Raw genomic sequence first — 65814 nt, forward strand, 5'->3', positions numbered from 1 at the left:
TATAACATCCAATATAAAGTAAGGTAATATAGATATGGATATACATATGAATGACTTGAAGATACGGTAATTATAGCTTTGGAGGTTAAGTAGAAGAATCTGTGAATTCAAATATGACAAATATCAGGTGCATGTGAAACAAAAATGTTGAACAAAATTTCTGAGTGGAGATTTTTAAAAAATCTGTTCTAAGCGTATTGAAGCTTGCAAACCAGAGCCCAGTCAGAATATCTAGACCAGCAGATGGCACTAATAGGAAAACCAACAATCCCTGAGATTTTTTTAATTTATAGAAGGGGAAAATTTCAAAGTGAATGTAAAATAAGTTAAAACTCTATATTTCCATTATATATGTAAAAACAAAGGAGCAGATTTTTGAAAAGGCAACATAATAAGGCTTATGATGTATCCTACTTTATCTGTCATTTTGAATTATTGACTATTGGACAAATACATTTTACAAATCTTGAAGATTGTTTCTAATCCACAAATATATTGTCTCAAACTTCCATTAAAACAATTATTTAGAGATGCATCATAGCAATTGTTCAAATTGCAAAAGCAGCATGTGGCCTACTGCTTATACCATGTTTCCCCGAAAATAAGACCTAGCCAGACAATCAGCTCTAATACATCTTTTGGAGCAAAAATTAATATAAGACCCGGTCTTGTATTATACATATTATATCATATCATATCATATCATATCATATCATATCATATCATATCATATCATACCCGGTCTTATATTGTAGTAAAATAAGACCGGGTCTTATATTAATTTCTGCTCCAAAAGATGCATTAGAGCTGATAGTCCGGCTAGGTCTTATTTTCAGGGAAACACAGTAAGAAGCCAACAGCATATCAGAGGGCTGCCTTTTGAAAGGCGCAGTCTGTGGTTCATAAAGAGCTTGGTTTCCTTCCTGTACTCTTTCACTATTGGAGGATTTTGAATAGGACAAACACTTGCTAAGGCAGGAAACAGTATTTAATATTTAATGAAGTCATCCACTGCTGATGTTTCATGGCAGATGTGCTCTACTTAGAATGTCAGAAAGAAAATGTAGAGGCAAATGCATTAAAACTTATCAGACATTCTCATAACCTCTCCCTGTAGGTGTCTCTGAAAGGTAATTACCTTGTGCACAAGATGAAAATAAAATGAGGAAAAAACATTTTTGTACAAAGGTACAAGAAATGATTTTACTGTTGCCAGGAATCATAAGCTCCAAATGCATTATTTTTTGCTACTTTCAGTTTTTTCACCCTTTTTTTCAACAAGAGTTCTACATTATATATAGGACTTACAGAAGAACAATAAGAGTCTTTAATAATTCATATCTGAGAGGAGTGAAAATAGAAGGGCACATCTTATTATGAGGACATCAAATGGATTACTTATTCTAGCACCTAGAAAACACTCAAAGCCATCGTAGTTCTTACAGAAAAGGCACATTCTTTTTTTTTCTGTCTTAGAAATTTTTTATATTCAAGGGCTTAAGAAAGAGTCTTGGACAAGAACCTCCTCATTCCTAATGGTTTGTGCATCTTTGGAATTTAAGTTTAACATCTTGATATAATTTTGTCAGCTAGCAAGAGAAAACAAGAAAGGGGGGGGCAGAGGAAGGAAATAAATTTGGAGAGTCAAAGGGTCATTTTCCCCTTCACGCTAAGTGGATATTTTGATGTGAACAGCAGAAGGTTGTTGCCCCCGGAGCAGTGGTATAAGCAGCATCGGTAGAGCATTGTTGGAAAACTTTGAAGTGTGTGCAGCTTCCTCTCCACCAAATTCTGTCATTTGAATCTGAAATGGCAGCTGTGTCAAAACAAGTTTTCATTATGTAGACCTAATTCCAATTTTAAAATGCTGATTTAAAAAGCTATGTAACTCAGAAACAATCAATCATATTTGTCAGGTTCTTTGGAGAGAGAATACCAGACCCAGAAAACCCAATGAAAAATAAGATACATGACTGAAAAAAAACAAAAGAAACATCTAGACGTAATAAAATTTCAGAATACCAAAAAGAAAATTTTAAAGAAGCCAAAGAAAAAAGATAAAACTAAGACCTACAAAGAACTGGCTATTAGACTAATGTTGACTTATCATGTACAGCATTGGATGCCAGAAGATAGTGAAATAATCGCTTTGGAATGCTGAGAACTAACCGCCTGGAATTCTATATTCAGAGAGAATATTTTTCAATGATAAAGGTAAAATAAAACAAAATAAAAATTGATGGTTTCACAGGTTCACTAACCAAAAGCCTTGCTTAAAAAATACTACAAAAAAAATTGCTTTAAGTAGAGTTTTAAAATTCGGGCAACACACTGTTTACAACAAAACAAAAGAATGCAAAGACGGGGGAGAGGTCCAAGATGGTGGAGTAGGTAAATGCTGTGCTTGCCTCATCCCTTGAATACATCAAAATTACAACTAAATTATAGAATAATCAACCTGGAGAACCATCTGAAGTCTCGCAGAAGTTTTATAACTAAGGATATAAAGAAGAAGCCACATTGAGACTGGTAGGAGGGATGGAGATGTGAAACGGGCAGCCCCAAATCTCCCTGTGGCTATTGAAAATTGGGGGTATATCTCAGCCACAGTGGTTTCCCCTTGAAGGAGTGAGGGACCTCACACCAGTCTCCCCAGCCCAGAGTACTGGTGCTGGCAAGAGGAGCTTCCACAACATCTTGCTTTGAAAAACAGTTTCTGACTGTCCCAGTGAGACAGAAGTCTGCAGGAAACTCTGATGTCCTCTTAAAAGGCCCACACACAGCCTCACTTGCTCACAGGCACTAACCCTGGGCTTCGATAGAGGGATGGTGAGTTGGGGGGCATTGGAGATATAAAGGAAAGGAATGAGTTGTATGGCTTTGGGGTGAACTGGAGGGATAGTTGCTATTTTCCCTGTGTGGGGTCTTCCTCCCATACAGCCAGTAGGTGGGTGCCATCTTTTTTTCCCTGTGTGTTGAGCCTTCCCCCAACACCCATGGCCAAATCTGAAACTGAATTGGTCTGGTGAGCTCCACTCACTCCACCCTGGTGACTCACTGAGGTCCTGCCACACCTAAGTCCATCCCACAGGAGGCTTTTATCAGTGGCTGAACCTTATGGGAGCTGGCAGCTGGCAGCAGGCCTCAGAGAGGCCTGTCTGATTGCAGAGCTATGCCAGACCTGATACTGGTGGCAGCTGTCCTTGGTATACAGTGTGGACTCTCCCACGCTCCTCCAGGTCTTTTATTTTATTTTTATTTTTATTATTTTTTTAAGTTTGTATTAGCTGTTTGCTTTAAGTACAAAGCAATGGATGAATAGATGCTATTGATCTGAAACCACTGGCTTTGCCAATATGTTTTCTTGATGAAGAACAATATCTATTTCTATTGTATTCTTTCCTTTTTTTTCTTTTCCACATTTCTTCTGCTTCCCCGCCACCCACACTCTGGTTCAGAGCTGTTGTTTCTCAGTCTAGTTGTGTAGGACACAGCTCCCTGCCCATGCTGGTATTATGAGCTTTGCGCTGCCCCTAGCTGAGGCAGCAGTTGCTGGTCATTGGTCTCTGGTCATCAGTTGGCCACTCACAGCAGCTCACAGAAGCGCTTACTGACTGCCAACTGCTCACGATGGCTGCCGGCCACTCATGCTAACCATTGGCTGCTCATGGTGGTACACAGCAGCTCACAGCAGCCAGAGGCAGCTTATGCCAAGCTCTGGCTACTCCCGGCAGCCCAGCTCCAGGGAGAGCTGTTGTTCACAACCTTAGCTGTACAGGGTGCACTCACTGGCCCATGTGGGAATCAAACCAGCAACCTCAGCATTAGGAGTACAGTGCTCCAACCACCTGAGCCACTTGGTGGCTCTTCCAGGTTTAACGCAGTCGGCAACCAACTGTGGATTGCTTTTAGTTCCTACCAGATAGTCAGCCCCTAGTCTGTCACAGGCAGTGAATGACATTGGCCTGCACCAGAGCCCCTCCCACGAGTCTCCAGAACCAACATACTTGGGAGTTGGCTTTAGACCACAGGAGAGTACTACCCAATTAGCCCCAAAAGCGGCACACACAAAGGGTGGCCTCAACAGGCACCAGAGCCCACTGGGTGAATCTCATTCATTAGAGTAAGCCCCCTGCACTGCAGCTTGTAAGCTGTGGATGTGGCCAAACTCCACAGCCAGTCAGCCTGAGGGTCAATCCAATCCATTGATGTGCCAATCGCAATCAAGACTCAATTATAACAGGAGGGCACACACAACCAACACAAGGGAAACTCCTGGAGCTCCTGGAGCAGGTGACAAAGGAGACTCTGTCAGTTGGCCCCACAGGACACCTAATACATAAAACTACCTGGCCAAGACAAGGACACAGAGCAGATCTACTTAATACATAGAAACAGAGAAGCAGCCAAAATGAGGAAACAAAAAATACATCCCAAATGAAAGAACAGGAGAAAAATCTAGAAAAAGAAGTAAACTAAAGGGAGGCAAACAACATACCAGAGACGGAGTTCAAAACAGATTATAAAGATGCTCAAGGAACTGAATAAGAACTTCAACAAAGAAATAGCAAGCATAAAAAAGGACATAGAAACCATAAAAGAAGAACCAGTCACAAGTGAAGAATACAATAACTGAAATGAAGAATGCACTAGAGGGAATCACCAGCAGGATAGATGAAGCAGAGGATCAAATCAGCAATTTGGAAGACAAAGTAGCAGAAAACACCCAATCAGAACAGCAAAAAGAAAAGGAATTTGAAAAAAAAAAGAGAGAGTAGTTTAAGAGACCTTTGGAACAAAATGAAGGCTACCAAAGTTCACACCATAGGGGTACTAGAAGAAGAAGAGAGCAAGCAAGAAATTGAAAACCTATTTGAAGAAATAATGACTGAAAACATTCTTAACCTGGCAAAGGAAATAGACACACAACCCAAGAAGTACAGAGAGTCCCAAACAAGATGAAGCCAAACAAGCCCACATCAAGACACATTATAATTAAAATAGCAAAAGTTAAAGATAAAAAGAGAATCCTAAAAGCAGCCAGAGAAAGGCAACTAGTTATTTACAAGGGAGCTTCCATGAGATTGTCAGCTGATTTCTCAGCAGAAATGTTGCAGGCCAGAGGAGATTGGCATGAAATATTCAAAGTGATGAAAGGTGAGGACCTACAACCAAGAGTACTCCAACCAAAGGACCTATAACCAAGAGTACTCCATCCAGCAAGGCTATCATTTAAAATTGAAAGACAGATAAAGATGTTCCCAGATAAGAAATAGTGAAAGGACTTCACCACCACCAAACCAGTACTACAAGGACCGTTATGGGGACTTTTTTAAAGACAATAAATAAGTAAGTAAGTAAGTAAGTAAGTAAGTAAATAAATAAATAAATAAATAAATAAATAAATAAATAATAAAATGAATAATAAAATGGCAATAACCACATGTCTATCAATTATTTTCAATCCCCCAATCAAAAACACAGGATGGCTGAATGGATAAGAAAAGAAAACCCGTACATATGCTGCCTCCAAGAGATTCACTTCGGATTGAAAGACACACACACACAGACTGAAAGTAAAGGGATGGAAAAAGATTTACAATAGCTAAAATGTGGAGGTAGCCCAGGTGTCTGTAGATGGATCAATGGCTAAAAAGGAGGTGGTACATGTATACAATGGAATATTGCTCGGCCATGGAAGGGAATGGGTTCTTGCTATTTGTGGCAGCATGGATGAACCTTAAGGGTATTCTGCTGAGTGGAGGATGTCAGACAGAGAAAGATAGATGCAATGTGATTTCACTTATATGTGGAATTTAAAGAACAAAATAAACAAACAAACAAAACAGAAACAAACTCACAGATACAAAAAACATTTTGATGGTTGCCAAATGGAAGGGTGATTGAGGGGGTGGGTGAAAAGGGGAAGGGATTAAGATGTACAAATTTGTTGTTATAAAGTAGTGATGGGGATGTAGGGTGTAACATAAGAAATATAGTCAATAATGTTGTAATAACTATGTATGGTGTCAGATGAGGACTAGATTTATTAGGGTGATAGATGGAGGGGAGTTGGAGGACAGCATGAAAAAGGTGAGGGGATTAAGAAGTACAAATTAGTAGTTATAAAATAGTCATAAGGATGTAACATAAATCATAGGAAATAATATGGTCAATAATAATATAGTCAATAATATGGTGACAACTATGTAATGTGCCAGGTGAGTACTAGACTAGTCAGGGGGATCACTTCTTAAATTATATAAATGTCTAACCACTATGCTGTACACCTGAAATTAATATAGAATAATACTGAATGTCCAGTGTAATTTAAAAAGCGGGGAAGTTGAAGGGCAATAAGATGTCCAAATTTCCAGGTATAAAACAAATAAGTGATTGGGATGTAATATATAGCATGGGGAATATAGTCAATAATATTGTGATAGTGGGGTATGGGGTCAGATGGTGGCTGGACTCATGGTGATCACTTCTTTAGGCATCTAAATGTTGAATAACTATGGTGTACACCTGAAACTGATGTAATATTGTATGTTAGCTATATTTTTAAATAAAAATCTTAAACAATAAAAATAAATAAATAAATAAATAGGTAAAAATTGTAAAAAGAAAGCAAAAGAGTGCAAAGACTGCCAGAGAATGGGAACAGATATACTGAGTATATCTGAGTAATGATATAGAAGTTTAAACAGCATAATTAACAAGCTTAGTAATGCAATATCGCATGCAACAATTAAAGAATTCACTTTCTTCCTAACACATGGGAACATTTTCAAAAATTGATCACCTGGGAGGCCATACAGCTACCTTAGCAGAAACAAAGGACTGTTATGACCAAAACCATGTTCTCTGACAAAATGCAATTAAGTTAAAAAAAAAAAAACTGAAAAAATTCCATATGTTTGAAAAGGTTTTAAACTTCTAAATAACTCTTGGGTCAAAGAAGAAGCAAAAGTACCATATGTTAAAAAAATGGTGAAATGCTATGGTACTAACAGGGAAATTTATAAACTTTAATGCTTTCATTTAAAAGGAATAGGGTCAAAATTAAGCCACACAACATCCAACATAAGATATAAAAACAATAAAATACCCAGCAAATTAATCCCAAAGGAAATAGAATGAAGGAAGGTAATCATAAAAATAAAAGCTACTGTTAATGGAATAGAAAACAAATGGAAAGGTAAAAATTAGTGTCCAAAGTAGGTTTCTTTCCAAAAAGATGTTTAAATAGACAAGTCTCTGAAAAGGTTAATCAAAGAGAAAGAGGGAAAACAAAAAATATTAGGATGAAAGGCAACTTAACCACAGATACTGCAGAAATATAATAGGTAAGAATGAACCAAGGCCAATTTTAAGCCCATTAATTTGGAACTTTGATGGAATTGATTAATTTTAAGAACATAACTTACCACCCTGACTCTGGAAGAAATAGAAAATTTGAATATTCTTGTACTCGCTAATGAAATGGAATCAGTAGACAGAACTTGCACAAAGAAACCTTCATGCCCAGTTGACATCACTGGTAAGTACAAGGAACAATTCATTCCTAACTTACATAAATTCTCCTGTAGAATAAAAGCTAGTATAATCTTGATAGCAAAATCTAATAACCAAGAAAGGAAAAGAAATTCTAAACAAAATTTCACCAAACTGAATCAATCAGGCTTAAAAAAAATAATAACAGGATATCATGATCTAGATGGTTTTATCTCGGAAATAAAAGGTTGTTTTAACATTGGGAAATAATTCATTGACATCATCACATTAACAGTTTAAAGGGAGAAAATCCTATCACCATCTCAATAGAGAAAAAGAGTCAATAAAACCTTTCCATGATGAAAAGTTTTGCAAATGTTCCATAACCTGATAAAGGACATTAAAAAACAAACAAACAAACAAATAAACAAAAACCCTACAAGAAGTATCATTCTAACAATAACATATTGAAAGATTTCCTTTATAATAAATAACAAAACAAAGATGTCCTCTCTCATACATTCTACATTATACAGGGGAGTCCAATGACTACAAGGCAAGTAAAAATAATGTATGTTTGGAAAGGAAAATACAAACTCATTATTTACAGGTAATAACATTGTCAAATAAAACCCAAATTAATCTACATAAATGGTTGATATTAGTAAGTGTGTGAGAATGTTGCCAGATACAAAATCAATATAGGAAAATTAATTGCATTTCTACATACAAGCAACTGTTAGGAAATGTTAAATATTAAAATATTAAATTTTGTAATAGTAAAATTAAAATATTTTTCATTAAATATAATAAAACATGTGTAAGCAATATGTGGATAAAACTATAAAAAATTGCTGCAAAATGTTAAAGGCAGGCTACATAAACAGCTTTTTCAAATCAGTGGAGCAAAGTAATGGGCTATTCAATAAGTGGTGTTAGGACAAATGATCATCCACGTTGACAAAAGATGAAATTGGATCCTTACTTTCCCAAATACAAAATAATTTCCACATGGATTAAATACTAAAATGTGCAAGCTGAAACTATATACATTGAGATGATATAGGAAAACATCTATTGTAGGGAACTATTTCTTATACAAAATACACACTGTAAAGAAAAGATTGATAAATTTGACTCTATTAAAATTAGGAACTTACGTTTATGAAAAAAACACTGCAAAGTGACTGAAAATACCAACCACAGACTATAAAAATAAATTTGTCACATACATAATAGACAAGAAAATGATTATCCAGAATGCTTAGCTCCTGCCTAAAAGGATGGGCTAAAGACATGAACAAGCATTTTACCAAAAAGAAAGTACAAAAGGTTAGAGACGAATGAAAATATATTCAACCTTATTATTAATCAGGTAAATTGGAAGTACTATCCGTATATATATTATATATGTATATATACATTATATATAATATATACATATATAAACATAAAGATGAAAAAGTTGAAAATAAAGAAATGAATAAAGACACATCAGGAAAATACTAGACATTGTTCACTTCTTATTTTCTGCCAAGTTTGGTACTGGATACTTTACCTAATTTATTTCATTTAATTTTCAGAACTCTAAAAACATATGTAACATTCTTATGTTTTATGGATAAGGAAACTCAGATCAGATTCGTTATATGCATATAACTTGTCCATAGTTACTAAATCACAGTGAAACCAAACGGAGGTGATTGCAAACCAATTCTCTTTCCACAGCACTATGCGGCCCCTCCTGAGCCACAAGCTACCCCGTCACAGTATTCTTGGGGAGTGAGAAGGCATAACAGAGGAGGATGTTTGGAATAAGGTTGTTGTTTTTTTTCCTGAACACGTTGAACTGCGAGGTTGCAATTCCTGTGGTGGCATACATGGAATTTAGACCAACTGGTGACAGAATCGTAGGATTTGACACACGGAGTGAGGGACAAACATGAAAATGCAAAATACTGAAAGGGAGAGTATGGATCCTGCAGCCAAGGAAGACGCTATGGACCAAATAGAGGGGGTATGGTATGAGTGCAAGGGCATGTCACTCATAGAAATTTACTCAGGCTGCTTTTCTCTCTCAGGAATCTTTTGCACTCTTAAAATTACTATGACCCTCAAACCCTTTGTGTGTGTATGTGTGTGTGTTTCTGCGCGCGCGTATGTTTTGAAATTAAAGCTGATAAATTTTTTGAACACAGGAATACATTAGCACACATTTCAGTTAACCTTCTGAGAATGTAGTATAGCATTTTTGGAGAAAAGTTTAGTAATAGATGTAAAATTATTAAAATGCATATCTTTGATCCATGAATAATTCATCCAGGGATTTACCATAAGGAGTAAGGAAACAATCTATGACCACAGATGTGTGTGTGTTACACAGTAGGAGTTATGACTCCCAAAATAAACAACAATATGTTAACAATAGGGAACGGATTTAATATCTGGCAATATAGAATAAAATGTGTTTATGTCTGATTGTGGTCCTACACTTAGATAAATTATCAAACGTCTATAACATCAATATTCTTATCGATAAAATGGGAATAATTATAATACCTACTTTATAGGGGCGTTGTGTATAAAAAATGAGATTATCAGTGTCAAATACTTCACATAGTTCCTGGCATTTAGTAAGTCTTAATAAATGTTAGATATTTTCACTATCATTGTGTATGAAATACCATTCAAATGTATAAACAATTAAAATGGTATTGCATTAAATTTACTCACATCAAAATGCATTCATACCATATCAAGCAAAAGGTTAACAAGACAGCATGTACAGCCTACGTCTATTTTTGTAAAGAACAAAATTTATTAAGAAATTCTGTGAATATGTACATAAGTTAACATTGAGGAGTACAGGTCATTTACGAACGTTTTTCTTCTGTGTATGTGTAGCTTCTCATTTTTCTTCCATGGCTCTGACCCACGTGGTAAAATGTTTTCCTTAGGAACTGCACTGTGTTCTGGCTGACACCAGATGGCGGTGACGCCTGTTAGTTTTCTCTAGAGCGAACACAAGAATGGAACCCACAATGAGCTGTCCAGGGGCTGAAGAAGGCAACAGCCTCAACCCACAAGTCAGAAAGAAAGAATAGTGCATATTCCCGCCCAAAACAAAAACACCTGCATATTAGGAGTTACCAATGTCAAGATTCCACCCCAGACAATTTTTATCAGACTCTCTGGGAGTGGGTCTGGACATCAGCCTTTAAAATAAATTTCCCAGGCGATGCTAATGTGCAACCAGGGTTTCGAATTCCTGATGCACAAGGAAACAGAAAGCGACCTGATCCCATGAGGTGCCATGCGGATTGGGAGCAGATGTGCCTGTTGCTCTCGTTCCCTCAAAAGCGTGGTCCTGCTGCCGCAGTGGCCCTCGTCTGTCCCGACTCCACATCTGTGAGCTTCCTTCCCTCCTCCCCCATCCCTCCGCAGACTTCTCTGGGAAAGACCTAGGCTGTCCGGTCTCCACCAGCCCTAGAGCACAGATCAGAGGTGCAACTGAGGGGGCCGATGCTCCTCACAGACCACACTCAATTTCACTTCCTTCACATGTTTCACATAACAAGTTCCAGATGTTCCACGTAAGAAGGCATCCTTACTCCATACTGCATTCACAAACCCTGCAAGATAGTCGTGTTAATGATGAAGCAACTGTCTTACCTACCCACAGATTCCTTGGCAGCCTGTGTGATAGAGAACAATGCCTGGAGCTTGGGTGGAGGGACTCCTGCAATCTGATTTCCTGTGCTACACAATTTGGGGCAGACAAGCTGGCTTAGAGAGCTTGACAGCACAAGAAGCAGGAAAGGGAGAGAAGTAAGGTTGAGGATGAGTTCCCATGCACTGTAACTCTCTGCTCCCCTTCATTTCCAGTTCTTCTCATACGACATTCTGGCTGGTTTTCGGCATCTTGCTGAGTTTGCCAATTACCTGGGTGTGAGTGACTACGGGGGACAACTGTCCCAAGGAATGCAACCCCCTCATTCTCCTAGGGCTTGCGAGTAGAATCACAACCTCTCCTGGGATTTTCCAGAGAACCACATGCGGACTGCAAAAAGCACACAGTTATATAATGGTTTAATAGGGATTCTCATTTCTGTATTTTTTTTTTTGCACTATCATCTTCTCTTCCCTTCAGCGTACCCCAATTGCTACTGACTCAAGATAAAAAGTAAGAAGGGAAAATAGAGCCCAGTGATAGATAGAATGTTTTGACTAATGAAGAAGGATTTCCCCAGAAATCTCCACAAAATTTCATTGGTTTCGTTGTGTCACTGGAGACAAAGGAGCAATAGTTTTAGATGCTGCACTTTCCAGGACCACTTCCGGTAGCCCTGTTGTAAACATCGGATGGACCTTCACTTAGAGAACACTGGGGAAAGTTAGCACCATCTATACCAAAATTATCTCTTATTGGAATGTTTCAGTTACCTATTGCCACATAGCATACCAGTCCAAACCTTTGTCACTTAAAACAGCTGTTTGTTAATTTTTACCATGTTTGGGGTGCTTGGGGGTTTATCTACTGACTTTGTGGGGGCAGCTGGGACAGCTGGGTCTTTCTGTCTACTTGATATTTCATCTTGGGCTTCTTCCTGGCCTGATGGTCTTAGGGCAGCGTCCTGAGATGATCTGGCATATGGTCTCAGGGAGCACAGGCAGAAGCTAAAAGTCCTCTTGAGATCTCAGCTCTGAAATGTGAACATTACTTCCACTGCACTCAATTAGTCAAGTCAAGCCATGATTAGGAAAATAGACTCCAGCCTTTGATGGAAGAAGTAGCAAAACATTCATGGCCATATTTGTTATATCACAGCATTTCTCATCCTGGGCACTAATTAACATTCTGAGGTAATTAATTCTGTGTTGAGTGGGACAGGGATGGGGGAGAGGGATGATGTCCTGTGCATTATAAGGTACAGAGGGTGCCAAAAAATGTATAGACATTTTAGGAAAGAAAAACGGTATTAAAATTGTAATACTCACTGTATACCGATAACAAAAGATGAATACAAGTCATGTTTGATTTCTGCAATGACAAGAGGTGCTCAAAGTGATTACCATCAGCAAACTACTGCTTGAGCAACACTGACCAAAGTGTCCACTTGTATACATCTTTTTGGCACCCCCGGTATTTAACAGCATCCCTTGCCTCTACCCAGTAGATGCCAGTAGCTCACTCCCACCAAAGTTGTGACAACCAGAATTATCCCTAGACATTGTCAAATGTACCCTAAGGGGAACAAAATCACCTCCATACAGAACTGCTGATTGGCTGCATGTTTTTGTTTTGTTTTGATGGATTCTCTCTTACTTGGTATCAACGGCCACTTTTTCAGAACAACATGAACTCAGACCTGCTTGTATAAGTGAATATTCCCATCTGGACTCAGTCCTTTGGTCAGCACAACCAGTTCACATGCCAGTTTATGGATGGACTCAATGACCCCTCTGCTAAGCAATAGGAAGTACATCATCTTATGTGAAACTCATAAGTATTAGGAAGTAATCAGCTTTGCTTCTTCTCATTTCCCACAGTTACATGCCCTGAGCCTTGTTGGGATCTATGGAGCCGGGACAAGCTAGAGGTGGCCATCTCTAAAGAGAGGGGAAAAGAAGTTCAGTGTCGGGATGGGAATGGAAGAGGCATTTCATCATTCATTGGGATCTGAGTTACCTCAATTTTGTTCACACACGTAGAAAAATCTACTGCTGGTGACATTCCTGGATCTCACGGTTTTGGGGTAACATATGTGGAGTAGCATTCCTTATGGCTGCTCCTTATTATTTCAATAGTAATTTATTCCCAAGCAATTATTAATTTTCAGGTTTTTCTTTACTCCTTTGTTCCTTTCCCTTAAATATTGGAGCTTCAGTATTTATTAGAAAAGAACAGGTAATCTTAATATCTCCAAATGCTGAATGCACTTCTGGTTTGAAAATGGCATATATGCCAATGCTATATCAACTCAGTTTTTTCCAGCATGTCAGGGCTTTCGTGACGATGATCATCTCAGCTGAGAGGTGTTGCTGACACCATTATTTTTGAAAGAGACTGAAGGACCTGGCATCTTTATGTTCAGAAAGCATCCCATTTAGTAATCGCAGTTCTTTGATGTTGCCAGGAATCACTGAACTGTGAGAAGCTGAGAAGAAATTCATATTTCACAGAAAATATATTTTTGCTCAATAGAGAAGGAACATAATATTCGGGTAGAACTTTCTGCTTATGGGACTGGACACACGGAAAGGCCAATAGTGAAAACTACCATGGAGACTGCCAACATATTTCATCCTATGGCTAAGCCCTTTCACTGCTTACTTTATAAATAAAGGGCTCCAAAAAATTAGTTTTCTTTGGGAAAAAAAAAAAAACGATTTGGGGGAAGTGGAGCCAGGTTGAATGCATTATCTCTGTCTCTAACACAGTTACAGCATTGCCTTCACAGGTCTGGTGAATTGCTGCCAGATTTTAATTGGAATCTACACATGAAAGAGAGAGACTCTTTTTACTGTCTATAAATAATCACAACACAGCGGAAATGTAGCAGCTATAGAAATAGTTACAGCAAACAAGAACTTCCTTTGGAAAGCTGCAAAGTCTTTTTTTTCTTTTCTTTCTCTCTTTTCTTTTCACTCCTCATCAACTCTTCTTGTTGCTTTATATATCTGCTTCCTTGTACCTAGAATTATCTCCTAAACCGGGTTTGTAATTCTGTCTGTGCAATGTGAAGACATTCTAAAATTCCATTTAGTGAGAGCTTCTCTTTGAATTAATGGTCAACAAATACGATATTTAATATTTTTAATTTTCTTTATATGTGGGCATAAACCTTAAGGGAAGGAAAGCGTGTACCTACTATAATAATCTATAAGCTATTGATGATAATTACATTTATATAGGGTATCTTTTCCACAAAATAGAAGCATTTAACTTATATTGAGGTACTGAAACAAAAACAGGGCTGGTAGGGTCAAATCCTATTACAGTAAAATTGAAGGGACTACTGAAACTATTTTGTTCTGTAAAAGTTATATATCAGTCACTAACTCAATAAACATCGATTGTGACTTGGAAGTAATTTTGGTAAAAATACTTAATATATTAGTAAAAAACTTTGTTATAAGAATGAGTGGTATCCAATGTGTCAAACATTCTTGTTAACTGAGAGTTGAGTTTACTTACTGTCTATATCACTTCCCCTTCTGACTTTGAAATGCTGAAGGCAGTGCAAGGCAGAGGGAGACGGCCTACCAACCTCTGCAGTCAGGAACCTCTGAACCTCCCTGTGTTAGTTGACATTCTTTGGCTTATAATCACAATAGTCAAGTCTAGCTAACTGAAAAAACAAAACAAAGCAGAAAACGAGGGAAATGGAAACTGGAATACTCTTGTTACAGCTAACCAAAATAAAACCCAAAGAAACAAAGAAACAAAACAGGCTTAGCACAGCAGGATCAGGGCAGCCCCAGGAACTTCAGTGACAAGACTAGCCATCTTCTATTTGGAGCACTGCTGATAACGTTAAGTGACCCAACCTCAACAGCTCCTAGTCTCTGATTCTCCTCCTTCCACATTTAAAATTCATTGTGGAGAACCTGACTAGCCAACCTCAGAGCAGGCATCTACCCCTGGATCAATGAGCTATAATCAGGAAACCAATGTCATATTGTGTAGGTGTAAACACTTTGCCCTCCTACCTGCCCCCACACTTATTAGGGGTATTCCTATGGTGAGAGGAATTGTAAGTCAGGCAGTTTAGCCAAGTGGCATTTACTACACTCCTTTTTTATTTAACTCCCATGACTGCCCAGATAATATTTGATGAATTATACATCCCTTCCCACTTCATCATCCCTCTTAAGATGCTCTCCCGCAGTCAGTGTCTCATGTTCCAGGTTTACAACTTTTGTTTTCTCGTATTCAGTTATAACTGCTGTTCCTAATGCTCAGTATTTAGAAGAATGCATCTGGATTAATTCATACTGAGGAGTGAATAACTGATAACCCTTTGCTTAACATATTTTTATTTTTTAAAATTGTGGTAAAATATATATAACATAAATTTACCTTTTGAATCATTTTTAAGAACCCAGTTCTGCGGTATAAAGTACATTTACATTGTTGTGCAACCATCACCACCATCTATCTTCAAAACTTTTTTATATTCCTCAATTGAAACTCCATTACCCATTAAACAATAACTTACCATTCCCACCTCTCCCTAGCCCCTAATAACTTCTATTCTAACTTCTGTCTCTATGAATTTGACTACTCTAGGTATTTCATATAAGATAAATCATACAGTATTTGCTCTTTGGGATGGGCTTATTTTACTTAGCACCATGTTCTCCAGGTTCATATTTAACATGGATAAGAATCTCCTTTTTTAAGTCTAAATAATGTTTCATTGTATGCATATACCACATTTTGTTTATCCATGCATCTGTTGATGAATACTTGGGTTGATTTCACCTTTTGGGCATTGTGAATAATTCTGCTATGAACATAGGTGAATGATTAATATATTTTTTAAGTGTGTCATGTTGATAAGTCAAAGAAAATAATCTCTAGTCATGAAATTTCAGGACAAATCGAAGGGTCGGGAAGTGAGAGAATTAAATGTTCCTTTGCTGCCAAATACTACCACCCGCTATCTATTCTAACTCTTCAGATTGGGTGTGCTACGTATACTTGTTTCTGTACACTTCAACTGACAAAATGCAAGGTAACAAATACTGTAATTGGATTTCTTTTATATAATTACAGTTATGGCACAAAGGGTGAAAAGATTCAAATAGATCAAGATACCTAGAAATAATTTTAGTTAATAATTTGTAGTCTCCATCTGAGAATACATCATACCTTCCTTACTATGTAATTTTTATTCACCTAACTCTTACTTTCTTGCTTGTTAACCAAATGCTTTGTAATTTTTTTTAAAGTTAAAATGGATTTTTTTAAAAGAAAAAATAATCAAACTGTTCATTGACTCATTTTATGTTTTATGATTGATGGCAAAAGGAATAGTCCTTGCTGGTGCCCTCATAATTGGTCTTGAAAAACAGACTATTTATTCAACTGGAAAAGGCAACAAAAGTACATATGTCTTAAAACAAAAAGAAGTCAACTTGGTACAAATTCTAAAATTCAGTTTTTAGTTGATTTGAAGTAAGGACTATCTTCATGGTCACAAATTAATACTATGTCACTTTTGCAAAACTGGAATTATATTCCTCGAATCCTCTCCCATGTATGGCTACAGATTAGAGTAGCCTAAAGTCTAATGTGCAGAAGGTGGAAGTGAAGAATGTACCATCATTTTTGGAAGGTCATTAAAGACATGGTGACAATAGAGTTTCCAGCAAGTTCCAATTTGTTGTAGGTTTATGTCCAGTGCTTCTTTCCAACTGCTGACCCTATTATCCAACAGTGGCCCCAGGTGGTTGGTGACAGACCTACAGAAGTAGTAATACAGAGTCACAGCTCCCCTCAAAAAAAAATCCTCCTCAAAAGCTTTCCGTTCTCAATACCATTTTGGCATCTGGACATGCCCAGCTTCTCAGATTGACTGGTTGGTGTCTTCTTCTCTGATCTTCTAACTTACTTCCCAAGTCTGTACTTCCTCCAGCTACTCCCACATTGTGTAAGACCTAATTTTTACATAAATACCTTATTCTATAACTCATATTAGTTTTGCTTTTCTGATTGAACTCTTATTCATGACTATTGGCACTGGAAATTGTTCCAGGGGAAAACAACCTAAAGGATGGGAATCTGGAATAGGTTCTCTGGCTTGATTAGATTTAAAGGCAATGATGGCATGTTTCCAGGGAGCAATGGCTGTTCACAGCATCCAGTGTCAAAACAGTTACTTAAATTATCACTTGTAATCATCTATAATCAATCACCTCTAGCTGACAAGGCTTTGGGTGATGAAGTGATCAAGTAACAGCTGCCATAAAACACTTTAGTGAAAATAAAGAATATAATGATGTTGGTTGGCTGCTTCTAAGCATGTTAGAGTTTGGAGAAAAAATTGAGCCCAGGACTTTAATTTTCCAGCAGCTTTTTAAAGAGCTATGACTGTCCTTAAAAAACAAACAAACAAGCAAAAAAAAAATCTTATTTCCTTTAAACACAGAATTGAGGTTTTTAAAAACCAAACTTAAAGCCTAATCTTGCAGGAGGCTAAATTACAATACAAATTGAATATAAAATTTTGCGGGTCTCCTAGAAACATAAAACCTACCAAGACTAAATCATGAAGAGATAGAAAATCTGAATACTGTAACTAGTTAAAAGATTAACTCAGTAATAAAAAATGTTCCAAGAAAGAAAAGTCCTGGACCTGATGGCTTCACAGGTGAATTTTACTAAACATTTAAAGAAGAATTAATACCAATTCTTCTCAAACTTTTCCAAAAACATTGAAGAAGAGAGTACACTTCCCAACTCATTCTGTGAGGCGAGCATTACTCTGACATCAAAGTCAGAAAAAGGCACTTCAAGAAAAGAAAACTACAGACCAATATTCCTTATGAACATTAACCCAAAATCCTCAACAAAATACTAGCAAACCAAACTCATGAACATATTAAAAGGATTATAAACCATGACTAATTGGGATTTATTCTGGAATTCAAGGATGGTTCAACATATCAAGGATGGTTCAATCAATGTAATATACCACATCAACAGAATGAAAGAGAAAAAAACATAATCATTTCAATTATGCAGAAAATGCATTTGACAAAATTCAATGACTTTTCATGATAAAAACATTCAACAAACTATGAATAGAAAGAAACTACCTCAACATAATGAAAGCCACATATGAAAAACCGACAGTGAACCTGATACTCAATGGTGAAAGACTGAAAGCTTTGCCTCTAAGATCAGAAACAAGGCAAGGATGCAAGCTTTCACCACTTCTATAAAACATAGTACTGGAAATTCTAGTCAGAGCAATTAGGCAAGAAAACAAAATAAAAGTCATCCGGTTTGGAAAGGAAGAAGTAAAATGATCTGTTTTGCAGATGATATGATTGTATATGTAGACAACCCTAAAAATTGCACAAAAAATTAGAATAAGTTAATTCAGCAAAGTAGCAGGATACAAAGTCACAAACAAATATCAGTTGTATTTCTATGCAAAAAAAAATTAACAATCTGGAAAGAAAATTACAAAAAGTTTCATTTAGAATAGCATCAAAAAGAACAAAATACTTAGAAATTAACTTAACAAAAGAGGTGATAATTTGTACAATGAAAGCTATGAAACTTTGCTGAAAGAAATTAAAGATGTAACAAATAGAAACACATCTCATGTTTGTGCATTGGAAGATTTAATATTGTTGAAATGTCAATACTGCCCAAAGTGATTTAATGTAATTGCTATGAAAATCGCATAGACATTTTTCCCCAAGGAATAGAAAAAAAATCCTAAAGTTAATATGATTTCTCAAGGGACTCCAAATAGCCAAAACAGTCTTGAAAAGAACAAAACTTGTGAAGATTCACACTTCCTGATTTTAAAACTTACTAAAAGCTACAGTAATAAAAAGTGTGGTATTGGCATATATAGACCAACGAAATAGAATAGAGTCCAGAAATAAACCCTGATATATACTCAAATCGTATTTGACAAGGGTATCAAGACCATTCAATGGAGAAAGGACAGTCTTTTCAACAAATTGTACTGAAAAAAGTGAATATCCACATACAAAAGATGAAGTTGGACTCTTACTTAACACCATATACAAAAAGTATTTTAAAATGGATTAAGGACCTAAATATAAGACCTAAAACAATAAAACTCATAGAAGAAAACATGGGGGAAAAGTTTCACAGCATTGTATTTATTGGTAATTTGTTGAATATGACACAGGTAACAAAAGAAAGACACAGGTAACAAAAGAAAAATGGATCTATTAGACTTCATGAAAACTTAAAAATTTTATGCATCAAAGACACTATCAACAGAGTAAAAAGATGACCCACAGAATAGTAGAAAATATTTGTAAATCATATATCTGATAAGGGATTAATATCCAAAATATATAGAGAACTCGTAAAACTCAACAACACACACAAAAATATGATTTAAAAATGCAAAGGACTTGAATAGAATTTCTCCAAAGATATATAAATGGCCAATAAATACATGAAAATATGCTCAACATCACTAATAAATAGCAAAATGCAAACCCAAACTACAAGATACCAACTCATACTAATTAGTGTGGCTTACTCTCCAAAAAATAGAAAATATCAAATGTTGCAAGGATGTGAAGAAATTGGAACCCTTCTCCAGTGTTGGTGGGAATGTAAAACAGTACAGATGTTGTGGAAAACAGTATGGTAGTTCCTCAAAATTAAAAATAGAATTACCACATGATCCAGCAATTTTACCTCTACATATAAACCCAAAAGATTTGGAAGCAGGGTCTCAAAGAGATATTTTTACACCCATATTTATGGCAACATTATTCATAATAGTCAAAAGATAGAAGCAACCTAAGTGTCCATTGGTGGATGACTGGATAAGCAAAATGTGGAAGACATACAATGGAATACTATTTGGCATTAAACAAGGGAAAAAATTCTGCAATATGTTACAACATGGATGAAACTTGAGGACATTATGCTAAATAAAAGAAGCCAGTCACAAAAAGATAAATATTGTATGATTTCATTTATGTAACGTACTTAGAGTAGTCAAAATCATAGAGACAGAAAGTAGAATAGTGGTGGGCAGGAGCTGGGGAGAGAGGAAAATGGAGAGTTATTGTTTAATGGGTATAGACTTTAAGTTTTACAAGTTGAAAAGAGTTATAAGGATGGATGGTAGTTGCACAAGAATGTGAATGTATTTAATATCACTGAACTTTACACTTAAAATAGTTAAGATGGTAAATTTTACGTAATGTGTATTTTACCACACACAGAAAGAAAGAAAGAAAGAAAGAAAGAAAGAAAGAAAGAAAGAAAGAAAGAAAGAAAGAAAGAAAGAAAGAAAGAAAGAAAGAAAGAAAGAAAGAAAAGGTTGAATAGGAGTAGCAGTATAGCCCACTCTAGAATACTGATAAAGAGATATCTGCTGTGGGCAGAGCTTCAAGCAGTACACTCGGGTGTTTATTTTGCCTGGGAGAAATACCCAGAAGTATGGCTCTGCATTTACTCAGTGTATGTGTCAGAACTTAGAAAGAACTTGGAAAATTGGTGACAAGAGGATTTTGGGAAAGAGGTATATGGATAGCCCTATTTGAATGAGCACAGAGTGTGAAGATATTTGTGTCCCACATTAATGCTTACCAAAGAACAGTTTCAGGATAGGAGGATTTTAATAATCAGGTAGACAAGATGACCCATTTTGTAAATTTCAGTCATCCTCTTTCCCCAGTCACCTCTATTGTTGTCCAGTGGGCTCATGAACAAAGAGATCATGACAGCAGAGGCAATAACAAGCCCTCAAAATAGCACCAGGTTGATTATATTGGGCCACTTTATCATGCAAGTTCCCAGATTTTATTCTCACTGGAATAGACACTTACCCTGGACACAGATTTGCCTTCCCTGCTGGAAATGCTTCTGCCAAATCCACCATCTGTGGGCCATCTGAATGCCTCTTTCACCACCATGGTATTCCATACAGTTTTGATTCTGGCAATATAAGTTTATAGCAAATTAAATGTGACAATGGGTTCATGCACACAAAATAAATTCACTAGTTTCAGTCACCTAAACAGCTGGCGTGAAAGAATGGTGGAATGGCCTTTTGAAGGCAGTCACAGCACTGCTGTGTGGCAACACTTTTCGTACTGAGGCAATATTTTCTAGAATGTGGTATATTATCTGAGCCAGCAACCACTATGTGTTGATATTTCTCCTACAGTTATGATTCATATGTCCAACAATGAAGGGATAAAAAGGGAAGTGTTTCCTATCACTATTATCCCTAATGACTTACTAGTGAATTTTTGCTTCCAGTAGGCTGCAAGTTTGGGCTCTGCTGGTCTAAAGATCTTAGTTCCCAAGAAAGGACTGCTTCCACCAAGGGACACAGTGTTAGTTCCATCAGGCTTGAAGCAGAGATTACCAACCTTTTTGGGCTATTTGTGCCAGTGAATCTACAGGCAATGAAAGGAGTTACAGTACTAGCTCATGTGATTAATTCTGACTGCCAAGGAGAAATTGGTTTGTTACTACACAATGAGGAAAAGAGGTTGTCTGGAATGCAGGAGATTCTGATGGGGCCTGTTGGGATTCCCATGTCCTGTAATGCAAAATTTTTATGTTTCCTGTCTCTTTTTTGGAAGTTCTCTCTGAGATCATTGAGCATCCTTATAACAGTGTTTTGAACTCTGTGTCTGGTAGATTGCTTGGCACCATTTTGTTTAGTTCCTTTTCTGGAGCTTTGTTCTGTTCTTTTATTTTGGGACATATTTTTTGTCCCCCCACTTTGGCTGCCTCCTTGTGTTTGTTTCTATGTTTTAGGTAGGGCTCCTATGCCTCCTGTTTTTAGTAAAGTGGCCTTATGTTGTAGGTGTGCTGTGGGGCCCAGTGATGCACTCTCCCTGGTGACCAGAGTTGGGTGCTCCAGGTTGGTCCTTGTGTCGGTTATTGTGCCCTCCTGTTGCAGTTTACACATCAGTGAAAGGGATTGACCCTCAGGCTCATTGGTTGTGAGAACTAGCTACAGTGGAGGACAGCTGAACCAAAGCCCTACAACAAAGGACAAACAGAAGAAGCCACTTGGAAACTGGAAAATGGAGATAGAAAACATTAAAAAGAACCAATCAGAAATAACCAAATAACTGAAATGAAGACTACATTAGAGGACATCAACAGTGGATTAGATGAAGCAGAGGATCTAATCAGTGTTTTAGAAGATAAGGTAGCAGAAAACAACCAAGCAGAACAGCAAAAAGAAAAAAGAATTTAAAAAAGTAAGGAAAGTTTAAGAGGACTCTGTGATAAATTCAAGCATACAACATTCACATCATAGGGGTACCATAAAGAGAAGAGAGAGAGCAAGAAATTGAAAACTTATTTGAATAAATAACGATGGAAAACTTCCTTAAGGAAATAGAATACGAGCTCAGGAAGCACAGAGAGTCCAAAACAAGAAGAACCAAAACAAACCAACACCAAGACACATCATAATTAAAATGCCAACCGTTAAATATAAAGAGAGAATCTAAAATACAGCAAGAAAAAGGCAGCTAGTTACCTACAAATGAGCTACCATAAGACTGTCAGGTGATTTCTCAGCAGAAACTTTGCAGGCCAGAAAGGATTGGCACACAACACTCAATGTGATGAAAAGCAAGGCCCTACACCCAAGAGTACTCTACCCAGCAAAGTTATCATTTAGAATCGAAGGACAGATAAAGAGCTTCCCAGACAAGAAAAAGCTAAAGGAGTTCATCACCACCAAACCAGTGTTACAAAGAATCTTAGAGAGACTTCTTAAAGATGAAAAATATATATATATGAATAATAAAATGGCAATAACTACATATCTATCAGCAATCAGCAATTACGTTAAATAAAAATTGATAAAATTCTCTAATCAAAAGAGATAGGATGACTGAATGGATAAGAAAACAAGACCCTTACATATGCTGCCTGCAAGAGCTCACTTCAGATTAAAAGACATTCAGAGACTGAAAGTAAAGGGATTGGAAAAGATATTTCATGAAAATGGAAAAGAGAAAAAGCTGGAGTAGCAGTACTTACAGCAGACAATATAGACTTTAAAACACAGACTATAACAAGAGGCAAAGAAAGAACCAGTAATCCTGCTTCTGTGTATGTATCCAAAGAAACCCAAAAGACTACTTTGAAAGAATGTGTATCAATACATTCATTGCAGCATTATCTACAATAGCCAAGATATGAAAGCAATGGGGTGTCCCTGAATGGATGAATGGATAAAAAGTAGGTGGTATATATAATGGAATATTGCTCAGCCATTGGAAGGGAATGGGATCTTGCCATCTGCAGCAGCATGGATGGACCTGGAGGGAATTGTGCTGAGTGGAGTATGTCAGACAGACAAAGACAGATGCAATGTGATTTCGCTATATGTGGAACCTAAGAAACAATATAAATGAAGAAAACAGTAACAAACTCATAGATACAGAGAACATTTTGATGGTTGCCAGATGGGAGGGGGCTTGGAGTGGGAGAAAAAGTGGAAGGGATTAAGAAGTACAAATTGGTTGTTACACAGCAATTGTGGAGATGTATGTTATAGCATAAGGAATATATTCAGTAATATTGTAATAACTATGCTTGGTGTCAAATGGGTACTAGATTTACTGGGGCAGGGTGTAAAAGGTGAAGGCATGAAGAAGTATAAATTGGTAGTTAGAAAATCATCATGGATGTAAAATAAAGCATAGGGAATGTACTCAATAATATGGTAATAACTATGTATAGTAAATACCACGTGGCTACTAGACTAGTCATGCAGATCAATTCTTAAATTATATAAATGTCTAACCACTATGCTGTGCATCTGAAATTACTATAAAATAATATTGACTGTCAACTGTAATTGAAAAATTTGAAAAGGGGGAAAAGGTGAATAAGAGGTCCAAATTTCCAGGTATAAAACAAATGTCTTGGGGATATAATGTACAGCATAGGGAATATATGGTCAATGCTATTGTGATAGCATGGTACAGAGTCAGATGGTTGCTGGACTTATCATGGTGATGATTTCTTTAGGTATGTAAATGTTGAATAACTATGGTCTATGTTTGAAACTCATATGATATTGTATGTCAGCTATATTTTAATAAAAACTTTTAAAAAGAAAAAAAAAACAAAAAAAACTACAACAACCTGACATACGCAGGAGTGCTCCTGGCAGGAATGAAGATTTGGGTTACCCATCAGGAAGGGAATTACAACCAGACAACGTGCTGGCTGAAGGTGAAGGGAATATGAAATATGAAAACTTTTTCTTTTTTTCTCCCACTCCAGCTCTTCTTTTGTCTCACTTAAGATATGTTAATAGTGGTTAACCTTATTACCCGGTGTGATAAATTACAATGAATGCTGTTGCTGAGTGCCATCCAAATAAAAGACAGGGATCTTCAGGACAGGAAGAGGCACATTGAGCTATAGCAATGGTGTGTGACAAATTTCAGCTTGTTCGGTGCAGTCAGTCGGGTGTGAGCTACCGTTAAACAAAGGTGTGTTTTAAAGTGTGCCATAAATCATCCTCCATCATGACAACTTCACATATCGCTTCTGGTATGGCAATTTCTGTCAAATAAAAACATTACAATGTGTCATCCACCTTATTAACCAGATCTGGCACCATGAGACTCCTGGCTCTTCCTTCCCCAAAGTCAAAATGATTCAGGACATCAAGGCAGCCACGACAGCACAATTAAAGACACTCACGAAAGAGGACTTCCAGGACTGCTTCCGAAAGTGGCAAGAATGATGGGATAAGTGTGTTTGAAGTAAGGGGGAGTGTTTGAGTGGGATTAATTGCAGTGTGTCTTTCATTGTAATACATTTTTATTTAAATATTCACGGTAATTTTTTATCATATCTCATATACCTAAATATTTAAGCTACAAAATAGCAGAGGTGACTTAAATTCAAGAGGAGTAAACATCACTCAAAGAAGAGTATACTGAATTTATATTCTCCTTTGTAGAGAGAGTATTAGTATGTTGTCAGTTGTGTAAGAGACAGTTGTGTCCTGTTGGGTAGAAGTATGAATTTCTTATGTCTTTATTTAGAAGTTAAATATGGTTAATGGAGTGTATAAAGATGCCAAGTTAACAATAGATGGACTCTGGTGTTCTTTTTAACTGTGTCAACTTGGTTAGGTTTTTTAATCAAAATATAGTGCACTGTATGATTCTGAGTTAGAGTTGCCCAAAAAGTCAGTTTGAAGAAGGAGGAAGCAAAGCAGTCATTACTCTTAGAAGGTTAGATGAGGCTGGAGCAGATGCAGAGCGCCGGTGGGCTCCAGCCTGCCTTTGCTCTGCTCCATTGAACATCTGGCTTGTCTTCCTGAATGACCATTTGGAACAGTAGCAGCCCCAGACCCTACACCGGACACTTGGTGGTGGAACCACAGAGCTGGTCATACAGAGGCATAGCAGACTACTGTGTCCCCAGGAATCTTCAATGTGTAGTGCCACTTTGATGGTTAGGCATGTTTGGCTTCTCAGGTTGGTGACTCCTCTGATACTCCAAATTCCTTCCTGAACCTTCCCTTCCCCCAGTTCTTCCTACAACCATGCAAGGTCCCCTTCCTGTTTATAATCAATCCCAGGTCTCATAACTCATAGTGCTTCTCCTTTCTGGTGGAACACTGACTAATTCAAAAATGCTATTATATATCAAACCAAATGAAGGAATTTTGCATAGTGAGTGATTGAAAGGAGAGTGACTTCTCTAGGAAACATAGATAATAGTTGTTGATTATAGTGCCATTATTGGCTAGTAATAATACCTGGTATTTACTGAGCATCTACTCTATACCAGATCCAGGGCCTTATATCTTATATCTTATATATCTTATATCTTATATCATTTATTCCTCACAAAAACCTTCTAAGGTGGGTACAAATATCATACTATTTTACAGGTAAGAAAATGTAGGGCTAGCTCACAGCTAAAAACGCATGTTATTGACAACTATGATATATATATATATATATATATATATATATATATATATATAATGCATATATATACACACATATACATATAATGCTTCCACTTGTCACATATTAAAATTATTTGTTTGCATATCAGTGTCCACCACTAGAGTATATTTCAAGCAGTACATCCTGTTTAATATCTTCATTGTTAAAACAAGGTCTGAAAATTAGAAGGTTTATGATAACTATCTGCTGAATAAATGGACAAATAAAAGGAATAGAGGTGAGAGATGTGGCCGGCATTAGTACTTCTGATCAGTAAAAATTGGCAGTGATTCTTGCAATGGACGTTAATTCATGTTTCCAGGAAATAAGCCTAGCTGCATAAAAGAATTCAGAAAGAACAGAGTGAATTTATGCTATTGATGGGAATGATGGTGATAAAAGGTAAGGTTTATTGTCTAAATTACCTCACATTGTGAGTGGGAGAGGAGGAGGGGTGTATGGTCAGGGCATTCATCTTATAGAAAAAGCATGCAGTACCTTAAAACGTGGCATTTATTTTTACCTTAAGGAGTAATGCATCTATTTAACAGTAGGGGGAGCAAGATGCAGAGAAATCTAAAATTTTAGACCGCTAAACAAAAAACATGAAGATATCTGAGTCACCTAGAGATAAAAGCAAGAGAAAGTGATTTTATACAAAGCAGTCGGAAAATGGGTGTTGATATATTTTCAATACTGACTCTTCTATTTAAAATGTTTTTGAAATTGCTCACTAGAGCTTTAGCATTTTAACGCACAGTTTCAGGGAAGATTCAGCAATAATCAATGTAGGTATTCAATAAGGGTAAAACAGTATAGATTGATTTTAATCTAAATTAATTGATTCCTCCTTTGACAGTGGTAAAATTCTCACCATATTTGTGCTAATTAACCTAGCATTGAACCCTTTATTACAGTCTATGGAAAACCAAAATTGAAATGAAAATTAATGATAGTATTTAAATGAAATTCCCTAGGCATAATATAGTGTAATAAGATAAAATTTGTGATGCTATTGCTAGGTTATGTGAGCAAAGCTTACATTCTGCCTTGAAAGTCAAAAAAAAAATTTATAGGTTAGTTCTATGAAGACTAGAGAAAATCAAGTTCACTTCAAATGTATGACATCTCCACAAATGAAGTTTATGGTATTACATTTTGAGAAGAGTTCTTTGAACACTCTCCATGGCAAATATATCCTTTAAAATACTCTCCGCTGGCATCAGAACAAACATAACCTCTTTCAAAATCATTCTGACCATCTCTGAATTTTCTACTGAAGAAAAAAAAATAGCCTGTATATTCAAATTGAGCAACTTAGTTTTGTAATGAATTATTCCTATTTTATTTTAATTTAATTATACAAATTTGGTCTGAAATCAATCTCAGTGCCTGTAAAAAAATAAAGACATGTGTTTGGGTCACTTCATGTTCAGGGTTTTTTTCTAGTCTCATTATGCTGATTTGGCAAGGCCCAGAGCTCTAAAACATTTAGGTCTTCAATTATGTTCATAATGTAGGCATAATGGGAATATAAACCATTTGACATGAACCCAAAGCATATAAAAACTGACCATGGAAATCATCATTGAGTCTTATGCATCTGCTTTGACGGTATAAAAATAAGCAAGTTTATTCCTAAATTTGGGCTATGACAGAATTCTGATAGAAATTAAGTTTTGGTATTTGTTGATTTTTTAAAGTTTGTAGTCTATGTCATAAGAACTATATATGCTTTGAATCAAGGGTTTCCTTACTATGCTATGCTTTCTTAATATGATAGTTTTGTTCACAGACCTCAAAATAGGGAGTAAGTTATAGAGATGACCTTGCGTTATGTTTCAATGGGTTTGTTGACACACACACACACATTAATCACACCTCTGAGATCTTCAGTCAGTAATTTTTGCAACTCAAAATCCCAGGTATCTTTTCACTTAATACTTCTGTCATCAATCCTAATTTTTCATTTCAATAGCCTGATTCCCAAACCTATGATTCCAGGCTGAGATCAAGAAATCAATCCCAGGCACTCATACTATTTTTAACACATTACGTAAAATGTTCCAGATTTTAAGATGCCCTCTGGCTCATCTCAATAATCTCCCCTTCCTCTGCCTTTAAGTTTGAATGGAATTCTTATAAATTAAAAGACACAATGGCTGGATAATTCATTCTGAGACTCAACCTACTATTTTACTGCTGTCTTTCTTCTATGAATTAAATATGCTAAATTATTTTTGGCAAAGGATTAAAGTATAGATCTGCATTGCTGTCAAACTTGTTCTTCCTAATGTGTATAAATAAAATCATGGAAGAATGAGGCAGGCCTACGGCACTTCTGGGACCTCATCCTTTTCAGCAGATAGAAAAAGCTCTAAATTCAACCACCAGCTCCAAGGGCTATAATCCAAAACAGTCTATTGGAATTGGAACTTACAATTTTCTTCCAAATGACTGTGGGAGCATGGCTAAATAACTATACATCTCAACCATTGTGTAAACCAGTTTAATTAACATTTTTCAGGCATGAAACCTTTATACAATTGTTAAATTTTCAAAAATTATGTTGCATTAGAAATAGCCATATATCGACTTGGATTTTTTTGGCTAATGGCCCTATCATGCCTGAAATAACTCTTTTTTTTTTCTTTTCATACCACTTTATTTATTTTGCTACAATTTGGTACTTCCATTGAAGATGATTCATACTTACAGACTGGCCAGATGCTCTGTTCAATTTATTTGTTATGTTTATTTAATTGCTGGCGTTTTTTTTTTTTCCCCCAAGCAATTATAACATCATTAAATTTCGTTTTTATTCACTTGACAACAAAAGAAATCTTGGAAAACATTCATTCTCACAACTTAACTTAGTCGAATATACCATAAAAATAAAAGCAAATTATAGTGACCAGCATCCAGGGGACTTAAGGAATGAGAAGGTTGCAAACCTGCACTTTATGTTTTGGATTTTTGGAAGTGCATGTTTCAAGAAGATATCATTCAATTCACTCTCTGTTTGAGAAGATATAAAAAACTGGATGCAAACAATTAATATATTATTGGTAAAGTACTCACTTTTTGGACTCTTGTAGCCCTATTGTTATTATTGTTATTATTATTATTACTATTATTATAAATGCATTCATTTTTTCTAAAGCGGTAATCCTGAGTAAGACTAATAAACCAAGAAATAGTCTCAGGCATGAAGCTGGAATGAAATTAGGAATACAAATGGAAGAAATTATACAATCAAATGCACAAGCACTAAAGTAATATTTTGTGCTTCAAACACATTGAGATGTGTGGTTATATAAGAAGGATTAGCATTTAGGTCACCAAATTAGTCATTTGAATTTTTTTGTTCTATCTATCAAGAATTCTATTTGCTTCCTGACATCATTTACCATGTCATATTAACTACAGCACTTTATCCACCACCATTTCCAAATGTTGAACTGTTTACCAATAAATATATCTCTATGAAAGATTTATTTAGTGGCTCTGATAATAAAATTTCAATTAATAATATCTGTTGAAGCTTATCTGTAAGAAAAGTGCTTTTGCAAAATTCTCATTTCTGTGGATTAGAAAAAAGAATGACACATTTTATATTTGTGCCTTGACAAATATATGTACTAAATGTAGTACTAAGATATGTACTATATATGTAGTATTTATGTACTAAAAAGATTTTGAAGAAATTAAAATACGGGGAATTCAAAGAAACAGAATATTACCATTTTTTTACTTTAATAAAATATTCGTTTTGAAAAGTAGATTTTCCCCCCTATCTTTTAGTTTGCACTTTTGTGTGTAAATGAAGTATTAGACTGGATTTACACAGTGCCAAACCAGTATTCTAGCTCCATGTGGTTTCAGTGAATATCCCCGAATGACTGGCTATTTAGAAATTAAAATGCATAGTCTTTTGGTGCCAGTCCCTAAAAAATACTCATACATTTCTCATACATATTTGCAACTAAATAATCTTTCCTTTTGTTATGAACATGGATGTGAGAAAAAAATAGGAACGGAATGCTTGCACACTGATATAGAAATGCGTTTAGTTATTATGTCTGTCTTCTGTAAAAATGCTCTGTGTCCTGATAAAATAGCCTCCAAGTTTATGTGGTTTACAATACCCACAGCACAACATTATCCACAATGCTGGAAACATATAAACAGCATTGCCAAGCGGCAGAGTCCCTACCCACTTTTATCCCTTCATACCACATATAGAGGAATAATTTCCAGAACTTGAACATTTACATTAAATGCCCACTTTAAAGCAACACATAGTTCAGCAAAACTCATTCTTGCCTATAGCTAGATTAGGTCCCCAATAAAGATATGGTTTGTTTGTTCCACGTACAGATACTTCTCAGTTAAGAAGTCCTGCTAGTCCAGGGCAATTATGAAAGAGATCTAATTAAATTATCTAATGGTAGAGAATATATATTTTGAATATTTTAATACCCAAGTCACTTTATTCTTAATTCCAGATATGCTTCTACTACTTATAAAAGAAGATATCTATTGATAGATAGATGATAGTTATTTTTGTTTGTTTTATTTTTTCAAAATAAACACCTCACTCTGTCTGCGATTGTAGGAATACTAGGAAAAAGACAAATATAATTTGTCTTATGATGATCTCGCTTATTAAATTGTGTTTTGCCTCCCTGCCTTTGTTCATGCTGATTCCACTGTTTGACACACCTTTCCCACATTTTTTGTACATAGGTGACATTGTCTTCATTTTTCTAGATTCAGCTGTAGGGTCTATATCATAACTTTCTCATGATTCTTACATTGTATTGAAATTATTAGTTATGTGCTTGGGTCAACAACAATACTACTGCAAAATCCTACTGTCTGGAATTGTGTGTTGTTTATAGTTTAATCCCTTCCACCTAGCACAGTGCCTACCTGACCCACGATAAGCAGTTAAAAATATATCTTGAATTGATCCAAAAATGAATTATGTATTTTATCAAAAGGGCAGTAGCTTCAGCTAATGCTATTTCCTCATACAGGTGAAATTCTTTTCTTTTATTTTCTTATGTCTATAAGAAATATAGTGATAAGGCAATTATCCACAAAAACACAAAGCAATGGCCAAAGTCCTACACTGAGACAAAGTAATTTTTTTTGCCTGTCTGGTTTCCAATGACCTAATACATTAGTTATGACAAGTAACTTGCATATTTTCTTCCTTTGAAAGTATAAATATAGTTTAAAGACATTTGAGTTTCTCAACATACAAGCAATTCTTTGTAAATTTGCCCGGTGTAAATTTTTCCGTTATTAAACATTATTGGATGTTTAGCAATTTCTAGTATCAAGTGGATTTGTGTCAATGATACAATATTATGCTGAATTTCTTAAATATTGAAAAAGATACAAACTAATGTCCACCCATGTATTTGCTAAAAGAATATTTTCTAAGGAATAAAAGTTACTGTAATGTTTCATTTTGTGACACTTGTCTACATACAAATTATCTACAAACAAGAGAAACCACATACTCATTAGTGAAACAAAAAGCTTTCCTGGTGACTGTAGCCTAACTATCTTTTGTCTCTGTTCACAGGATTCTGTTTCTTTCACCTCTGGGTCTGTGCCCTGTTTTCCTCCCTTGTGATTGACCGTCAACCTTCTTGCCCTTAGTGGAACTGGGTGACAGTATGGGGTCAGAAGAACAGCCAACGCAGCACAGGTTATTGAGACAGGCACATGCTTCATGATACTCCAGGTGAATCTGCATAAGCTTTTTTCAGTCTTTTGACGGCAACATAAAGAACAGAGAAAAGCTGTTTTCTTAGAAATGGATCAGCCAAACGTCCTGTGTGTCCTAGCATTGTTGATGGGTAAGGGTTGGGAGCCATTTTAAAGTTGAATAAATATACAGAGGGTGCCAAAAAAATGTATACACATTTTAAGAAAGGAAAAAAACTGTATTAAAATTATGCTGATGGTAACTTTGAGTACCTCTTGTAATTGCAGAAGTCAAACGTGACTTGTATTCACATTTTGTTATTGGTATAATTTGCATATTACAATTTTAATACAGTTTTTTCCTTTCTTAAAACGTGGATACATGTTTTTGGCACCCTCTGTATTTTCAGATAGTAGAAACCCTAAAGTGGCCCTGGCCTGGAGGTGAGGACTAAATTCCCAGGGTGGTAGCATTTATAACTCCTGCTGTGTGGTTCATGCCCATAGGGACCAAATAGCAGCCCAGCTTTTCTAACATCATAGAGCAATATAATAGATGGCACACACAAAATAAGCTGTCATCAGGTGTGTGCAGAGTGGCAGGTAGTTGTTGACTAAAGTTGTTAGTGTAAATGGTCTCTCCAATTTGTGGTGACTGACTAAAAAAACCATAATTTTCATAACCATGTAAAGTTATTAATTTTGAAAAGAAACCCTCAAAGATGATTTCCCTAGAGAGAGAAAAAAAAATGTCTTGGAATGCTTTTCAGTGTTAGTCATTCAAAAACTTAGTCTAAATATTCACCCAGTAATTTTTAGCCAAATAAATAAATAAATAATAGTCTGGGTCTATAGAATACAAATACCATAAATATAAATTATATTCTTTATTTGACTGTAAAATATATTTTTGTATCTTGACAAAAATACTTTTTTCTGATCACAATACCAAGCATATACTTAGTTTGTTCTAATTTTATGTTGTTGGAGGTTTTTTTTTAAAGTTCTCTAACTCAAAAGAATATTTCAAAACTGCATCTTTAAAAAGAACCCAAAGTGACTAAAGAGAAAACTAGTATAGAAAAAAGCTTTTGTCTAGACAATTTAAGTAAATCCACACGCGTCTGCTCTCCACTTCACGTCCACAGTGCCTTTCTCCCTGCCGGGATCCTCTGACAGAAGGGGCCCGGACGGCTGGGGCTAGCTTGGCCTTTCTGATGCAACCAGCCTCAGAAAGTGGAAATGGAATAACCATGGCCAAACACAGCCAAGTGAGCAGCTTGGGCACTCATTAATTGTTTTGTAATATTTTGATCATGGGACCAAGAGGAGCAGGTACCTAGTTCTCATTAGTTCCATGTTCTATCGGGAGCATTGAAGCAGACAAGGCCTCATTTTTAAGATCTCTTTTTTCTTTCTAGTACACCTAAATTATAAAGACTTTTCAGTACAGTACATTTATGGTTGTCCCTAATAACTGAGTAGTAATTTAGCCTATTGATTACTTTTCTGTATTTTGTCTTAATAATAGTAGTTAACATTCACTGAAGGTTTATTTGTGCCAATTGTTTTAAGTTCTTTAAGTATATTAGTTTATTTGGTCCTCATTTAAATAATTAATTCCACAAGCCAGGTGCTATTTATTATCTCCATTTAACAGATGTGGAAATGCAGGTACAATGGTGTGTAAGTCACACTTCAAGCCACCATGCTATGTTGCCTTACACTTTAGATTTTCAACATAACATTATTCTGCTAATAAAAAGAAAGGTCAGTCATAATGACTCTGTTTAGCAATTGATTCCATTTTAAATAAAACTAAAAAATGTTTTATAACACTCTATGTGTCAAGCCTGTTGTAAGCTTTCTACATAGGTATTATTTCATTTAATTTTTGCTCCAGTGCTGTGAGGAAGGTACATTATTATTATTACTTCCATTTTATGGGAAAGGAAATTGAGACACAGAGAGGTTGAGTAGGTTTCCCGTGGTCACCCAGCTGGTATGATAGAAATTGGGGGAGGGGGCATTGCATATGCCAATTATTGCAATTCTTTTAACATTTTAGTCCTGCCATTGCTCTTTGCCAATTACTCTTTCTAATTTTTAGCAATCTCATTTATAAATAATGAGTGATGGGAAAGGATTCCATGATCTCTAAGATCCCTTCAAATAGTCCTATTGATTTGGTACAACAAACCCTGCAAAGCCGCATAGATAAAAACCTTGTTTATGCCAGTTTGAAGACTTAAATGCAAACTCTAGCTGTTAAGCTAGCTGTGTGTTCTAACACTTTTCTGCTTATCTCTAAGAATGGTTTCTGGAAAAGATTCTAGCAGGAAGCTAAAAATGTAGAAAATATTTTGATGATTTCCAGAAACACCAACTTCAGCTCAGCATCTGCCAATAGGTTCAGATAACCCTTACCACTGTGTAATTCCTTGCTCCACCATTCATCACCTATATGACCTGGGCAAGGACTCCATCATTCTGACCTCAGTGTCTTTCTCTGTAGAATGAGGATGACAATAATCCTATTTCTATAGAGTTGCTGTGAGGAGTAATTGAGATAATATGTATAAAGCATGTAGAACAGACCTTAGCTCACAGTACGTAGCAAGAAAAAATTTAGCATTATTATTGCAGAAGACCTTTTCTCCTAAGAAAGTGAAGATCATGAATTGCTCTGGTCATAGCTGCAGGGGATTCCCTCTGAGATGTGATGAGGGCCCAGTTTCCCAAGATTTGGAAAATGATCCTTTTTTATCTTCAGGAACAAAAACAACCAGTTAAATTGCTTGATGGTTAAGATAAATGTGAGTTGATATTGAACTAAATTAGTTTGCTGAAGTTACCTAATTTCAGAGGGCCTGTGTCCAATATGATCAATATGAGCTAAAAAGTTTTATTTAATGTGATTCAATTAACCAGACAATTGGTATCATTAGGTCTAGACAATTGGGTGGACTGGATTTCCTCACGTTTTTAAGGGATATATATTATTCTGCCCGCTCCTCTTTAATTAAAGAGGTAGTAGCTTTATTTTTGCTAAATATTTTAATGCATTTTCTGAGGACTTGAGTCAGTGTTTTAGAACACTGGAACCTGTTTTTCCTTTTAAACAACTCTTCAACACAGTATATACATTACCCAGAAATTTAAACAACTCATCAGATAGTATACAAATTATCCAGTATGCAAAGTACTAAAAAAAGCCTAAGGAAATTTGAATTTGTGTGTGTGTGTGTGTGTGTGTGTATGATAAAACAATTGAGATTGTTGAAATTTAACACTACTTGGAAAGACGATTACACTAGCTTTTCACTCTTACTAGTGGAAACTCGCTTTTGCTATACAGAAGAGCCAAATTAATTAATCCACAGCTATACAGTGAGTTATTAGCTTAATGCAGATCCAATCTGGGAACAAAGTAGTTCCTTTTTAAATTGATTACAGAATGTTAAACTCAATGGTAGTTTATGAAGTATATTCTCTTTGCAAAGTTGTATGTACAAATATTATATTTATATCCGGGACAAAACAAATGCCCTGAATTTAAGTAAAGCTTTCAGAGCCAAAGGCAATCACAGAGATTACATCATCCACCAGAGGGCCAGAGGGATTAAGTGATTTGCCTAAGGTTATGGGGATAGTAAGTAGATATTTCAGATTTTGGCCAAGGCTTTCTTGAGCTCAAATTGAGAGAAGGCCCACTCTTCTACGGCATGAATTAAGACAACATATTATAATGATTATAATTACAATAACCACCATTTATTGAGTACACACTCTGAGCCAAGTACTCTTCTAGGCTCTGCACGTATAACTTTTTGTCCCCCACCTCATAGCTCTATGAAGTATGTCTAGTTGTTTCCATTTTATAGATTAGATGACAGAGACTCAGCATTTGTGACTTGTTCAAGACTGCACAGCTAGCAAATGATGATAGCTGGGGTCCTATCTCACTCCTGATCCTGCACCCTGTGAGCTGGACCAACTGCTTCATCCATGGGGACCAATATGACCACATCTTTGACTGGATTTTCCTTTAAAATTGGTATTTTAACCTCCTGCAATGAGAGCCTTGGCTGTGTGCAACTGCAGAACTTGTATCCAAATGCCGAAAAAAAGGTGATACCAGTCCCAACATTCTCAGCTCACACTCAAAGGAAGAGGGCATCAGAATGGTACATTATTTGTCTATCTATGGTTCTTGAAAATTAACTAACTTAATAAAATCAAGCGTAAAAAAATCTACCAAATTATTAAAACATCACCTTGGGCCGTGGATTCAAGATTGTGAACCTAAAATCAAAAAGTAAATAGTCAACTCCAAGAGGATGAGAAGGGAATATTAAGCCTGGTGCTCTGTAATTAATACTTTGAGGTAAACTAGAAGTATTACAGAAAATTACTATTTATTTAATGTTTCATTCTATTTGAAAAAGCAACTCCCGAATGATTAACACTACCCTATATTTAAAAAGTTAAAAATATACTGGAAATTGAGTGATGATGGCACTGAGCATGTTGGGGACAATAACTACAATCGTAGCAGCTGTGTCAGAGCAAAACATTTTACATTTACCAGCTGAACTGTTAAATGTTTAAGGTGTATTAGAAGCATTAGTTCCAAGGCAAAATGAGGCGATACTATGTTTAACTGTTTGTTTGGAAACTTCTTTTATTAAAAAAGATTTTTAATATTAACGCTATTTTCAATACAGTTGTGATAATACTCAATAAAGTATCGTGTACTTGATATAGTGAATTTAGGAAGGTAACAGTCCACCTAGATGTAGCAAAATGTAAATATCCTTTTAAAAAATAAAGAGGCCTTTGAGCAGTTGGATGAGCAGAGTGGGGTAGGCAAGGAAAGTGCTCTTTCCCGACATACTCATGCTTTTGACTTTGACTTCATTTAGTAATAGCAGTTCTGAGAGAACTGAGACAAATCCTTCTATGCTCTGCAAAAGCATAGGAGAAAAAAAGCTTGTCATTCACAAGCAACTATGGACAAAACCAGCGTCAGAGTACAGGGGTTAGGGAAATCAGAGATCCAAAAAAAAGTTGGAGTAAAGTGCACAGTTACTGTCAAAAATATATTATTTTGATCCTAAGAAAATTAAGAGCATTTTATCTAATGAACTAGATTGCTGACCTTTTAATACATTTGGTTTTCATGGAACATACAATCACCATCGGACATAAAAGACTAGTTTGCCTTTTGTAAAAAAAATTGCTTGGAGCTATGTACAGGAATCTTGTCAACACAATTCAAGGATAACATCCTCCAGCTCTTTGGGTATTGTATGATTTCCTCCGATAAGTCCACAAGGAAAGACGAATCTGTTAAATTCACTGACTCAAGTGGGCATTTCTCCTATTTTCTCAGTCCCCTCTTCACCCCCCGCCCCCCACCCTCCGCTCCTTTTCCCTAAATGCCAGTACTTTCCAGTTCTCCATCCTCTACTCCTATGGCATGAGACCGGGAAATCATGAAAAGTTTCTCCTTGTTCGTAAATTGCCCCTGCAACGGCTGAGGTGGCCGGGCCATGGGTGGCCCTTGGCTGGGATCTTCGAGGGGGCTCTGCTCCTCTGCAGTCAGGGGGGTGGCGACCTCACAGTCTTGACTTTTACTGGCCATTGCGTCCACCACCGACTCCAAGGAGGTGCCTTCCTCCCGCAGGGGGGTGTAGCCCTTATTGCTGCAGGATGGCTCATCCGACTGGGAGCTGGGCGAGTCCAGCCTGGCAGGGGGCGAGTCCTTCCGCCGCTGATGGAGTGCGGGAGAGGCAGCTTTGGCCAGAAGGTTCGAGTCCAGGTCCACGCTGCGAGTAAAAGGCTGGGGCTCGGGGGACAGCGGCGCCCGGTAGTCCGGGAGCCCGCTCGTGCTGCGGCGCCGCAGGGCCGCGCATCTGCCGGTCCTGGGGAGGCGGCCGCCCTGCCCCCTGGCGGTGAGCGCCGCCGCCGCCGCGCCGTCGTGCTCCTCCAGCTTCCCCCTCGCCCCGCGCGCACCGTCCGGGTCACGGCGCAGGTCGGTCAAGCTCAGGTGGAGATCGCCCCGCGGGATCTCCCGTGGGCCGCGTTCCCCAGGAGGCCTCTGCCAGCTGCAGCTCGCGCCCCCTGCGTCTCCATCCCCGTTGCGGTCCCCTTGCAACGGTAGCAGCGCGAAGGCGCTCAGTGAGGAGCCCACGAGGGAGCTGGCGGTGCTCTGGCGCCCCCAGCTCTCGGGTGGGCTGCCGGGCGCCGGGCTGCTGCTACGGCTGGCGGCGGCGGCGGCCACAGCCGCGGCGGCCCGGCCACCGCTGGCCACGCCGGAGCGCTCGCGGTAGATGCTGTACACGGCCTCCGCCAGGCTCGGCGGCTCCCGCGGGCAGCGCGGGGACGAGGCCAGGTCCGGCGGGGACGCGGAGCCCCTGGCCCCGCCGCCGGCCCCTCCCAGCGCTGCGGGGTGGGACCACGAGCCCCTCGCCAGCATCGCGGTCGCCCCGAAGGCGTCCCCGGCGCCGCCGCAGCTCCCGGGCTTCAGCTCCAGGCCCCGCGACTGCACGTAGCCGAGGAAGCCGTTGAGCGGCGCGGCCCCGGGGGGAGCCGAGACGGGGACGGAGGACGAGGAGGGGGCGGCGGCGGCGGCAGCCGCGGCGGCCGCCAGGTCTTTGGCGCGGAGGCTGTGCACGTCGATGACCGTAGAGTAGAGGTCCCGCAAGTTGATGATCTTGGTCTTCTTGTCTCGGTTCTCGTGGAGCACCGCGTTGGCGCAGATGAAGAGGAAGATGCCGATACCCATGATGAGGGGCCCGAAGACTTTGAGCTTATCAGAGTGCAAGTAGTCAGAGAAGAGGCGATAGAAGAAACCCACCGACGTGGGGGAGGACGCAGAAGGGGCGGAGGATCGCGCTGGAGGCGTGCTCCTGGGCGCACCCCCCGACCCGGAGTTGACACCCCCCGTAAGCCCAGGGTGGCCCCTGGCCCGGTTTTTGCTGCCACTGCTGCTACTATTGGCGGCGGCCAGGACGCGGAGGCCGCTGCCCGCGGGTGGCAGCTGCTTACTTCCCTCCCTGTTGGCCCCGTTGGCCTTAGGCCAGTAGCCCATCACCGCCATGGCTATGCCCACCAGCAGCACTAGGATCCCACACAGGGCGATGAGCCCGGAGATAGAGCACAGCTTCAGCTTGCCTTTCACCACCACCACGTCGTTCTTGCGCCTGTTCTTGGCTTTCCGCTTGCGCTTGGGGACCTGGCTCTGGGGACGGAGGGGATCCTGCTTTCTGGCAGAAATCCTCAGCAGGCCGCCGGTGGCAATCATGACGAGTCGGTGGAGTGCTCCGGGCTAGCCCCTGGGGCGGAGGCTTGTGCAGAGGGGGGCGCCAGCTGCCCACTAGAGCTGCTCCTCCACCTCCTCCTGCTGCAAAGCAGAGGAAGACAGTCAGAGGGTATAGGTTTGGCTGCAGCAACATGCCACGCGGTAAAATTGTCCTGCTCCCTGATCCCACTACATGTGTGTCCCCAACCCCAGGGCCTTTACCCACTAACGCGAGTGCGGCATACATATAGTGACCAGGGGATGAGAAAGATGGATTAAGGAAGGGAAGCGTTGTTGCAATAATTGATAGGAGGTGATAAAAGACGTTGAGAGAAAGCCTTTTTCTCTCCCCCTTGCCCAGTCCCACACTCTGTAGGTGATATTCCAGTATTGTTCATTTCAAACCCTCCTGGCCGGCAGCCAGTGGAGTTCTGACCATTTAGTAGAAACGAAATGTAGGGACTCAAAGTAGAGGCTGATGACTTTTCCTGGCAAAAGCCATTCCCTTTGTCCTACTGGAATCAGAAGATTCCCAAGGGAGTTGTCCCAGGAGTTTCAACTATACCTAAGCCAAGTCTATATGTAAGCCAAGATTTTGTCAAATGGGGCCCAAAGTCACTAAAACAGCCACAAAAGTTTCTGCTTTATAAAGACAAAAGGAATTCATTTCACTGGATGAAAATGAAAGGTCATACATATGCTGGCAGGCAGACAGCTTATTTACCTCAGATAATTAATAGAGAGTCTATTGCTGGGAGAACACCAGAGAGCTATGTCAATACTCTGACAATAAAATTCTGCACAAAGTTGTCTCCCACCTATTATTGTTCCTACAGCTACAGGCCAGCAGAGCCCTCTCACAGCCTTTTCCTCATCTCTTTTCTGCAACATCTGGACAGCTTCTTGGGGTGGAATATTTAGTTTTAGGTAACTGGTTATGTAACTGAATTCTTCTTTCTGGCTTCCTCTCCTCCCTCAGAGGAACTCCCTTAAAGGTGTCATGTGCTACATCTCATCAGGGAATTTAAGAGATTCCCTAGAATCTCCAAGAGAAAGAGCTCTTTCTCCTGTGGGAAAATTACAACCTTAAAAAAAAAACCACCACAACATTATTCTGCCATAATAGCTTTCTGACCCCTTATTAATGTGCCAACACTCTTCGAATCCCAAAATTCAAATGAGTAGGCAATTAACTAGAGGTACAGCAGTCTACATAATAATGATGATTCATAGAATGACATTTCTCCAAGCAAGAGAACTGCTTTTCCTCATCTTTTTCTCATGAGGTCATTTTTAGGAAGGGAGGGTGGCAACAAATAATGGACTATCCTATAGGAAGTTTAGTTGTTTATAATAAAGTCAAGGTTAGATAAATGCACATACTATGCGTCTTTGTGGATATCTGTTAGCTTCTAAAAATTTCAATCCTTCTGGATCCCCAGAGTAAAACATTTTCTGTTCCACTGGTTGTGTTCCCTCCTATAATAGAGATGATAAAATTAAGGGCTTTGTATGAATTTGAAAGGATTATATATCACTCACAAACCTTCTGGCATTTTATCCTTTATAAAATATTTCATGCTTTAGAATAAATTACCCTTTGTGGGAAAATGTGGGATGACTTAGGTAGAATTTTGCTTTTAATTGGTGCTTGGGTGAAGAACTTTGGCCCTTGATTCCCTCCATTATGTCAATATAGGCAGCATCTTTTCTCTACCAGTGGAAAAGCAAATGATAATCAGCACTTCACAATATTTGCAAATCAATATCTCTTTGAAATTTAGTGGGTATTCAGTAAGGAGAAATACTAGGTAGGTTAGAAAGGGGTCAGTAGAGAGAATGTATTTTGTTTTAAGGAGCTGCACCAGTAAGTACAAACTGTAAACAAACAAACAACAACAAAACAGTAAGAGTGGCTTATTGTCCATCAGTCACCCCCCAAAATAAGCACATTATGGTAGTTTTAACACACAGACTGCTGTTTGAAGTGATCCCTAGACTCCAGCATGTTAGCTAGAGATTTGTGGTTATTTTTAAAAGGATTTAGGAGCCAGACATTTTAGAAACAAACCGGGACTCAGTTGGCAGGGTGGCTCTCCCTGAGGAGAGAAGGGCTAACATTTTGTTGGGCATTGATAAGGTGCACCAGGATGGTGGGTGTCTAGGGGACGAAGGTCCTCAGAAAACAGCTTTAGCTCTGGGTAGAATGTAAGGAAGAGTAGAATGGATTTCAAACACCGTTGACAGAAGATCTTTAAAATTAGTTTAATAGCTAGTAATTAACTCCCTAGTTTATTATTCCTTCAGCACTGCTGAAGGCTGAACTCCTTTCTAATGTATTACCATCTGACGTGAAATACTGACAACGGTCAGATACCATGGAAGACCCACCTTTGAGGCTTTTCTTCATACATGATGAAGGAAAACAAACTTAGCAGTCGAGGTTGGCTACCCTTGCAAATTACTGCCTGATACTGGTCTTTCCGTGGTTAAGGAATGGAGGATGGGGGAATGTCTAAAAATACAACTGCTTCCAAGGGAGACACTCAAGTTCTCGCTCATGATGGATTAAGCCCCACTCAGTGGCGGAGGCTCAGAGCCCACAGGATGAGAGGGCTCTGCCCGGCCCAGGGCTCAGTCAAGGTCCTCGACCCCCGCTCCCTCATTGGCAGGGCAGCGAGCCCCTGCCCCCGACCCCCCTCTTTTGGTCCGCTTATTTATGTTGGAGTCACATGAGTGCCGCAGCTGGGAGTCCGCCTCTGGAAAGCAGACAGGGAGGACCGAAGTGAGGGCAATTGGAACTCGCTTTTGCTGGGCAGCGCATCTCATGCAGCCCGCCCAGGAAAATGACTCTCCCCGGACACCTGCCCGGGGGACCAGGGATCGGGACAGGAGGGGTGGGGACGGGCAGCTCTGGGGCTAAAGACAGACACAATTGCTCAAAATGGCAGCACTAGAAGCCAACAATATCATTCACTTACCCGGGAAGGCTGGGGCAGCGCAGGGCCGGTGATCGGGCTCTCGGGAGACACAAAGGAACCATGGAGAAACTTTTTCAGCCCAAGCCGGCCGCGGAGCGCAGAAACAGCGCCTCCGGGCCCCGCATCGCGCGGCTCAGCAGCCCCGCGGGGGCGAGCGCCCGCCCCAGGCTCGCAGCCCCCTCCGGCGCTGTGGCGGGAGCCATTTCCAAGAGTTTCCAAGAAGTGTCAGGTCCTCCGCAGCCTGCATCCTGCCTCGGAGTCTCTCTCCCCGCAGCAGCCCCTCCACCCCGCTCCGCGCGCCCTCACGTCGCGCTCCCCCGCCGCCCCAGCGCCTCTTTTGTGCGGCTGCGGCGCGCCGGGCTCCGCCGGGTGGAGTTGAGCCCGCGGCTGCCTGCGCGGCTCGGGGCAGCCGGACCGGCGGCTGTTGCTAAGAGACCGGAGCCATGACACAGGGAAATTGCTGCAGGATGGCAGTAGGTACCCTGCCCGACTCGGCTCAGCAGGGGCGCGCCCGCCCCCCTGCCCCGCCCCCCGCCTCCGCCCCGGCGGCCCCCCTCCCCCCGCGGGCCTTCCTCCGCCCCCCTCCCCCCATCTCCTCTCCAGTCCGCCGCGCGTCCCTTCGGAAGAACGGGTTCCCTGAGGACCAGAAGGCTGGAGGGCAGGCGGAGGAGGGGGCCGACGCGGGGCACTTTGGACCCGGGCCAGGGGCGCGGGCCGACAGGGCAGGGAGCGGGGCGCCCCGGGACCGCCGCCCGCCTTCGCTGGGAGCTTTGTTCTTTTTCTTCCAACTACCTGTCTCAGCAGCGGGTCGGAGAGGGCCCCAACAAAGGGCTGCCACTGCCGGAGGGTCTTCCCATCAGCATCCAAGGGGCGCTTTTGGGTGAGAGAGGGGGAATACCCCTGCCTGCCTCCCCCCCTACCTTCTTCTCTATTCTCTTGCCTGTACTCTTGGATACGACACCACCGCCTTTGCTGTTTCCCCCTCTCACTTGGGAGTTTGCAGTGTGGACACGCAGCGAACACAGTAAGTTGTCCCCCGGCAAACTCAGGTCCGGAGTGGAGCCGCCCCCACGAGCTGGGCGCAGCGCGGGACTCGCGGCTGCCTCTCTCTCCTGTCTCGCGCTTCAGCGAAGCCGGGTTTTGTGACCGGCCTCCTCGGGACCACGCGTCTTCTCCGGGCGCAGGCAGCTGGGGCTCCTCGGAGATTAGAATGGGCTCCGGGCTATTCTTTGGCCGGCCCCTCCTGCTTCTGCCCTGAGAGGTAATCAGCAAGCATTAAAAGGAAAACTATAACTATTCAGGAATCAGGGTTAGAATCAAAGAGGGGAGGTGTGGGTAGGGAGAATGTCCAAACTCCCTACGTCATTTTTAAAAAGCAAGAGGGAGAGAGAGATCCTGTTTCCAAGCTCATCCCTGCCTTCTCAACTGTAAAGTAAAAATGGCAGGGAAAAGAAGAATTTCAAAGTGGAATTTCCCCATGAAGTATTGAGAAAGTAGGAAACATTTCAATTATCTATTGAAACAAGACAGCCAAGATTCTGGAAGAAAGCAACAACAGAAGAGCAGATGCAGCAACCACTGTCTGAACTTTGGGATCCAGACAGAAATATTTTGGTGTGTTTGTATGTGTGTGTGTGTGTGGGGGGGGGTCTGTTGTACATTCCGGGTTTTGTTTAAGGGTCCACAGAACCTCCACAAGGTACACAGCCAAGGTAGTTCCTCCAGGTACACAGCCTTCCCTTATGTTTAAAACTAGAGTATATTTTTCAGAAAGAACAATAAAGACACAACCATTTCCAGGTTGAAAGAGATAAATGTGGACAATATATATGAGGTGGGAATAGAGATGGTGGGAAGACAAGTGGGGAGGGAGGAGAAATGTTTCCTAAAAGGAATCCCCTGCATCTGCCTATTTGAAAGGTGGGCTCTGTCACCATTTCCAAGACAGTAAAGAATCTGGATGATGATTCAGGACCCACCTCCTTCCACCTGTCTATTCCTGATCACATGCAGAAGGCTAGAAAACAAGCCACAATAAAGGGAAAGTTTTAAATCCCACATTGGATGGTTTCCTTTTAGAGAAATCACTGCAAAGGAGAAATAACTGGGTCTGTTATTCCAGATTTCTTGAATCCCAGTAATTGGTGTTTTGCACAGAGTGGATGTAAGAGAGAATCTTATCACATAGCTGGCTGTCAGGCGCCATGGGGTGGCAACTCCTATCCTTTGTGGGTCTCTTGTTTGCTGAACTGTATAAATGGGAATAATATTGCAGAACTTCATTAGGATTATAGGTGGCTTAAGCCACTACTAGTTTCAAATTTCTGCATAAGTTATAGCTTCATTTGCACATTTAAAACTCATTAGAAGGGATTTGGAGAAGAAAAGAATCCTTTTCTAGACAAACAAGGCTTGGGACAGAGCTATTTTTTTTCCAATATTGATGATTGCAATAGAATTTATGGTTTATTATTCAAAGGCTTCCTTCCAACTGAGCTCTTTGGAACTTTGAACTGTTCCATTTAACCCGGGTGTTATCACCTTCAGTAATTTTGTTTTCAGCTCATGGCATCAGAGGAAGTCAAACAGATCACATCTGTTTCCAGTGGAGTCCTTTATCCCCTCTGTAATAATATATTATCAATGTACATTCTCATGGGTTTGCAAGTTATGTACAGGTTTTTTTGTTTGTTTGTTTTTGTTTTTAATGCTCTTGGCTTTCTGGAACTTATTTTCCTTCTAGTTTCACTGGTTGTTCTGTTTCGATGATTTCTGATATTGTGGGACACTCCTTTTTCATTTTGCTGAGGACCAAAGGGCTAAAGCTACCTAATCATAGATAATTCACTAGTATCTCAAGAACTCGGAGCTCAGCACAGTATTCCGAACATGTCATAGCAGGAGAGTAATGCAGGCCTTGAGAAAAAAAGAAGAGGGAAAAGATTAGCTTAGTTTAGTTGGATTAAACTCTGACCTCAAACTTTTCATTTGCTCTTTCTTTAAAACAATCCTTATGTAATTTATCAGTTTCATAATTTATTCACAACCCATTTACTTCCCCTGATCATTTCATCACTTGGCCTGGCTCACCTGTGTTGCTCCTAGGGCTGCTCATGGGAAGACGGTGGTCTGGCATGGGCCCACTTGGCCCCTCTTGGTCTTCAGGATAGTGCAGTAGAAAAGGGATGTCTTATATCAACAGCTCCGCAACTCCACCCTCTCCACATGCTCTGTTGTCACAGATTATTTTAGGCTGCAGAAACAGGTAGTTTAGTGTAGTGGATTCTGGAACTAGTGTGTATACTCCACTGACTGCTTAATTTAAGTGACTTAATCTTGCCTGCCTCAGTTTCCCCATCTGTAGTGGGGATAATGACAGTAATATGTACCTCATACCGTTGTGGTGAGGAGTAAACGAGTGTGGTTGATGTAAACTGATGCTCAGCACTTGGTATACACTGTTCAATTTAGCTATCATCCTTAATAGTCCTAACATCTCCCTGCTTGCCACCCTCACTTTCCTGTTCTGTTCATACAGAACAGGAATCTAGGTGGGACCATATCTGCACTTAATCTCTCTGGGGTGACAAGATCAGCTGCTGTGACTGAACTATGCCTATCCACATGGCATAAGTCCAGTATCACTCAAAGCCTGCTCTCCAGGAGAGTGAAAACACTTTTTCCATTGCTACTTTGCTCATTTTTCAATTAGCCATGGCCCTTTAATTTCAGTTTGCTGGAAAAATCCAGATTTAAAACTCATGTCACTCTCTAGTCAAATTAGAGGTTTCCAAAATACCCAGAGGACCTTCTTCAGACTGGAAATTTGAGGATTTCATAGAAAGGACTCTTAATACTGTTTATGGTATCTCTGCAACAGAGGCAGGAAACCATTATCCCAAGGTTGAAAATGTGACACAAAATATTTCACTCCTCCTCTTTCCTTGTTTCTTCTTTGTACCCCTGCCAATAAAAAACATGACAAACAAAAGCATGGCTAAAGAAAAAAAAAAAAAAAAACCTAAGATTTAGCAAACCTAGAATTAGCAAATAAAATATTTCGTGGGACATACACTAAAAAAGCAATGTTTTGTTTATCTGAAATTCAGACTTAACTGGGCATCATATCTTTTGTCTGCATCACCACCACAATATACCTTGGTAGCCTCACAATTTTTCAGAACATACATAACGGATAAAAGAGCCAGATAAAACAGAAACCAGGCACTACAACAGTGGATTGAAGCCTCATTAGATTGCTTTTCAAACAGAATAGGCAGGAAAAGAAAACCCTGAGCAGAGCCTGGAGGTAGCAGTAGAACGTAGAAGCCCAAGGGTGGCGTTTCCACAGCGGGGCCACACTTGGCCCTGGGGTTGCTCACAGAGGTTCCATGGTTTGTATTTCCAGCCCTTTTCCATGGAACACTGCTGTGCCCGAGGGATGGCGTGTGCTCTGCCTCCACTCCCCAGGATCCCACAAATGCACCTCGGAGAGACAAAACTCAGTATCATTTTTAAGACCTTCAGTTTGGAAACCAAGGGTAAACTCACGCCAGTGTCATAGTCACGATCAAGCCTGTTCCTTGTGTTTCCGAAAGGTGTCAAAGCATTCAAGCCCAAATATTTCCACCACAGAGGAAAGGAAAGGATGAAAAGTCTGAAGAGCCTTCCTTAGGACACATCAGAGAGGGGCCTCTGCCTCCATTCCAGATAAATGTCATGTGGCAATGACAGCCTTCACCTCTGTTTTCAGCCCCATTCTTTCTTAATATTACAAATCACCGAGTTCTGAATTAGGGACCTACCAGGGGTTGTTTTTTCTAATAAGTACATTCCTTTTTTATACATTGTTTTTCCTTATAGCCTTCAATTTCTACTATTTTCCATGTACACCACCAAAACTAGCTTATGTGCCTTATAAAATAATTGAGAGCTGAGGTAAGAAACTAGGGTGCATTGTCAGGTCTGAAAGCACATCAAAGCTGAGCTTGGAAAGGGCTTTGCAGAGAGGGTTCCATCAAATAGAAGAGCCAAGAAGAGACCCACAGCTCAATTTGCCCTATGTTTCCAAAACATATCCTAAATGTCCACTATAATGTCACTTTTATTATTTCTTATAATCTACAAGCACTATGGAAAGATGACTCGTCCTACTGAGAACTAATAGGAACTCACATGTCTGGTCTTCTTTCAAAATTATGTGTGATGTGAGCTTCTGTGAGCCGGAAACAAGAAACACAGACAAGGAACTAGTTTTCAAAAATAAAGTTTTCAAAAATAAAGAAACAAAAGATTCTAACATCAGTGCTTGGGAAACAGGTATCTGATTCATCTAATAAGCATTTCCTTGAGCACCTCTTGTGTGCCCAGCCCTTTGATGCTTGCATTTATTCACTCAACAAATATTTATTGAGCACTGACTATATTATAGTTACCATTATAGGCACTGGGGATAGAGTGGTGAGCAGTGTAAACAAAGTCCCTCCCTCTGGGGTAGGGGAGCAGATAATAAACAAGTTAACACATGGAGAAAATTTCAAAACTTGTTGAGTATTATGAAGAAATTAAAAGAGGGTGCTATGCCCGGTCAGAGGGGGTAGCGAAAGAATAATTTAGATTACGTATTCAGGGAAGGCCTCACCAAGGAGAGGCATGTGTACTGAGAACTGAAGACTGAAAAGGAACAAACCATTTGAGAATATTCCCGGGGACAGAAAAGAATTATGGGACATGGCCTTATTAGCCTATAGTTTAGTCAGATTCATCAAAAAAATCATTAGTGACCAACGCAAGGCAAGAAGCTAAAATCTCGAAGTGCTTGATGACTTCAGAAAAACAATGACCATTGGGAGAAAAAAAAATAAAACTACACTTGACCCTTGAACAATTTGGAGGTTAGGGACGCAGACCGCCCCAGGAGTCGAAATTCTCCTGTAACTTGTCAGCCTTCTGCATACTCAGATTCCCAAATGCCAGATGGTTCACCTTTGAACAACTCAGATTTGAACTTTGAGGGTCAGTTGAACTGACTGGGTCAATTGAAAAGAAATTGCGTATAAGTGGACCTGCAGTTCAAAGCCAGGTTATTCAAGGGTTAGCTGCAGTTAAGGCATACCTCAGGGATGTGGGTCCCACCCGTGACCTAGAATAGATCTGGCTAAGTGAAGTGAAGGCACAGAATTAGGCAGTGCAGTAACGATGTGGGCAGGACCTCTCCGAGGGGTATAAGGATCCAAGAATGCCATGGACAGAGATGTTAGGGTACTTGGGATGGGAAGGAGGCCTCGCTCCTCGCTGTGTGGTTTGTGCAGCATTGGCGACGTCTGGAGCTTGTTAGAAACGCGGAATATTGCGCTGCACCCCAAAACTGCTGGATCACAATCAGTATTTTAACAAGATGTCCAGACGATTGGTGTACATGTTAAACGTGGAGGACCACGCGCTAGTCCAACCCTCTCATTTTAGAAAGGAGGGAACAGAAATTACCTCACAAAAGATGATCCCCATGTTTTGTGAGTGCATGCAAGAGAGAGAGAGAGAGAGAGAGAGAAGAATTTGCTTTTAACTGTTTCAAATGCTGAACCCAGAAGTGTATAACATTAACATTTGTGGCCAAGTATGTGTTTCTTACCTAGGGCAGCACCAAGCTTCTTTTCTTATCTTAAGTAGAAGAGAAGAGTTAAAACTTGGTCGCATTTACAAGTTTATGCCTCTGTCTAGGCAATGGGTTTGGTGGGCTTGAGACCTGAATGCAGCTTTCTAAAAGATCAAATTTATTCTACTCTTGCATTACTCTTGGGATTCAGACCATTTATAATTAAGTAACTTGGCCCCTTCTGACCATGTGATATTGAGCAAGTTACTTAAGTGTCTGCATGTAGTTGCATTGTTTATAAAGGATGATTTATATCTCCTCTCTTTCAAGGTATTAGGTTGGTGCAAAAGTAATTGCAGTTTAAAAGGTCAAAAACCGCAATTAGTTTTGCACCAACCTAGTGATTGTGAGGAAGAAATGAGATCATCATCAGTGGCAGCTGCTGGAATAGCTGTGGGAAAGAGGCTCTTTGGTCCGCTATCATCTCCACCATCCTAAAAAGTACCCTGTTGTGCTGGAGAACCTGCTCACTGCACCATTTGTCGTGCGGGGTGGCCTGTGGGGTCTCAGCTCCCGCTCCCCACATAAGAACACAGGATATGGTGAGGCCAAAAAGGAACACTCACGGAGCCACAGATAGGGGATTCATACCACTATATTCTCGCTGGAAACTGGGTTGGAGACACAGGAAGCAGGAGCCATACTATTTGCAACCTGCTGTCCACTTCTCTGCAATCTGCAACCCGCACTCCACCGTGCTAACTGCAGTCTGTGCTTGCCAACCACCATCTCCTTGCTAGCCCCCATTTCCTGCTGGCGAAACCATGGCAGTTATATTAGTGGCCAATGGCTTACTGGTTACAGCTGATGGCCATCCAATCACAGTTGATGGCCATTTACTACCTGAGTGAGCACCTTTCCATGTGAGGGCAAGAGCCTGGAAACTGCACTCCTGGTTCTGTCCCCACATACCCCTAAATGGACAGACACATAGCAGTAAAGCCTGAGTATTTGCTGTGTAAATGTTCCCCATCCCACCACATCATTGTCCCCAAGCCTATTCTATACAGAAATTGTGTAGGTGTTGCTTGGGGTATAGGCATTGAGGCCTGTACAACATTATTCAGATGTTAGTGATTGTCATGATGATGGTGAATATAGAGTGCTCATTATGTGTTGGGCACTTTGTACTGGAAATGCAATGGAGGGCAAAAGCTATCTCTGAAGTTGGGGTAAGATCCAAACTAAAAGACAAGGAAATGTTTCCCAAATTACTTTGTAGTTTTGAATGAGTCCCAGCCAGGCAGCAGTGGCTTCCTGGTCTCTACTCCCTCACCTTCTTATCTTCTGAGCTTAGATATTGCAAGAGTAATTGTGGTTGGAAGTAGGTTTGATTTCTTCAATCTCATGCCATTGCAATCATCATGTAACACAATTTGCTCCACTATTTAGGAATTCAGGTGGGGGGGGCTCTTATAATTTTACATTTTGGAATCCCCACAGCTGTGTCATTGAACATATAACTGTAGAATCTTAGTGTTTGGGGCTCATGCTTGTTAGGAGCCAAAGGACCACAGTGAGGAATTAAATTTCTCTTCTGAAGGGGGTGTCACCCAATTATTTTTTTATTACATACACCTTTCAGATGACCCCATGTAACATCTGTAATACATTTATATTATTTGAGGGTATAAATAGTCATAGCAAAAGAGAAAACTGCATTCCTCAAATTACCATCACTAAGCATTTATACGTCTAATACATACAACCAATAAATCAGCACTGATAGCATACTTTTAACCCAATGAAACTCTTCTAATCTTATCAGAATCATAAAAGATGTCAAATGATTAAAGTGGACTCCAAGTAATAAAATATAATTTTTTTTTCTGAAGGGAAAAAGCACACATTTTTCACACTAAATTTACTTTTGAATTTTTATAAAATCTTACAATAATCTCAGCTGACTTCTTTATTAAGGAGCAGATTGCAGTATCATTACATCAGAAAAGTATTACAAATATTTTTTTCTAGTGAGGACGATGCCAAAATCACTTCTGACGGGCAAAGTAAAATGGTTACATAGCTTTTTATAGAGGTGAAATATTAGTATGGTATATTGGAAGATGATATACAGAGAAAATAGAGATACTATTTCAAAATATTTCTGGTTTTTATTCTTCAAAAACACTCCTCCAAGGATCAGGGTTTGGCTACAGAAAAATAGGTAGGTCTCTGAGTATTTACATCAAATTGTATACGAGCTTAATATATTCACCTTACAAAATGAAGGTGTGTCACAATTCCTTTAAATTCTTCCCAATCACTTATAAGGTCTGGCTTTTGATGACATTAATATTAACGAAATGATAGAAAAATTATACTTTCTGGAAATTGGATATCAATCAATGTTACAGCTCCACTTTTTTTCTTTGCTAAGGAAATGATGTCTTTTCCCATTTACAGAGAGAAATATATTATCATCAAGACTGAGAATCCACACCCAAGGGAGGAGAATTAGAAAAGATGGTAATTTTCAGCAGGCACTTTAAGAGCTTACATATTCAGGGTGTATATTTAAAAGCTTACTTTAGAAGTGCTACAACTCAGAGAATATCTGCACTTTTCCTTTTTAAGTGGTAAAGGAATTTCTCTAGGCATCTGCTAAAACTGAAGGCAGAGGTTAGGAGTGTTGGTCTGGCAGGGCAAGCAGTCATGCTTCCTAACTGGGATGGAAGTTACAAGGCTCCAGGACTCCATCAATGGAACTAGCTCTCTGATTTTCTGTGCCCATTTGTACTGGCATGTAGAGACATCAAAAAGTCAGCTAATCTCTGTCTCTGAGCAAGATGCATTCTAAACCAAGTCAAATGATCATTGTTGTACTCTTTTCCTGGGTCATGCTCCACCTCACCAGGTGAGGCAGAGACTGAAAATGTCCTATTTATTTAAAGAATGTAGAAAGTCAACTAGATAATTTGATTCCCTTTTTGCTTTTGCAGCCATAAAAATCTCAAGGGCATATTGCATAACCTCTTGGACACAATACATATTAATGTACTATTTAAATGGTGCATAATGTTGAACAGTTGGTTTTGAATGATGTGATTTGAAGAAAGTACTAGATGGCTTTTAAAGATTCCTTCCTATTTTTCGAGGCCTTGTATTCTCACTGTGGAAACTGGGGATAGGTCATTTATGTAAGGTTCATTAGGTTCCTTTTTCTACTTCTCTTGTATAATAAGAAACATTGGTTTATACAAAACAGTAAAATTACAATGTCCCAAAACATAGAGAAGCTATTGGCTTTGGTTTTATAACTGCTCTGAACTTTGCCCTCACTTGGATTAGTGATTCTTAAACTTCTTCAGCAGATGGGATGTTTGAAAAATGTCAGAGCTCTTCTTCTTTTTAAAATTAAATTTATTGGGGAAACAATGGTTAGTAAAATTACATACGTTTCAAGTGTGCCTTTCTATATTTGCATTGTGTATTTACATTTCTATTACATTCTGTATTCACCCAAAGTCAGTTCTTCCATCACCATGTATTTGACCCCCTTTGCCTTCTTCTACCTCCCTTACCCCCTCTCTTTCCTTCTGGTAATCACTAAACTATTGTCTGTGTCTATGAGTTTTTGTTTCTTTGTTTGTCTTGTGCCTTTGTTTTCAGTTTTATATCCCACATATGAATGAAGTCATATGGTTCTCTCGCTCAGAGCTCATCTTGGAACATTTTGAAATACTGAACTGAAAATAAATCCATGGATAAGTTTGGATTGAATCACAAACACATCTAATATTAGATTCTTACATAGGCATATAGTAAATATAAAATATTTAAGGAATACTGATGGAAGAAGACCTTAAAACTATGAACCTTTGTCTGATAACATTTTTTACCCCTACAAATTGGAAAAGAATACACTTGTTCATTTGAGCAGTGGCAGTGGGATACCTTGACCTAGTTATGGAACACCAATATTCTTCAACAATATAATTTTTTAAAACATGGCCTTAGCTATTCTGATTGTTCGGTAACGAAGAATCTCTGTCTTCCACCATTATTTTTGCTTTTGCCACTTAACATACTGACCTTCAGGATCACACTGCAAACACCTACCTGCTTTCTTATTCTTTCTCTGTTCTGGCCTTTCAGCAACACTATTTTTCAAGTTTGTCTAGCTCATTAAGTACCTTCTTTCTCTGGACAATACCCCAGAAGTATTATTGGCACTTTTCCACAGTTGAATTTCATTTGTTTTCCTTGTTTTGTCTCACCACTAGTTAGGGTACTGTTTACTCCCTTCTCCCGATCATTAGTGAACATGCAGAAGGTTCAGGATCACCAGGGGAATTTCTCTCCTAGTTATTTGTATTCAAGACCTCACTATCCTCAGAGGGACAAGTGCCTAGAAGCTTGTATTGTTTTAAGACAGAGAAAGGGTTCAATCCACTTTTGAAAAAACATGTCATGAATTATTTCTCTACATAAATCAGGTAATAAGCTCACATTGAATCCAAACACCTCTCTTTATTTCTATCCAGCATTGTATCAAAGTGTTCATTCCACATATTTTCTAACACTGTTTCATCACAGTATCTCTGTATGAGGTTTATGACAGACTGGTTGTTTGCAAAATTTTCTAGGAGGTTTTCCAGGGGATCCTTCCTTCACCCACACTCTGTGTAAGAGGTTCATGCCAAGGACCTGTAGCCCTGTACCTCTGGAGCGAAGCTCTTCTTCTTCCTTTGCCAGAGTCCCTCCCTCGCTATATAGTCTCTCTGGACTTTCCTTCCCTTCTGATCAGGCCCCAGGGATGTCACTTGCCTTCTCTTCTTAGAAGCCATCAGCACCATCTACTCTCCTCTTGATGTTTTTTCTCTCCCCAAACTCATTTTCCGAGTGGGGTGTTTCTTCCTGCATAAGACCTTTCTCATACCCTTCAAACAAATGCACTAACATTTTTCAATTTTGCTGTCAATCACATGGGCCAATAGCCTGCGTAATACATATACTACACTGGAGGAATTTATAGGGATTACAGGATCATACAGACTGATGAGATAGGAAATGGAAGTCTCATTGGATTTATCGCAGGTTATTTTATTTCTGAGGGAGTGTCTCCTCCATCTTCCCCTCCTGTCCTACAATTAGCAATGACTGCACAGATCCATTCTTTGTCAGAACCCCTCTCCCAAGCACTGTGGGCCTGAAGAGTCGGGCAGAACCTTAGGTACACTCTAGTCTCTCAAAGGTGGGTAATTTGCATCTCAGAGAACTTCCAGTTTGGAAAGATGGCCCTTGCCTCTACTGGAGCACTAATTCCTCCATTTCTCATTCTCACTCACTAGGTACTGTCACTGCTCTACCACTCTTCAGCTATTTTAAGATTTTAAGCAAATTGGCCCCTCATTCAACTAGAAAGTAAGCTCAATGAAAGCAGCTACTTGGTTTTGTTCACTAGAGCATCCTGAACCCCAAAGAAAGTGACTGGCAAGATCTATGACACAACTTCCATGTTCAATACAGTGAATGAATTGGTGGCCAAAAGGGAAGTGTACAAAAGTGAATTAGAAATATTAGGCAGCACCCCATTAACCCAAGAGCTGATGTAAGTAAAAGAATTGGAAGTCGGTTTCTAACACTTGAATAAATGCAGGAACATACCATTTTTCTGGATGTAAAGACTCAGTATTGTAAAGATGCCAATTATTCCCTTAGCATAATGCAATTTCAATAAAAATAGGACTGGGCTTTCTTTTTAGCATGTCAACATTATTCTAGGGATCCACTCAAGAGACTTGAAAATATGGGTTCACATAATTCTTGTACACAAATGTTCAGAGCAGCATTATTCAAAATAGCTAAAAAGTGGGAACAACTCAAATGCCCATCAATCTGTGAATTGATAACCAAAATGTGGTACAACATGGGTGATCTCAAAAACATTATGCTCAGTGAAAGAAACCTGACACAAAAGGTCAGAAATTGGAATTTATCACTCCATTTATATGAAAAATCTGCAAAAGGCAAATAAAGACAGAAAATAGATTTGTGATTGCCTAGGGCTGGAAGTGAGATTGAGCGGGGATTGCAAATGGGCATAGGGTTTTTTGGGCGGATGATAGAAATGCTCTAAAATAAGACTGTGGTAAAAGTTGCACAACTCTCTAAATATACTAAAAAACATTGAATTGCACATTTAAAGTGGATTAATTTTGTGCTATGTAAATTATATCTTGATAAAGCAAAATAGAATATCCTAAATTTTATATGTAAGAAAGGGAGGTATAAGGAGCTAAGGCATTTTTAAATTAAAAAAAGTAATGATGGAACACCAATTATTTCCTTTGAGAAAAGTCATAGAAAGATAATTTCTGGATTAAAAAATATATACAAATGAGTAAATAGTCACTGAATAAAGTAAGAACCTATGAGTCCATATTCATAATAAATAAACAAACCTTGATTGTTTGAAGATTGATCAAATCTTCACACCTTAAATAAGAACTAACCCCAAATATTTGAGTTTAAAATAAAATGTAAAATTATAAAATGTTTAGACAAAAACATAAAAAATATCTGTGGGACAGATTTGGACTTGGTGAAGAGATCTTAACACATGCACTATCCACACAGGAAAAAAAAATCAGTAAGTTGGACCTTATCAAAATTAAAAACTTTTGCTGTGAAGGATCAATCCTTAAAAGGATGAAAAGATAAGCTAATGGCTAGGAGAAAACATTTGTAAATTACATATCTAACAAAAGGCTCATACCTGGAAAATATAAAGAACTCTTAAAACTCAACAGTAAACAAACAAACGAAAAACAATTCAATTAGAAAATGAGCTATAGTCAAGAACAGACATTTCACCAAAACGGATGTGTGGATGACAAATAAGCCCACAGAAAGATGCCCAACATTACTAGTCATTAAGAAAACGCAAATTAAGACCATGATGAGCTATCATTTCTACTAAAACAGTTGAAATTTAAAAAATAATAGTGACAATATCAAACGCTGGTGATGATGAGGAGAAACCGGATCTCTCATACGTTGCTACTGGGAATGTAAAATCGTATAGTCACCTTAAAATAATTTAGCAGCTTTTTAAAAAATGAACGTACTCTTAACATATGACCCAGAATTCACACATCTCAGTATTTATCCCAGAGAAATGAAAACTTATACCTGCACGAAATCGTGTACATGATTGTTTATAGCAGCTTTATATGTAATAGTCAAAAATTGGAAACAACCCAATTGTGCCTCATTTGGTAAACGGTTAAAGTGTGCTACATTTTTATCATGGAATTCTATAGGCATATGTCAGGGATAATGCAGGGTCAGTTCCTGACCACCATAATAAGGTGAGAATCACAATAAAGCGAGTTGTAATCTTTTTGCTGGTGAAGGGTCTTCTATTTGTAAAAAACAGAACACCTGTGAAGCACAATAAAGCAAAGTGCAATAAAATGAGGTGTATCTATACTCAACAATAAAAAGGAACAAACTATTCATAGACACATCTTGGATGAGACTCGAGGGCATTATGCTGAGTGAAAAAAAAGCCAATGTCAAAAGATTTATACTGTATAATTTCATTTATATAACACTCTCTAAATGCCAAAATTATAGAGAGGAAGAACAGATAAGTGGTTGTTAGGGGTTAAGAATGGTGGTGAGGGGTCAGGATAGTGGGGAGGGAGGGAACTGGGGGTAACTATAAAGTGGTAGAAGAAGAGAGATCTTTGTGGTGATAGATTAGTTTTGCAATTTGATTGCAGTGGTGGTTACAGATATCTACATGTGATTAAATGGAATAGAACTCTATATACACATTATACCAATGTCATTTTCCTGGTTTTGATATTGTACCATAGTTATGTAAGATGTAACCCCTAAGAAATATTGAGTGAAAGTCCTGTCTCAGGACTATTGTTGCAACTTCTGGTGACTATAATTAATTAAAAATAAAAAGTTTAAAAATTGGTAAAGAAAAAAAAGTTTTGCAGATATAAATGACTTATAAAATTATAATAACTAGAATAAATTATTAAAGTTTTAATTACAAAAATATAAATAATTTAAAAATACATATGAAAAAGATTTTAATATATGTCGAAGGTGATAATTTTTGTCAGCAGTTCGAGAATTTTTAATAAATTTTACTAGGTTAGCTATTCAATTAAAAATAAAGTTAGGTCCCTGCTTTTCACTATACTCCAGAATGAATTCCAGATGGATTAAACATTTAAATGTTAAAAAAGAGGGACCATTAAAATTTTCAAGAAAATGCAAGTAACTATATATTGAATCACAGGATAGTAAGATTCTTTCTAACCAGGAATCAAAGACCAAAGTCATAACAGAAAAAAATTGGTAGCTTTCAGAACATAACTTTAAAAAAAAAATTTTTGTTAATATCAAAAAGAAAATTCAAAAAACAAAAACGGAGCAAAAATTTTTTGATATAGGCAATAAAGATTTGAAGTCCTTAATATATAAAAATGTTTCCAACAACAAAAAAAGTACTTAATTAGAAATAATGTAGAGGGAAAAACATACAATTAATAAAATAAGAAATTCAAATATCAAATAGATAAGAAAATGATTAATTTCACCAATAATGAAAAAATAGCAAACGTAAGAACAAAAATTGTATTTTCATTCAATTATTTACCTATCAAAATGGCAAAAAAGACCAATTTTTTTAAAAGATAATATTCACTGTTATGCAGAAATTACAAAAATATATTTGCATGCAGTGTGATATAAGTTTTAAAATCTGTACTCTTTGAGCAATTCCACTTTTAGGGACTTATTACAGATTATAATAATGACAAAAAGCAATAATAACAACAATAATAGCTATACATGTAGCACTTACTACACGCCAGGCATTTTTCTAAGCATTATGCATGTATGAGGTCTGAAAATTAAGTCCGTGAACAATGTTGCTAACCTTTTTTTGATATCAGAGGAATTATTCATAATGAATTTGTACCAACTGGACAAACAGTTAACCAAGTCTACTCTTTGGAAGTGCTGAAAAGGCTGCATGAAAAAGTTAGATGACTTTAACTTTTCGCCAACAATTCATGGCTCATGCATCACGACAATGAGCCAGTTCACACAGCACTGTCTGTGAGGGAGTTTTTAACCAGTAACAAATAACTGTATTGGAACACCCTCCCTACTCACCTAATCTGGCCCCCAGTGACTTCTTTCTTTACCCAATGATAAGGCAATACTGAAAGGAAGACACTTTGATGACATTCAGGACATCAAGGGTAATACAAAGACAGCTCTGATGGCCATTCCAGAAAAAGAGTTCCAATATTGCTTTGAAGGGTGGACAAGGTGCTGGCATTGGTGCATAGCTTCCCAAGGGGAGTACTTTGAAGGTGACCATAGTGATATTCAGCAATGAGGTATGTAGCACTTTTTCTAGGATGAGTTTGCATACTTAATTGGCAGACCTCAATCTGCTTTCCCAACCTCTAGAGTAGAAGACAGCAAAGGGGAAGTTTAACAACTCTGAGGCAGCCAAACAGACGTATCTGTCACACACTTCTATCTAGTTCCAAAATCATTGGTATTTAAACTTTAAATACATAGATACACATTTAAAAAAAAAATTTTACCAACTTTTTTCACTTATCATATCACGAACAGTTCATATCAAAATTGTAACGTGTTGCTCTTCAGCAGGGGTAAGCAAACTATGGCCTGCAGGGTAAAGCCATCCCACTCCCTGTTTTTGTACAACCACATTCATTCATTTACATACTGTCTAGGGCTGCTTTTGTGCTACAACAGAGGACTTGAGTGCTCTGACAGAGACCGTGGCTGGCAAGGCCTAAAGTAGCTACTATCTGGCCTGGGCAGAAAAGTTTGCCAGCCCTAACTCAACAGCAGCATTTTTAAAAGGTGCTGTTTTTCCACAGTGGATGGGTGGGTAGATAGCCCCTAAATTATCTAACAATTTCTACTTTTCAATTTTGAAGTTGTTATAGTTTTCACCATTATAAAGAAAATGATGAACATTCATGTACATATTTTTTTGCATGTACCTTTAATTATTTTCAAAGGAAGAGAGGGAGTATATTTTGGTAGTTCACAGCATGGTCTCTGGAACTTAACTGCTATGTTTAAATCTTGGTTTTACCAATCATTAGCTATGTGACCTTGAGTAAATGATTTAACCTCGAGGTACCTCAGTTTTCTCATCTGCAAAACCTACCTCAGGACTATTGTGAGAGGATTATATGAGTTTATATAGGGGTTGGACAATTAAGTTCATGAACTCATTCTAGAAAAAGTGCTAACTATCTCGTTGCTGAATATCACTACGGTCACCTTCAAAGTACTCCCCTTGGGAAGCTATGCACCAACACCAGCACCTAGTCCACCCTTCAAAGCAATTTTGGAACTCTTTTTATAGAATGGCCATCAGAGCTGTCGTATTACTCTTGATGTATTGAATGTCATCAAAATGTCTTCCTTTCACTATTTCCTTTATCTTCAGGTAAAGAAATAAGTCATTGGGGACCAGATCAAATGAGTAAGGAGGGTGTTCCAATCCAGTTATTTGTTTACTGGCTAAAAACTCCCTCAGAGACAGTGCCATGTGAGCTGGTTTGTTGTTGTGATGCAAGAGCCATGAATTGTTGGCAAAAAGTTCAAGTCACGTCACTTTTTCATACAGCCTTTTCAGCACTTCCAAAGAGTAGACTTGGTTAACTGTTTGTCCAGTTGGTACACATTCATAATGAATAATTCCTCTGATATCAAAAAAAAAAAACAACAAAAAACTTAGCAGCATTGTTGCAACAAGTTCATGAACTTAACTTTATGGTGCTCTTTATTCCACAGAGCTCTTTAGAAAGCTTGCTTTCTTTCCATCATTAAGGCTCTTTCCTGTTGTTTTCTTCTTCATTTCAGCAAGAGTTACAATAAATAGTCTCTATGACTTTGATTTTTAAAGTAGATGCATAGCTGAATATTTGCCTCAGGATACATTTCCTGAACCCTCCTCCACCTCCTCTGTTTCTCTTTTAAAAGTGACTTCAATCAATCCACCAACATTGGGTGACTACTTGGATGTATATATCTTTCACATGGAAGTTTTGGTTTGAATAAGATTCCTGAGAAGGCACAGGATTCTGAGCTCCCTCAGATAGAATACATTGAGTTCCTTGCTTGTCTTAGGCAAAAATTTAAAAGTAGGAGAACATAGGACTCTCCTCTAGCGTCTACAGCCGTAATTCTAAAACAGGAAAGTTAAAACCCTACCGCTTACCGTCAAGGGTCTGGCTCTTTATGACTTCCTAGGTGTCATCCAGCTAGTTTGAGCAATTAACTGACATAATAGGAAACATGTGGAAGCACTGCTTCTAGAGACTTACTATGGCTCTCCTGGAGACAATACCCCTTCCCCTTCTCCCTTGCGGAAGGTCTAACCTCTAGTGACTCAACTCATCTAAATTTCAGATGGTGGGTATAGGTGGGATCGTGTTACTGAGAAACATATTTTAAAAGTTTGCAGAGGCATCCTGACCAATGGTCCTAAAGATCTATCTGAATTTTCAGCAAAAAATTTAGTATGCCTAAAAGGTGCCAGATGACAGTGAAGCAGTCTGTTCAGCCACAGGAGAGATATTGCATGAACAATGGGTTCTTTGTACATTTTGTCAGCATAAACATCATCTTGTCAGTTTGTTAGGACAATAATATCTAATAATAATTCTCAGCATTTGTCAACTGTAAAAACCTTCACAAAACCAAGTTTATTTTCAAGACAATGCCGTCAGTGGGGTTTGATTTATTATTTTCATTGTACACTTGGAGAAATTGAGGCAGCATTTTAGAGACAAAAAGATGAGTCAGAGTAAGAATTAACCCAGCAGACAGTCTCTATATGTCTTCCTTCTGAGTTTGCCACAAAAATATTATTTATGAATTCTGTGAAATGATTATAGCACTGAGACCACCAATTCAATCAAGAAATAGTACCTATATTGTACCCCCATTTATTTTTCACTGGCCAAGGGAGCTCTGAAGTAGCAATTGAAAAGGTGAAAAGTCACAACTTTCATTTCCCATCTCTAGGGCTACCTACAGAGAACAAAATGTCTGAGAGTTTATCCATCTGACATTGGGTACAAGTGTTTTCTCCTTATAGACGCTGTGCCTCTTCCCAGAGGAGTTCCCACTTCTCTGCTTAGAAGTTTAGGATCTGACATGTTTCTTAAATGACTTGCCTAAGACCCAAAAGGTTATTTTTAAATACAAATATACAACTAAATACATTAAAATAATGGCAATGGGAAAGTAAGTTTGAAGACTAGGATAGAGAAATGGTCATTATCACGATAATAACAGGGTGGACAGGGTCAATTCTAGCCCTTCAACCTTTACTTTAAACCAGTAGTTCTAAAATATTAGGGTGCATCAGAACTACCTGGAGAGTTGCTGAATACAAGATATTGGCCCCACCTCCAGATTTTCTAATTTAGTAGGTCTGGAGTGGAACCTATACAATTTGCATTTCGCAAGTTCCCAGATCTACCTGGAGGATCACAACTGTTTTGTGCCACTTGTTTTTGCAAGGTCTGTAAGCTGATAATAGTTCTTACAGATGAAACATTGCAATTGATTCCATGATTAGGAACATTAACTTTGAACCCTAGTTAAATGGCATTCTGTCCCTAGCAAAAGGAATTATATTCTTCTCATTCGTATATCTGTATTACAGAAAACTATACTATTATAGTTTGAATTTCATCAATAGAACTGTGGAATTTTGATTTCCCCCTGGTTATATAAGTGCCCACATAATATCCTCAATCTTGCCTCTTGGCCCACAAAGCTTGAAATATTTACTCTCCGGCTTTTCACAGAAAATACTTACAGACCCCTGGGCTAGTCTCTGCTGCTGATCTGGGAATGACTTTGAGAACCACTGCTCAAAACTGTTTTCATGAAATACCCCTTCTGCTCCCTGGCACAGCTGGCTCAGACCTATTACACAATGTTGAGACACATACTCCACACTGGTTATTGTTCCACTCCAGGAGGGAAATCTGTGGAGTTGAATGGAAAGTAAAAAATGCCTTAGCATTTCTTTAGAAGTGCAGAAAAGCAAATTGAAAAAATTATGGTGGTTAGTCCTTAGCAAAATTTTAAGAAAGGTGAAATTCGCTTTGGATGTTTCCCACCTCTCTTTATAAGCTTTTGTCTCCCTGCTATCCCTAGTGTTGAGCACTCTGGGGATTCTCTGACTGTTCAATGCCCCCAACGTCTGCTCTCCACACAAACCTTACCCAACACACCTACAGCTCTACCATCACCTCCCAAGCTAAGTAATTTGAAGAGTAAATCTTGAGAATTTAAAGTCTGTGATTCATTTCAGTATTTATGAGGCATATGTTTGCTTCCTTTGTCATTTAATATTGAATTGTATGTTATAATATTTGGAAATTATTGCACTGAAAAATGTCACGTTTTTAAACTTTTTTTTAAAACTTTTTTTGCCCCCATTCTCTAATTCTACTGTCAAGAACAGATCCTTGATATTAAAAAGTGATGAAGGTGAAATTTTATTGAGGCCTATCTTGAAGGAGTACCATGTGACTTCTGCTTACTAACGAAAATTGGAATTTTCTCTGAGAAAAACTGTCATCTTGACTTTCCCAACCAATGGATGAGTCAGCTCAGGTCTTCCTGCTTCTTCCTTAAGCTCAGACTGTAGGAAAACTCCAAGGAAAGCAAAGCAATCTAACAACAGTCTAAAGATTGCTTTTGCTATCATGTTTAGCATTTCCCATGGCAGAAAATTGCTGTTTTTTTTTTTTCTTTTTCCTTTTTAAATTTGGACCCACAATTTGGAAGCTCCTGGCTTTTATAAAAGTTGGAAGGGATTGCAGTATAGTGCCGTGATTAAGAGTTCTAGTCAGCACACCTAAATCTGAGTTCTTACTTTACACATATACAGTGTGAGATCAGGTACAATGCATGGCCTCTCTTCATACCATCTCCTCACATGTGCAATGGTGTGATACTCACAGCTATTCAGACGTGTTTGTAAGGATTAAAGTAGTTAATGTGCAGAGTTCATAGGACAGTGCCTGGCACATGGCTTAGTGAGGGCTCCATAAATTGTAGCTTTGGTATAATTTTATATTAAGTATTCTATCAAATCCATCCATCCATCCATCCATCCACTTGATAAATATTTTTGAAGACCTATTACAAGCCAAGCACTCACTTGGATTGGGGAATAACAGTGTGAAAAAACCAGACAAAGTCCCAGCCATCTCAGAGCTACATTTTAGTGGATTGTGAGCTCCCAAAGAGAGAGATCCTGTCCCTGGATCTTCATCTAGAGCCAAGTACAGCACTCAACCCAAAATAGATGTATTAAAAGTGTTTATTAAAGAATGACTGACTGTGTAATTGACACTTCTGAAAAATGAAAAGTCAGCTGTGTTTATATTCCTCTTGGCTGTTGCTGGTATGGGGCCACCACTTAAAACTGCTGGATAGAGATCAGAGCTGGCCATCCCTGGAGTTCTGGAGTGGCCTTGCTCTGGCTATTATGTATGTCCTGAACTCCCTTCCCAGCGAGCACAGAGGGAAGGGATGACCCCTGGAGAGATGGATGTCATTCAGACTATGGTCTACATATTAATTTCAGTATATAATTCACTACTGAAGTCCAAGTGGCAGCCAAACGTAGATTGTTTTCCTATGTAACTATATGTTCTTTTCACTGCCATGGTATTCTGAACAAACTGTTCAGCTGTTAATGAGTTCTGAGAAGGAAATACAATATTATGCTGCCATGCATACTGAGAGACAGAGAAGCTTTCAGATTATAGAGCAATTAATTAAAGAACAATCATGAAAATGTTCCTGATAATTCACTTCAAGCAGCTACTTATTGTTACTTTATTAGTTCAGATAATATTCATGATTATTGTTTAATTTATTTTTAATATGGATGCACAGTTTTATGTAATCTTTTTGTAATTGAGAAGCAGTTAGAGGTCCAGGTGCTCTGAAATACTTCTTTATTCAATTACCCAACTTTTATAAGAATCCTGTTATGCAGTTAACCCAGATTATTAACACGGACATATACATTCTGTGTTGCATGTAAGTATAACTGTAAATCTATCTGATTTCAATTTTAAGTTTCAGAGCAAAAGCCATATTGCCATCTCTGCATGAGTCTAACTAACACTAAGGGGTCCATATTTCCTAATAGGAAAATCTATTAGTTAGTCAACAAATATTCGTTGGGAAGTTACCTTATACAAGGTATGAAAATTGCGTGTTGGGGTTGTTATACACAAAAAAATGATACAGCTTTGTCGTTGATCTCTAGGCAATTTCAGTTTTTTTGGAAAATAAGACAGATAGCATAGAATGGTAACTAACAACGTAAGGCAATAAATAGTGAGTGTCAAATGATAAAATAAAAAGTTTAACTGTTGTAGAAAGCCATAGGAGACAGCAACCTCTATGGTCTTAATTGGTTGTGGAAGCCTTGCCCACTTAATCTTGTCTGGTTCATGAAAGTTTGACTGATTAAATTTAAGGACAGAGGTTGAGTACGTTCTCTTGCTACTCAAAGGGTGATTTGACAGCCAACAGCTTTGGTGAAACTGGGAGCTTGTTAGAAATGCAGCATCTTAAGCACTGCTCCAAACTGATTAAATGGGAATCTGCATTTCAACAATGTCCCCAGTGATTCATAGAACATTAAGGGCTGAAAAGCACTAGTTTAGCTTTCATTCCCATAAGTAACTCATAGGTAACTTTTTTCTCCCCCTGAGGGAAAATTAGATTCATACTTGCTAATTCCATTCTCACCCCAATAACAAATAAGAAAATTAAAGGAAACTGTTCAACAAGCCTTTATGTAACTTCTGTGTGCTAGACACTTGGTAGTTTGCTCTGGTTACATTCCAAGTACTGTATACAGCAGTGCCCAATGATGCTTTGGGGTATTCATTAATTCTGGTGACTGCTGCAGACTCCGAGGTCTAAAAGCCAAATTGATTCTTAACACTCAGGGATATTTCCTCATAGAAGGGTCACCCCGAGAAGTGGGATAAGTATGTTAGAAACTTCTATGGGCAAAAAGTGGTGCCGGGGGAAGGAAGAATATGTCTCTAACATAAGAGTGCTGTAGCAAACACAATTTTGTCTTTGGTTTCCTCCTGTGCTAAAGACTTTAAATCCAACAGCCTACTTGACATTTCAACTTGTATGTCTGACAGGCTTCTTAATAATAAACATTCAAAAGAGAATTCTTAATTTTCTCTTACAAGCCTGTTTTCCCTTTGATCTTCATCTTCTTGATAAATGACACTATCATCCATCAATAAGCCAAAAAGGAGAACTCGTTCTGAAATCTTTAATTTTCCTGTCCACCACATCTAATCCTTGAGCATCTCCTGTCAATTCCACCTTTAGAACATGATCTTGGATATGCCCCCTACAGCTCATCTCCGTTGGGCACCAGTGGCCATTTTACCAGGGGTCTAAAGTGGTCTTCCTGCTTCTTCCTGTGCTCTTGTTTGATCTAATAGCCATACAGCAGGGAGCATGGTCTTAGGAAAATGTTAGTCTCTGCATATCATTCATCTGCCTGAAATGTTAATAATTTGCTATTTATCGTCAAATAAAATTGAAACCAACAGGGTCTGTTGGATCTACATCCTGTTGCCCCTTCCTCTAACCCGGTCACCCACTATGCTCCAGCCAAACTGACCTTTTAATCCTTCTTTCAGTGTGCTCAGATCCTTTCTACCTTAGGACTTTTGCATTTGCTCCCTCTGCCTAGAAGAGTCTGCCTAGAGCCTCACATGGCTGCCTCCTGATCTTTCAGAGCTCAGAGAGGTCCTGCCCTGCCTCAGAGAGGCTCTCCCTGAAGTTCAAATAGGCAGCAACCCCAATCCTGTTTATTTATGTCATGGCCCTGATGACAA

The 65814-nt window shown here is 38.7% G+C and overlaps 1 protein-coding gene across 5 annotated transcripts; it reads right to left on the bottom strand.

Moving 5' to 3' along the window:
- Positions 1 to 35313: 35313 nt before the first annotated feature.
- On the bottom strand, positions 35314 to 42473 carry TMEM200C (transmembrane protein 200C). 5 transcript variants are annotated; one of them, XM_081078298.1, is made up of 4 exons: positions 42211 to 42473; positions 40827 to 40942; positions 40613 to 40708; positions 35314 to 39331 (listed from the first exon to the last, which is right to left on the bottom strand). In XM_081078298.1, the coding sequence occupies exon 4, from the start codon at positions 39230 to 39232 to the stop codon at positions 37361 to 37363; it is 1872 nt and encodes a 623-aa protein (XP_080934424.1). In that variant the 5' UTR covers positions 39233 to 39331; positions 40613 to 40708; positions 40827 to 40942; positions 42211 to 42473; the 3' UTR covers positions 35314 to 37360. The 5 variants fall into 5 exon arrangements, with proteins under 5 accessions (XP_080934424.1, XP_080934425.1, XP_080934423.1 ...); XM_081078299.1 differs by lacking the exon at positions 40827 to 40942; XM_081078297.1 differs by lacking the exon at positions 42211 to 42473 and having other exon boundaries at positions 40827 to 42195.
- Positions 42474 to 65814: the final 23341 nt, after the last annotated feature.

Source organism: Rhinolophus hipposideros (genome assembly GCF_964194185.1).
Source record: "Rhinolophus hipposideros genome assembly, chromosome: 17".
NCBI classification, from domain to species: Eukaryota; Metazoa; Chordata; class Mammalia; order Chiroptera; family Rhinolophidae; genus Rhinolophus; species Rhinolophus hipposideros.

Coding starts and splice junctions, on each gene's coding strand:
- TMEM200C (XM_081078300.1), bottom strand. CDS start 39,232: ATGATTGCCACCGGCGGCCTGCTGAGGATTTCTGCCAGAAAGCAGGAT.